This window comes from Vigna unguiculata, chromosome 9, assembly GCF_037176805.1.
Source record: "Vigna unguiculata cultivar grain cowpea cultivar isolate G323 ecotype 2 chromosome 9, ASM3717680v1, whole genome shotgun sequence".
In the NCBI taxonomy this organism is placed as follows: Eukaryota; Viridiplantae; Streptophyta; class Magnoliopsida; order Fabales; family Fabaceae; genus Vigna; species Vigna unguiculata.
In genome coordinates, this window is record NC_140800.1 from 20,761,815 (window position 1) to 20,833,903 (window position 72,089).

The window sequence follows — 72,089 nt, forward strand, 5'->3', positions numbered from 1 at the left end:
ACCACTGAAGCACGACCCTGGGAATCCCACCTAGAGAATCCCAAGGAATTACGCACTGACACGGACCAAACTTCCTTAATCAACCAAACAGGTTCAGCATGCATACACCCAAATATAAACAAACATCTCATACAATTTCTCATGATTCATCACTTTCGTATTCTCAACCAAGCCATACCAACTTCTTATTCTCGAACCCATAATATGGAACTCCGTCTCATGTCGAATTCATACCAAACTCATCATTTCAATTTCATGAATCATCTCATACAATTTTCATGCTAAGTTCGTACCAACCCATTATTCACAATTCATGATTTACCTCACACATGCATACTCATTTGTCTTATACTCTCATCACACTACTTAAATTCAAGCCATACATTCACCAACCAAGTCAAGAGAACAATCACACTGCGCCCTGCCTTGCCCAGCACCTCGCTCAGGCCTAAAGTTCTCGATCAGGCGAGACGTGCTCGCTCAAGCAAGCCCCCTTCGCCTAGGAGAGGGCTCGAAAAAAGCATCAAGAAACCAACGCGGGATCTCGCTTAGGCGAGACCCCTCTCGCCTGGGCGAGATGTTCGCTCACTCAAAAAAATTGAGCGGGTCACTTGGGCGACCTTTCGCGCAATAGGGTTTGGCCGAGTCCCTGTTCGTCTCGCCTAGGCGAGACTGTCTCGCTTGGCGAGATTATCAGGTCTCGCCACTGTTTCACTTGCAGTAGCTATATTTTTCACACAAGCCAATCATGCAAAATATCCCACGCATCAAAACGAATGATGAACCCATACAACCAACAATAAACTCAAGAGCAGGCCAAAAAAAAACTTAAATTTGAAACCCTAACTTCCCGTACCTGGAAAAAGGGTTAACAGAAACCTTGACGGCACGACCTCGAGCACCGCAGCTCTAGGAACGGACTAGCAAGCTGAAAACAAAAGGTAAACGGGACAAAGGACGGAGTATTACGAAACTGTAACTGTGAACTATGAAGGAATAGCAATGGAACCCACACAATCTAGAAAGCGACACTTACGTGAAGTAGGAGTTGGTTCCGAGCTAGTTCGAGAAGGCTTAGGGCAAAACCCTAGCAGAGTGTCTTGTGAGAGCAAGAAGAGGATGACGGCTGGCTCTATGGAATAATGAGAGTAAGTGTGTTAGGCCAACTTAGGGTTTTGGTTTTATCACTTGGGCCAGCCCTAGGCCCAAATACAAGAGGCAACCCTTTTACTTTAGTGCAGAAAATAATAAAGCAGATTTTTAATGGGCCTTACATTCTCCCCAACAAGAAAAATTTTCGACCTCGAAAATAAAGACTCACCAGGTAAACAGATGGGCGTTACATTCTCCTCCTCTAACTCCCAAGTCGAGTCACCTGTCCTCCGGTCCTAGATGACTTTAACAAAGCTGACCGCTTTTCCTCGGTGTTCCTCAACTTTGCTATCCTCTAAAGCGATGGGTGGTACTTCCACTGTGAGGTCTTCCCTAATCTGTATGTCCTCGGCTTCCAACACATGAGCTGGGTCAAACACATACTTCCTCAGTTGTGAGACGTGGAACACTGGGTGAAGATTCGCCAACTGCGGGGGTAAGGCTATCTCGTAAGCCACCGGCCCAATCCTCCTCGTGATTTGATAGGGGCCAGGGAACTTGGGTGAAAGCTTCCTTGAGCGGAGGGCCCTTCCCACACCCGTGGTTCGGGTCACCCTCAGGAATAGATGATCACCAACTGCGAACTCCAGAGGTCTCCTCCTACGATCTGCATAGGCCTTCTGCCTACTCTGAGAAGCTTGCATCCTGTTCCTCACCATTCTCACTTTCTCAGTGGTCTGCTCTAACAATTTTGGTCCAACCAACACCGCTTCCCCATCCTGATACCAACAGAGAGGAGTCCTACACTTCCTGCCATAAAGAGCCTCGTATGGCGCCATGCCAATGCTCGCATGGAAACTGTTGTTGTAGGTGAACTCTATCAAAGGTAATACTTCATCCCAAGCACCCAGATGATCCAATATGCAAGTCCTCAACAAATCCTCTAATGATTGAATCGTCCTCTCAAACTAGCCATCGGTCTGAGGGTGATAAGCTGAGCTCATAGTCAACTTGGTCCCCAAAGCCTCCTGTAAGGTTTGCCAGAACCGGGATGTAAATCGTGGGTCTTTGTTGAAAACTATGCTCGAAGGGACTCCATGCAAGCTCACAATCTCCTTAACATACAGCTGGGCCAACATGGCCATGGATATCCTCAAGTTCATCGCCAAAAAGTGGGCACTCTTGGTCAACCGATTCACCATCACCCAGATGGTGTCATGTCCTCTAAAAGTCTGTGGCAAATGGGTTACAAAATCCATGGAGATGCTGTCTCATTTCCACACTGGTATTTCCAAGGGCTGTAGATTCCCACCGGGCCTCTGGTGCTCCACCTTCGCCTTCTGACTAGTTAAACATGCTAATACGAACTGAGCAACATCTCTCTTCATTCCCTGCCACTAGAAGGTTTCCTTAAGATCCTGGTACATCTTAGTCATGCCAGGATGCAAACTAAGACGACTTTTGTGTCGTTCCTCCAGAATTAACTTCTTCACCTCAACATCATCAGGTACGCATACCCTACCCTGAAACTGCAGTATACCATCATCACCCAAAGCAAAATCTCTAGCCTCATCTGACCCAAGCTGTTCTCTAACTCTATTAAGACTGGCATCCAATAACTGCCTCTCCCTCACTGAGCCCAAGAAGTCACTAGATATAGTTAGGGTACTACATCTAATGAACTCAGATCCTACCTCCACCTGTAGCTTCATATCTCAGAATTTCTCTAGTAGTTCCACCTCCTTAATCATAAGGTGTGCAGTATGCACTGTCTTCCTACTCAAGGCATATGCCACTACATTCGCCTTCCCGGGGTGATATAGGAGCTCGAAATCATAATCTTTCAAGAATTCCATCCATCTCCTCTGCCTCATGTTTAGCTCCTTCTGGTCAAACAAATATTTAAGGCTCTTATGACCGTTAAACACACGGAACTGAGCACCATAGAGATAATGCCTCCAAATCTTCAAGGCGAACATTATGGCTGCTAACTCTAGGTCATGAGTGGGGTAGTTTCTCTCATGAACCTTAAGTTGCCTTGAAGCATATGCCACAGCCTTCTTCTCCTGCATCAATACACAACCAAGCCCGAGGTGGGAGGTGTCACAGTAGACCTCGAACGGCTTCCCGATATCCGGGATCACTAGTATCGAAGCGCTAGTCAATCTTCTCTTCAGCTCCTGGAAATTTCCTCACACTTATCTGTCCAAGTGAAGGGTTGGTCCTTCCGAGTAAGCAGTGTCAGAGGTGCCACTATCTTGGAGAATCCCTCTATGAATCTCCTATAGTAGCCTGCTAACCCCACAAAGCTCCTAATCTCTATGGCCGACTTAGGACTTTCCCACTTTACTACTGCCTCGACCTTTGCTGGGTCCACTGCAATCCCCTGGGCGGATATCATATGCCGCAAAAACTGAACCTCATCCATCCAGAATTTGCACTTGGATAACTTGGCATACAACTATTTCTCTCTCAGAACACCAAGCACCAACCTCAGGTGTTCTGCATGCTCCTCCTGAGTCTTGGAATAGATAAGGATGTCGTCTATGAAGACCACGACAAACTTATCTAAGAAGGGTCTGAAAATCTGGTTCATGTAGTCCATGAACACTACTAGAGCATTGGTCACACCAAAAGGCATAACCACGTACTCATAGTGTCCATACCGAGATCAGAAGGCCGTCTTCTGGACATCATCAGCCTTTATCAAAATCTGATGGTATCCCAACCGCAGGTCTATCTTCGAGAACATCAATGACCCATGCAACTGATCCATCAAGTCATCAAACCTCGGAAGCGGATATTTGTTCTTGATAGTCATCTTGTTCAGTTGCCTGAAGTCCACACACAAGCACGAACTCCCATCCTTCTTCTTCACCAATAACATTGGTGCTCCCCAAGGCGAAGTGCTAGGTCGGATGAATTGTTTCTCCATCAGCTCTTCTATCTGTTTCTTGAGTTCCACTAATTCTGCCGGAGCCATACGATATGGAGCCATCGACACCACGCCCGTTCCTGGTACCAGGTCAATAGAGAACTCCACTTCTCTACTGGGAGGCAACCCTGGTACTTCATCCAGAAACACGTCTTCAAACTCATGTGCCACAGGTATGACTGATGGTCTCTCTCTCTCTCCCACCTCCACACGGACGAAGATTATGAAGCACTACGCGCCACTCTAGATCTCCCTCGCCACCCCCTAACGAGAGACCAACTCAAGCTTTTCTAAGTCGAGAAACAACAACCTCTTCTCCTGACAATCTATCAGAACGCGATTGGCAGAGAGTCAATCCATCCCTAAGATCACCTCCAACTCCTGTAGAGGCAGGCAGATTAGATTTACCTTGTACCTGCGTCCCTCTACCACTACCGGAAGCCTAACACATAAGGACGACATCCTAACTAGACCTGACGTCGGGGTAGATACTGCAAGTTCAAACTACAACTCGCACACCGGGAGACCCAAATGCTCCACACAAGCAATTGACACAAAAGAGTGTGTCGCTCCAGAATCAAACAGTACACATAAAAGTTCACCAGCTATCATGCATCGACCCATAACAAGATTATCTGAGCCTGCAGCCTCTGCCCCGGTCATGGCATACACCTTGCCTGTCGCTTGAGGCTTGTTGCCTCTGTCTCTCCACTGGTGCTGGTGAGGGGTCTGAACTGGAAGGTGTGTTGCTGTCCTAGCAAGGTTGGGACAGTCCTTCCCAAAGTGGCCTTCCTTGCCACATTTGTTGCATCTGCGGTAACCCTCCATGCGCGGGCAAGCACTCCTCAGGTGAGGACCTTCACATATATAGCATTGGACTCGACCTTGCTGGGGAGGAAGACCCCTAGACCCCTAAGGCTGATGGTGAGGTCTGTCGTATGGTCTCCTCCGCTCGTCATGTTTGGGCTTGGACCCAGATGGTCCACCAATCCTCTGAGGCTGCTGAGATCGCTAGCCCTCCACCTCATTCTTCATCTTCTCCATTACCCTGGCCTTCTCCACCAGAGCAGCAAAATCCTTGATGGACAAGGGTGCTACCATCAAGCGAATGTCGCCGCGAAGTCCATTTTCAAACTTACGGCATCTTCACTACTCATCGAGTGGCAAGGTGTAGAAACGGTTGAGATGCTTGAACTTCTCAACATAATCAGCTATTGACTTCCCTCCCTGGGTGAGCTGGAGGAATTCCACCTCCTTGGCGTATCTGACGCTGTCGGGGAAATACTCTAAGAGGAACTTTCCCCGGAAGGCCTCCCAAGTCACAGGCTCTCCTCTCTCCTCCATGATGGACTTCATGCTCATCCACCAGTGTTCAGCTTCCCCGGTCAGCATGTAGACGGCAAAGGCCAACCTGTTATCTGCTTGGCACATCTTCGCATCGAAGATTCTCTCCAGATCCTTCAGCCACTGATCGGTTGCATCTGGACTAGTCTTCCCGCTGAACTTCATGGGGTGGTGTTTCAGGAAGTCTTCCAGACTCCACTCCCTAACTGGTGGTCATGGCTTTGGGCCAAACACAGGGGCATTCGCCCTGTTCTTCTCCAGTTGGCGGAGTGCCTCCATGTGCTACCGAAGGGCATCCTCAATAGCTGCCCTAGCAGCCTCCATCTGTTGCATCACAAGTTGTTACTGCTCAAGCGATGTTGTTTGTCGCTGCATGGATGCTTTGTGCTGCTGCATCATCGCAGTGCTTTGCTGTGTCATGGCAGCCACCATCGCCTCTATTGCCTTGGCGATATCGGGCACGTCACCCTGGGACAATTGCGAAGTCCTACGAGGAGGTGCCATAGTTCAGTGGCACATAGAAAATCACTTGGTTAGGCTCGAATAAGGCAAGAATTTAACTAAGAACACTCAAAAGACACAGAGAAAGCTGAGCGGACATCCAAGTCCACAGACCTAAGGAATAACCGCTCTGATACCATAAATGTAACGTCCCATTTAATTATTAAGCGAAATTAAAAGGAACGTCACACAAAATAGTAATGTTGATGAAGGTTTATCTTGTTCCTTTTCAAGATTATTGAATATGGTGTGAGTTGATTAAGAAAGCTAAGCGAAATCCCCACTGGACATTAAGATAGCAAGCTATCTAGATGTGAAGGTTCCTTTCACAAAGCTCAAGAGAAGAAGATGATGGATTGATTCAAAACAAAAAGGAAATGGAAAGCACATAAGCCATAGAAAACCAAGAACAATTAAAGGAAGAAGAAAACATAAAATGGAAAGGAAAGAAATGGTAAAAATGTGAAAAGCACGCCACTACAAGGCTAGGCTAGAAGCCATGACAACCTTGAAGATGAGTGGATGTGTGCCGCCACTTGCTATGCAAGATAAGGCTTAAAAGTATTCACTCCCAAGGGAGGAAACTCTCACAAATGGTTGAGACACAAGAGTGTTTTTACTTCAAAATGTTCAACCCTTTTACATGTCTAGGAGCACCCCTTATATAGAAGAGTTTAAGGGCCTCTAAGCAAATAAAAGATACCTAAGGATGTCTCTACAAAAACCTAACCATAGCTTCTAGAAACTAGGTCAAATAAGGTTACAAAAATGAGAGACAAAAGAGCTAATTATGGTGTGTGCAAGGCTAATTTCGTTCTAGCACAAAAGGAGACAAAGAATGTGTCTCATATGTCTCCAAAAAGTGACCATAGTGTGCTAAAAATAAAGGAGACCAAAGGTACATAGGTACACTTGCTTTATGCCTTTTTCTTTATGCTTTATGCCTTTGCTTTACTCTCTCCTCCACATCATTTATGCTCCCCAATCACCATGCGCCACCTAGCATTGATTTCTTACTCCTAATTAACCTACAAAGCAAATAAACATAAATTAGCATGTTGGCTTAAGTCAAGTCAACTATAGTCAACAAGTCAAACCTAGTCAAAGGTCAACAAGTCAACTAAAGTTGATTCAACTAAGTCAACTTAGGGAATCAAAAATAACAAACACAAATGAAAGGGATGAAGGATTAGTGAACTTCCTTTCTAAACATGCTTAGTCTTCTTAAGCATGTGCCTCCATCCTTGGTTGGGGTCAATCCTTCATCATCCTCCCCTCCTTGGAGAGAATTTGACCACAAATTCTTTAAGCCTTTGTAGACGGAGCTTGACTTGATTTGGGGGAGGATTTGCACCTCTCTTTTATGAGCTCTTGTTCCATCCTTTCTAAGGGTATTACTCCTAGCTTTGGTTAGGCCATCCCTCTTTTCTAGACCATTCTTCCTCTCATGCTTGGGCATTGGGTCTTCCTTTTGAGCCTTGGAAGAGAAGGAAGAATGGTGATGTCCATCTTGCTTTGGAAATCTTTTTTTGGAGTCAAGTAACACTTTGGAGGTAACTTGCTCTTTTTCATTTTCATCTTTTCTCTTATCTTTCACTTTATTTTGGTCCTCATTTGCTTGATTGGGTGAGAGAGGTAGGAGTGTGAACTTCTTGCCTTGGAAGGAGAAAGCATAGGTGTTAGCATGGCCATCATAAAAGACTTTTCTATCAAATTGTCATGGCCTACCTAGCAAAATATGAGTTGCTTCCATAGGCACAACATCACATAACACCTCATCTTTAAAATTTCCAATTGAAAAGTTAATGAGGACTTGTTGAGTTACTTTAATGTCTTCTTCCTTAAGCCATGATAGCTTGTAGGGCTTGGCATGAGGGATAGTTTTCAAGCCAAGCTTGTCCACAACCCTTGTGCTAGCCACATTTACACAACTTCCATTATCTATGAGGAGGGGACATAGTTTGTCATTGATATGGCACCTTGAATGAAAAATGTTTTTTCTTTGAGAAGGGTCAAGTTCCTTGGAAACTTGTCTTAGTTGGTGCCTTATCATTAACAATCCACCTTCAAGGGGTTTAATCCTTTCACTTGAAGAAGAAGTGTAGGAAGAAGTACTTTTGGGGGAAGGGGGAGAAGAATGTTCACTCTTTACTTCTCTTTTAAGGTTTAAGGCCATGGTTCTTTTGGTAGGACAATTTGAAGCTATGTGCCCATATCCCAAACACTTAAAACATTTTATAGAACTTATCCTTGTACCTTGAGAAGAATTAGGAGTTTCATTAGAAGGCCTAGATGAATTAGTCCTAGGAGGTGGGTCTTGGGAACTCTTGAGTGGTAATTTATCATGTTTTCTTTTTTTATCTTTCCAAGTACTAGAATAGTAGTCATTGTATGAACCACTCCTCTTGGCCTTTTTTTTCTTTTGCAATTGAGTTTCAACTTTAATGGCCAAATGTAAAACTTTGTCAAGAGAGGAGTACTCATATAACTCTACTAAATCTTGTATGTCCCTCCTTAACCCACTCACAAATCTAGCTACCTTTTCTTCTTCACTTTCAAATTGGAGTCCTACTTTTAAAAGCATGGACTCCATTAACTTGTAATATTCATCCACACACATGGACCCTTGTTGAAGCATTTGGAGCTTCAAAAGAGTCTCCCTCCTATAATAGGAAGGAACAAATCTAGCGCGCATCAAATTTTTAAGGTCCCTCCAAGAAGTCGCGAGTGACTCTTGGTTAATATTGTCCATACATAATTGATGCCACCAAGTCATGGCATAATCCTCAAACTCTAAGACTACCAAATCTACTTGCTTTTGATGACTAACTACATGAATGGTAAAAATTTGGTCCACTTTTTGTTCCCACTCAATGTAGATGTTTGGGTCATTTTCTCCTTTGAACTTAGGAATCTTTGGAGTTTGCTTCTCTTGTGATGGTTTGCGCCTAGAATGCCATCTTTTCCTAGCCTCTCTTTCTTGCTCCTTAGCTTCAAGCCTTTGAATGTGCTCTTGGATTCTTAGGTCACTTTGCTCCTTGTCCTTTCTCAATTGTTCAAAGGCCTCCTTTCTAGACAACTCCAAATCCCGAAGCAATCTCATCAATGTATTATTTTTGTTTGGTGTAGGTGCATTTGATGAACTTGCCATGATTCCTACAACAAAAACACTCAAATCCGAGACAAAATAAATGGATTAGGGGTTAGACAACATGAAAATCGAGACCAAATCCAACCCAAAATGCAACCCAAGTGGTTTAGATCACTCTCCCAAAGTAACAAGGCAAGGCTACACTCAAAGCTCCTCCAAAGGAGTGAAGCAAACACTTTTAAAAACTTGTTCAAAACCTTTCAAATGCAAGACAAGTGATTCAGCCACAACATCCCAAGAGTTTCAAGAAAAGAAAACTACTAAGACAAAACAAAGAACACCTAGTGACAAGCAAGAAAAGCACAAAAACAAGAAAAGCTAAACTCTAAAGAAGAAAAGTTTGAGACAAAACTTTTAACAAGACTAAAACAAGAAAAAGCATATTTTAAAGACTCTATGGAAAGCACTTAACAAACATCTTCAAGTCTTAAATCATGCATACACCACGAAAGATCATAACCAAGTTAAAGCATGGAACTAATTAGCCAATATCACCCAATTCTCAAGTATGAAAAACTAATAGCATAACACCTAGTGAAAAACACACTTTTAGTTCACCAAGGAGCAAGATTGCTCTCGGTTTTTAGGCAAATATTGGTGCAAAAATTTTCTTCTTTCCACAACTAGTTTCATAAAATGGTGAGAAAGAGTTTTAGGTGGCTTGGACACTTAGTTCCTCAAGTTTTAGGCCAAAATCAATTTCATGGAGCATACATCAAGCAAGACAAAGTGAATGCAAGATTCAAATACTTGGAAAAACAAGAATAAGAAAACTTCAAGTTAACATATGACTCAAGCAAAAGTTAGGCACATTTAAAGACTCAACATGACATACACAAGACACAAACATGTAGCTATCATGCATTTAAACTCATGGATTTGAGGCTCAAAGACTAAGCATCCAAAGACATGTTATCCAACCACATTTAGGAGTAAGAAGAGTAACAAAAACAGTAGCCAAAACTGCCCAACATAACCTGAAAAACGTTGATTCGCGGTGATCTCAGCAGCTCTAACCTTTGCTCACTATTTCAATCATAAATCTCTCCACAGAACTCCAAATGCATTGGTTCCTTTTTTGTTAAAAACTAGACTCACAAAGCTTTCTTTTGACATCAAGAACGTAATTTTTGGACCACTGAGCAGGTGCAGTTTAATCTTTTAAAATCGTGAACAGTTTCTGCAAGCATTGTTTTTGTGTGCAATGGAAGTGGATTTGAACCATACAAAGATAACTACAACAAGACAAGGTTAGCACGTGAAAAACACCATATTCAAGATAACCTAGGCTCTAGATACCAAATGATGAAGGTTTATCTTGTTCCTTTTCAAGATTATTGAATATGGTGTGAGTTGATTAAGAAAGCTAAGCGAAATCCCCACTGGACATTAAGATAGCAAGCTATCTAGATGTGAAGGTTCCTTTCACAAAGCTCAAGAGAAGAAGATGATGGATTGATTCAAAACAAAAAGGAAATGGAAAGCACATAAACCATAGAAAACCAAGAACAATTAAAGGAAGAAGAAAACATAAAATGGAAAGGAAAGAAATGGTAAAAATGTGAAAAGCACGCCACTACAAGGCTAGGCTAGAAGCCATGACAACCTTGAAGATGAGTGGATGTGTGCCGCCACTTGCTATGCAAGATAAGGCTTAAAAGTATTCACTCCCAAGGGAGGAAACTCTCACAAATGATTGAGACACAAGAGTGTTTTTACTTCAAAATGTTCAACCCTTTTACATGTCTAGGAGCACCCCTTATATAGAAGAGTTTAAGGGCCTCTAAGCAAATAAAAGATACCTAAGGATGTCTCTACAAAAACCTAACCATAGCTTCTAGAAACTAGGTTAAATAAGGTTACAAAAATGAGAGACAAAAGAGCTAATTATGGTGTGTGCAAGGCTAATTTCGTTCTAGCACAAAAGGAGACAAAGAATGTGTCTCATATGTCTCCAAAAAGTGACCATAGTGTGCTAAAAACAAAGAAGACCAAAGGTACATAGGTACACTTGCTTTATGCCTTTTTCTTTATGCTTTATGCCTTTGCTTTACTCTCTCCTCCACATCATTTATGCTCCCCAATCACCATGCGCCACCTAGCATTGATTTCTTACTCCTAATTAACCTACAAAGCAAATAAACATAAATTAGCATGTTGGCTTAAGTCAAGTCAACTATAGTCAACAAGTCAAACCTAGTCAAAGGTCAACAAGTCAGCTAAAGTTGATTCAACTAAGTCAACTGATAACGCTGTCGTTGACGTGATCAAATTAATACTACTAAACTATAGCAACATCAGTATTGCTAAGATAGTAGTCAAAAAATAGAAAGGGTAAAGTAACCCAAAGTCGTCTCCTAATGAACACGGAATTGATTTTTAACAAATTAGTTCTTATAAATGGTTGCTTCAACTTGTTGTGGTGGTACATATTGTTGCTGAAAACTATTTGGAATATATGGTTGCTGAGTTGGACACTCAGAATATGGTTGTTGCTCATATCCCAAAAAAGATGATCTAGGATATAGATCATTAAATTGTCGTAAAGTTAACCCACTTATATCAGGTGCAGAAGTAGGTGTGACAATTTGTTGTTGATAATCATATGAATCACGTGGTTGCTGTGGATAGTAATCATAATTCACTTGAAAATCACACTGTTGATTATTTTCATATAAAAAACTATTTTGCATTTTTGAAAGAGGTTTTCTGAAAAGAAATAAGTTGAAAGCTTGTTGAGTAGACTTCCAGGAAAGAGAGGTGCGTCTCAATGGACAACTTAAGTACCTTATCTTTCCTTAGCCAAAGTTTTTCCCAACTAATTTCACAAATTTCCCAACAAAATTCCTCAAACAAAAATTATGCTTACAAAAAAAAAGTAACTAAATAAAATAAAATAAAATAACTAAAGAAAATAAAAAAAATGTTAGAACAAAAATTGAGAAAAGAAAATGTTAGTGATAAACAAAAAAATAAAAAAATAAAAAAATAAAAAATAAAAATAAAAAATAAAATCAAAAGAATAAAAATAGAAATAAGAACTAAAATGATAAAAATTCTAACCGTGTTCCCCGGCAACGGCGCCAAATTTGATAACGCTGTCGCTGACGTGATCAAATTAATACTACTAAACTATAGCAACATCAGTATTGCTAAGATAGTAGTCAAAAAATAGAAAGGGTAAAGTAACCCAAAGTCGTCTCCCAACGAACACGGAATTGATTTTTAACAAATTAGTTCTTATAAAACTATACAAAGCGGTTAGTCAAATAAAATAAAAAATATAGGGGATTAAGATAAACAAAGATAGAAATAAAATTTAAAAGATAAAAAGAAATAAAAACAATAGTAAAGAAAATAGATTGATTCCATTGCTTTTTCAAAATAGATTCATCATCGGTTATCTAAAGATTATTGCTCAATTAACTATTGTTATAGATTTACAAATTAATCAATGTAGAGTCTCAATTAATTTGTTGGCGTTCTCACTTTTAACCAAAGTACAGTCTCAATTAAAAGTGAGAACTTTTAGATTATCCACAGTAAATTCAACCAAAGTACAGTCTCAATCAAATTTACTATGCCTAATCATGTCTATTCTTTTATCTCCTTACCAAATAAAAAGCTTAATTAATCAAAGTAAAGTCTCAATTAATTGTAGTTAGAGTAAATACCTTTAACTAAAGTAAAGTCTCAATTATTGGTAAAAACTCATTTAATCATATGAAAGTTTCTAAATAAAATCAATGTAAAGTCTCAATTCAATTTAAAAACCCTTCAACTCATATGATCAACATGCATATAGATTTTAAATCATTACTTTTTACGTGATTCAAAGATAAAAGACATAGATGAATTAAAACCTCAACAATAATAAAAAGAACAAAGAAATTAATTCATTCTAACCTCAAAATCCATAATGAAATTACAATGGAATCAACCCAAGTAGTTTAGCAATCCATGGAATACAAAAGAAGAATAGAGAGAAGAAAAGAGAGAGAAAGGAAGAAATTAGGCCCCCCTAAGGGTTCCTAATTTCCGAAGTGCCGAGCTTGTTTTCTACTTCTCCCTTGGTCTCTTTATATAGGAATTGGACTGGGCTTTTCTGTTGCTAAAATCTCTCAAATATCTTTTGAAATAAAGATAAATATAAATATTTAAAAATACTTGGAGAGATATAGACTATTTGACAAATATAATTGGTTGATAATATCAATATCTAATATAATTAAATTAATTAATTACTTAAAGATATATGATAAATTATCACCAATTAATATTTGTATTAATTTTCCAAATCAACCCTTTGCAATCTCCTTAAATTATCTTCTAAATAATCCAATATCTTCAAGATATATTTGTTTGTTGTGGAACTAAAAAGATTCAAGAAGATCTTGTCATATTTAAAAAGATTTGGTAGTTATTATCTTTTAATATTTTATGATATAATTAAATAAGATAATTATTTAAAAATATCAAATAAAATATCTAAAGATATATTTTCCCAAATTATCTTCTATCATAAAGATAAAGAAAACCGCAAGGTCCAAATTTTCTTTCCTCTCTTCTTGGTTTAGCCAAACTTCTTCACTTTTTCAAGCTTTTCTTGCCGTCTTCATGTAATGCTTGGCCTGAATTTTTGTGCTTTTGATAATTTCTTATTCTTTGATTTATCTTTAAGGTGTCATGAAGCTTTAATCAATTTATTTCCACACCTCTAAATGAGCTTAAAACTTAACTTCAGCTGCATCAACAAACGTTAAAATATCCAAAAATAATTTATGCAGCTAAAAATCACTTTTTAAGACATTTTTATCACACAAGCTCAAACAACCTAATTATCAAAATTATCAATTAAATCACTCTTTAGGCACACAAATTCAATTAAATACCCAGAATTAAACATTAAATGAGGGCAAAAATACGTACTCATCATACCCACACACTTATCCTTTTGCACTCCTGGGCAAAATTGAGTAATTTCAAAACTTGTTCTGAGGTATTTTATTTCACATCAACACTGGATCAAAGGAATGAACATCATTGGAAACAAATCAATCTTCTAAAAATCAAATTATTATGTATATACAAACGGAAAGGTTCTATTTTTCACACATGAGTTAATCTTTTGAATTCACAATACAATCAATTATGAAAGAAAGCACTCAAGTTAAATGTGTATTTTATCACCAAAATTCTCTCAAGTGTTTTGGCTTGTGTTTTCACTCAAAATACTCATGTAAGCAAACTCTCATAATACTTAACAAGACTCTAATATTCACAAACTTTTAGAAAAATATGCATTCAAAGATCATGAGGACTTTTCATTAAAACAAGAAATGCCTCAATCATATCAAATCATGCATATTCACCTAAGATGAAAAACAAAAGAGTCAAGCTAAACATTTGAGTATAAACAAACATGAGCAAGTCACTCAAGAAAAAAATAGGAATGACATATGGCAATTCATCCTTTACATTAAGGCTCAAGACTCACAAGGTCAAATTCTTTCACAAAAGATTTAATCAAGAAATTCTCAAATCAACTCAATTAGCAAATCATAGAAACAGTCCACTCATACCAACATGACTTTTATTTTTCTAGAATTATGATCATCCCAATTATTGAATCAAATCCCAAAATCCAATGTCAATATGTTTTATTGAAAGCAGGGAAATATTTTTGGTGGATTTCTTATGAGACATATTGTTTAAAAGTTTCACTTAGTAAAAAGTTAATACTTTCACAATTTTCTCAAAAAGAAATCACAATTTTTTTCTTTTTAAAATGAAAATAAAAACAAAACAAAAATTGAAAAACAGAAAAAAGAAAAATTCTACCTACAGTTTGTCTCCCCCACACTTATTTAAAAAAAAACTGTCCTTGGTGGACTTATTTTGGGGAGGAAACGAAATTTTATGACTATTGGCTCAATCTGGCCATATGTCAAAATTTATTTTCTTTAATTTTATAAAGTACAAGTCAGCTTGTACAATTTTATTAAATAAAACAAAAACACATATTTTTGAAATTTTTTTAATATTTTTAAAATTAAAAACAAAAACAAAAACCAAACATGCATGCAAATTAACTTTTCTATCAACAATGATTTCAAAAGAATTTGAATCTAAGCTTTTTACCTGTTGTAGCAACCTTTCTTCTTTTTCTGCAGCCATGTCAACAAAGATAACCACTGAAAACTTATTTGCACCATTCACATCAACAAACTTGATGTGTGGAGTATGTGGTTTCAACTCAACTTGAGCATCATCAGGTGCATTCAGATGGTTAAGCGGATCATCAGTAATCCTCATACTTTCATCTTCTGAGTAAATATTTTCACCTAATGTTGTTGACTCCGCTGCTTCATCATTAACCAAGTCAGTTGCAATAGTAGATGCTTCAGCTGCATCTTCGAATACTATTGGCTCTTCAACTGCACTTGGTTCCTCTATTGTATTATTCTCACAACTTTGCTCTTGAAAATGATCATTTGTACTCATAACATCATCAACAGGTACAACTTTATATTCACATGGAGCATCATCAACATATCCATCAGTAGATATGTTTGTGTGAGAATGTTTAATTTCTTCATCAACTTCAGCAAAATCCTTAATATGTCCATCAGTAGACATATTACTATGAAAATCATTATATCCATCAGTAGATATATCAATGTGATGTGATTCCGCTATTGGTTTTTCAGACTGATTTTGCAAGCTTTGTGTGGCGGCATTCATCATCTCTTTCTGATCTGTCTGATTCATCTTCATCATTTCAGTCATCATATTCATCATATCTTCCAAAGTGACCTTTCTATCTGTATCATTCATTAGCTGACTCAAATCTTCAGACATTTGTTCAGCTCTGATGGCCAACTTCAGAAGCACATCTTTGATTTCGTGACGAAGTGCATTAAAATCTAGATTTTCAGGAAATCTCTGATGGGGTTGAGGGGTGGTATTAACAGTTACAAGTAATTCTATGAAGTTGTTCTTACTTGCATCCCTCAACATATCAGACAATATTTGCTTATTTTCGTACCACTCTTGCTCAATATTTCTGCATCGTTGATCAACTCGCAACCTTTCATCCATGGACTCTAATTTCTCTATAACTTCACCCATTAGTATCATAACTTCCCTGTAGGATGGTCCATTGGTTGCTTCAACTTGTTGTGGTGGTACATATTGTTGCTGAAAACTATTTGGAATATATGGTTGCTGAGTTGGACACTCAGAATATGGTTGTTGCTCATATCCCAAAAAAGATGATCTAGGATATAGATCATTAAATTGTCGTAAAGTTAACCCACTTATATCAGGTGCAGAAGTAGGTGTGACAATTTGTTGTTGATAATCATATGAATCACATGGTTGCTGTGGATAGTAATCATAATTCACTTGAAAATCACACTGTTGATTATTTTCATATAAAAAACTATTTTGCATTTTTGAAAGAGGTTTTCTGAAAAGAAATAAGTTGAAAGCTTGTTGAGTAGACTTCCAGGAAAGAGAGGTGCGTCTCAATGGACAACTTAAGTACCTTATCTTTCCTTAGCCAAAGTTTTTCCCAACTAATTTCACAAATTTCCCAACAAAATTCCTCAAACAAAAATTATGCTTACAAAAAAAAAGTAACTAAATAAAATAAAATAAAATAACTAAAGAAAATAAAAAAAATGTTAGAACAAAAATTGAGAAAAGAAAATGTTAGTGATAAACAAAAAAACAAAAAAATAAAAAAATAAAAAATAAAAATAAAAAATAAAATCAAAAGAATAAAAATAGAAATAAGAACTAAAATGATAAAAATTCTAACCGTGTTCCCCGGCAACGGCGCCAAATTTGATAACGCTGTCGTTGACGTGATCAAATTAATACTACTAAACTATAGCAACATCAGTATTGCTAAGATAGTAGTCAAAAAATAGAAAGGGTAAAGTAACCCAAAGTCGTCTCCCAACGAACACGGAATTGATTTTTAACAAATTAGTTCTTATAAAACTATACAAAGCGGTTAGTCAAATAAAATAAAAAATATAGGGGATTAAGATAAACAAAGATAGAAATAAAATTTAAAAGATAAAAAGAAATAAAAACAATAGTAAAGAAAATAGATTGATTCCATTGCTTTTTCAAAATAGATTCATCATCGGTTATCTAAAGATTATTGCTCAATTAACTATTGTTATAGATTTACAAATTAATCAATGTAGAGTCTCAATTAATTTGTTGGCGTTCTCACTTTTAACCAAAGTACAGTCTCAATTAAAAGTGAGAACTTTTAGATTATCCACAGTAAATTCAACCAAAGTACAGTCTCAATCAAATTTACTATGCCTAATCATGTCTATTCTTTTATCTCCTTACCAAATAAAAAGCTTAATTAATCAAAGTAAAGTCTCAATTAATTGTAGTTAGAGTAAATACCTTTAACTAAAGTAAAGTCTCAATTATTGGTAAAAACTCATTTAATCATATGAAAGTTTCTAAATAAAATCAATGTAAAGTCTCAATTCAATTTAAAAACCCTTCAACTCATATGATCAACATGCATATAGATTTTAAATCATTACTTTTTACGTGATTCAAAGATAAAAGACATAGATGAATTAAAACCTCAACAATAATAAAAAGAACAAAGAAATTAATTCATTCTAACCTCAAAATCCATAATGAAATTACAATGGAATCAACCCAAGAAGTTTAGCAATCCATGGAATACAAAAGAAGAATAGAGAGAAGAAAAGAGAGAGAAAGGAAGAAATTAGGCCCCCCTAAGGGTTCCTAATTTCCGAAGTGCCGAGCTTGTTTTCTACTTCTCCCTTGGTCTCTTTATATAGGAATTGGACTGGGCTTTTCTGTTGCTAAAATCTCTCAAATATCTTTTGAAATAAAGATAAATATAAATATTTAAAAATACTTGGAGAGATATAGACTATTTGACAAATATAATTGGTTGATAATATCAATATCTAATATAATTAAATTAATTAATTACTTAAAGATATATGATAAATTATCACCAATTAATATTTGTATTAATTTTCCAAATCAACCCTTTGCAATCTCCTTAAATTATCTTCTAAATAATCCAATATCTTCAAGATATATTTGTTTGTTGTGGAACTAAAAAGATTCAAGAAGATCTTGTCATATTTAAAAAGATTTGGTAGTTATTATCTTTTAATATTTTATGATATAATTAAATAAGATAATTATTTAAAAATATCAAATAAAATATCTAAAGATATATTTTCCCAAATTATCTTCTATCATAAAGATAAAGAAAACCGCAAGGTCCAAATTTTCTTTCCTCTCTTCTTGGTTTAGCCAAACTTCTTCACTTTTTCAAGCTTTTCTTGCCGTCTTCATGTAATGCTTGGCCTGAATTTTTGTGCTTTTGATAATTTCTTATTCTTTGATTTATCTTTAAGGTGTCATGAAGCTTTAATCAATTTATTTCCACACCTCTAAATGAGCTTAAAACTTAACTTCAGCTGCATCAACAAACGTTAAAATATCCAAAAATAATTTATGCAGCTAAAAATCACTTTTTAAGACATTTTTATCACACAAGCTCAAACAACCTAATTATCAAAATTATCAATTAAATCACTCTTTAGGCACACAAATTCAATTAAATACCCAGAATTAAACATTAAATGAGGGCAAAAATACGTACTCATCATCAACTTAGGGAATCAAAAATAACAAACACAAATGAAAGGGATGAAGGATTAGTGAACTTCCTTTCTAAACATGCTTAGTCTTCTTAAGCATGTGCCTCCATCCTTGGTTGGGGTCAATCCTTCATCAAATGTAGAGTAGTCCTGGGGTCCTTAACACAACCCCTACAAACTGGGCACACCACGATGCCAACGGAATCCAGATAAAAGTCTAACAAAATGAGACTAATAATAAGGCATAGAGCAATACATGGGCCGTAGCCCTAAAGAAAACCCATGAGGAAAAGAAACATAAGGTTCAGCCCAGATGGCTAAGCAGCGGAATCGCCATTTCCTTGCTGACCGTGGGAACCTCGCCCATCTGCTCCCATCAATTGAATTGATGATCATCGTTAGAAAGAAGAGCCACATACAAGACAACCATACAAAAAATAGGGTAAGCTAGAGCCAACAACATTTACATCATACAGTCAAATATACTTTCACCATCCAATATCCATACAGTAACCAAGCATGTTATGACTTTTCAATCAATACACTACGACTCGACTCGACTCATCCGGATACGTATAACCTAGTCGGATTCAACGGATGCTTGCACTTGTGGTGGATACCTCTGCTCACCCCCGAGCTATGTGTTACAAGTGTTACAATAAATCAATTTCCCTCACCACAAGGTTAGCCCTTAATGAATTTCACGCCTCCTGCTACTCTCACCACAGGAGTCAGTCCGCTCTAAGTGAGACTAACTGACTCCTTAGAGTGTCATGATGCAACCTTACCTTGAATCCTTACCTAGTTATACAGATGGGGCACCACCATGGACACCCACTAATAGGGGCCATGGAATTACTTCCCGACCACTGAAGCACGACCCTGGGAATCCCACCTAGAGAATCCCAAGGAATTACGCATTGACACGGACCAAACTTCCTTAATCAACCAAACAGATTCAGCGTGCATACACCCAAATATAAACAAACATCTCATACAATTTCTCATGATTCATCACTTTCGTATTCTCAACCAAGCCATACCAACTCCTTATTCTCGAACCCAGAATATGGAACTCCGTCTCATATCGTTACCATGCCACGTTGATACCAACCCTTTCATGTCTCATGTCGAATTCATACCAAACTCATCATTTCAATTTCATGAATAATCTCATACAATTTTCATGCTAAGTTCGTACCAACCCATTATTCACAATTCATGATTTACCTCACACATGCATACTCATTTGTCTCATACTCTCATCACACTACTTAAATTCAAGCCATACATTCACCAACCAAGTTAAGAGAACAATCACACTGCGCCCTGCCTCGCCCAGCACCTCGCTCAGGCCGAAGGTTCTCGATCAGGCGAGACGTGCTCGCTCAAGCAAGCCACCTTCGCCTAGGAGAGGGCTCAAAAAAAGCATCAAGAAACCAACGCGGGATCTCGCTTAGGCGAGACCCCTCTCGCCTGGGCGAGATGTTCGCTCGCTCAAAAAAATTGAGCGGGTCGCCTGGGCGACCTTTCGCGCAATAGGGTTTGGGCGAGTCCCTGTTCGTCTCGCCTAGGTGAGACTGGCTCGCTTGGGTGAGATTATCAGGTCTCGCCACTGTTTCACTTGCAGCAGCTATATTTTTCACACAAGCCAATCATGCAAAATATCCCACACATCAAAACGAATGATTAACCCATACAATCAACAACAAACTCAAGAATAGGCCAAAAAAACAACTTAAACTTGAAACCCTAACTTCCCGTACCTGGAAAATGGGTTAACCGAAACCTTAACGACACGACCTCGAGAACGACAGCTCTAGGAACGGACTAGTGAGCTGAAAACAGAAGGTAAACGGGACAAAGGACGGAGTATAATGAAACTGTAACTATGAACTATGAAGGAATAGCAATGGAACCCATACAATCTAGAAAGCGGCACTTACATGGAGTAGGAGTTGGTTCCGAGCTTGTTCGAGAAGGCTTAGGGCAAAACCCTAGCAGAGCGTCTTGTGAGAGCAAGAAGGGGATGACGGTTGGCTCTGTGGAATAATGAGAGTAAGTGTGTTAGGCCAACTTAGGGTTTTGGTTTTATCACTTGGGCCAGCCCTAGGCCCAAATACAAAGGGCAGCCCTTTTACTTTAGGGTAGAAAATAATAAAGCAGATTTTTAATAGGCCTTACACAATTAGGTTAAAAAATTATTGACGTAGCCTAACAATGAAAAAATCAAATATAGCATTTTAAAAACTAATATATACGCTTAACCACCTCTACAGTAATTTCTTTTAAATAATTGGTCAGTCATAAGTAATTAGGACTTTCTTGTAGTATAATATTTCAATTAGAAAACTTAAAATGTTATCAAATTTAATAAAAAGTAATAATCTTTTCTATTTTTAATTTAAAATGTTTTTTTAAATATGTATTTATGGTTGAATATTTCTCAATGTTTCTATATATTTATATCTTTTATTTTTTAGGCAATGATAATTTTACTAATATTTCATTATCTTATTTTTATTTTATTATATTAAATTTCAATTATGAAACTAAAACATTTATCAATACAATTAAAAAAGATACTTTTTCTTTATATTGAATTTAAAATACTTTGAAAATGCTTCTGTATTTTTTAATTTTTTCTCACTTTTTAATATAATTTTATTGTAAAATTTTTAAATTTTCTATTTTTTTAATATTTCTCCCTTAAGATTTTTAGAAAACTTGATGTTATTAATATTTTTTCTTATCTTCTTTCTATATCACAAGATTTCAATTAAAACAATTTAAATTTTTATCGAATAAAATAAAAAAAGTAATTTTTTTATTTTTATTTTTTAGTTTAAAATATTTTTAAAATATTTATCTATTTTAAAATATTTCTCGTTTTTAAAATATAATTATACTATAAGCTTTTTAGTTAATTCTATTTTTTAAATTTTAGAAAGTGATACTTTAGTAATATTTTATTAAATTTTTTTTTCTATAGCACAAGATTTCAATTAAAAATCATTTAAAACTTATTAAATTATGTTTTTAAGATAAAAGATTTTTTTTTCTTTCAAGATATAACTAGTGTTATACCCGTGCGTAAGCACGACTGCTGTGTTTTTTTTTTTAATTTTGTATTTATAAAATAAAAAATCATTGATTATATTTACAGTAAATAATTATTATATATATATATATATATATATATATATATCATTGTATAATATTATTGTTTATACGAATAATAAATATTCGACTTAGATATTATTAGAATTAGGATTGATTTTGTTAAATGGAATAACAAAATATTATGTTTTTATAATTGTTTACTAATAAATAAATTGGTTACAAATAATATTATGGTTATTATTATTGTGATATTTATGTATTAAAATGTCAGATGGTTATTGGTTACTATAATCTTTGAAGGGATATATTAATTAAAAGTTTAAATATAGTTGAAAAAGTGCGGAATTTTTTTTTTAAATATTTTGGAATACAAAATTACAACATTGTAAGTAATATATGAAAAAAAAAAGATGTTTTAAGAGGGAAAAAAGTGTTTGGTGGATTTGTCTGCGTTCAAATAAAAAGTTTAATCCTAGGTGGAAAAGGAAAAGACAACTTCATGACTGTATCAAGATTATTGTGCACTAAAAATTTCCAAAATTCGTTATCGTGATTTCATCTGAAAAAATAAGTTTATTTCCAAAATTCATTATTGTGATTTCATCATGAAAAAATAAGTTTGTTTGTATATAATATGAAAGTGCATTGGATTGGAAGACGACCGTTAATTCAATATTTGTATAATTAGTGTTATATTTAAATAGAAAAATTATATTAAGTGTTATAATTATGTATAATTATATGTAATATCTAAATAAATAATTTGATAATATCTAGATGTAAATTTATTTGCTTTAAATTATAAAATTGATTAGTGATGTTTAATTAAACCATATAAAAAGTTAAGGTGGAGTTTACACTTTTCCATGTAAAATGTAGATATAAAATATTTTAGGAATCAGAACAAAATAATTATAAAATAATAAGAAGAATAACAATCACAATAATGATAATGATAATTATTATAATACTAATACAAAATAATAATACTAATATTTACACTAATACTGCTAATTAGGAATGGCAACGGGGCGGGGCGGAGACAGGTTTCGCTATCCCATACCCATCCCCGCATAAAAAATTCATCCCCATCCCCGTACCCAAACCCAACGGGTATCAAACTTTTGTCACATCCCCATCCCCATCCCCACCGGGTAACGGGTATAATCTCGTACCCATACCCGTACCCGTGTTCTAACTACTTCAATATTAATTTTTATAAAAGAAAAAAAATTACGGTAAAAAAAACATAATATTATCAAATATTCAATATTAGGAGGATGATTGTTTCTTCCATATCAAATACTTTGAAATAAATTATAATTGTTAACATTTTATATTAGAATACCAAATAAAATTTCATGAGAACCAAAACATTTATTAAATTTGCAAACTACAACATTGATGAACTTAGTTGATAAAATTAAAAAATATTTCAAAACAAATATAAAAGGAAAACAAATATTTAAATTAAAATATATTTTAAATGTTTGTTTACTTCAATTTTTTAAATTTTAATGAATCTCTTTTTTATACACTAATAAAAGTTATAATACATCAAAATGACACAAAGAACAAATAATAAACATAATAATAAAATTTTGACATAGATTTTGTATCTTTTGAACTTCAATATATGTTGGATAGTGACAAAAAAATATTCATAGCAATTACATTAAATTTTTATATTGTAGTAAATAAAAGTTATTTATACAATTAAAGTGAAAAAATTACAGTATGATTAATAATGAGTTATAAAATAAAAAAATAATTAGATAGAATATAACGAAATATTATTCTATATGATGAAAATAAACAATAAATAAAAATATTAAAAAACTAACAAATGTGTGTTTTAGAAATAATTTGAGAGACTATTGAAAGAAATCGCACAAAAGAAATTAAATGTATAATTAAGGTATGATAAGATGAAAAATACCTTAGAGAACTAAGAAAACTTTTCAAATATCAACATATATACTCAATGATTGAAAAATAACGAAAATTATTTTAATGAAACAAAAGAGTTCTTCAAATTAAACAAAAATTAATAATAATAATAATAATAATAAGTAAATATTTTTTTTATATTACCTTAAATTGAGATATAAATATTCTCACGTGAAAGGAAAATATATAATAAATAAAAATATTAAAAAATAATAGAAATATTCAAATGTGAGGCATAAATTTTTTTTAATTAACATACATCATTTTAACATAATTATATAAAGGTTATGATAAGATAAAAAATAAGTTTCATGACAAACCAAATAATTAAAAGAAATAAAAAAATAAAATATATATATATATATATATATATAGAGTTACTTAATTAATTGTGAATATTTTAATAATTTAAACGAGAATGGAGATATGGCGGGGACGGGTATTATGGCGGGGATATGTACATCCTCATACCCATCCCCATACCCAATTGAAAAAGTCGGGGATTCCCCATACACATACCCATATCCAGTGAATGCGGGGATTCCCCGTCAAAACGAGGACGGGTTCGGACAATACCCACGGGGACGGATTTATTTGCCATCTCTACCACTAATACTAATATTTACACTAATACTATTAATACTAATAATAATAATTGAAATAATAATAATAATAATTGAAATAATAATAATAATAATAATATTATTATTATTATTATTATGGATCCTGTAAAAAAGAACAATAATATGAAAATAATTAAATAACTAATCACAAATATTCTTAGTAATAAATAATATTTATTTCAGGAAAATAATAATAATAATAATTTTTAGTAATAATGTTAATAATAATACTAATGTAATACAACTAATAATAATAAGTAGTGGTTGGTACTGAGATATATGCATGTGTACGACTATTATTATTTTTTTAAATTATATTAAGAAAATTAATATAATTATAAATAATATGATATTTTTTTACTAATATATAATCAAAGAATGAATGTTAATTGCGCACACATACCTATATATAACTTGTAATTTAATTATATGTCTTAGCCTATGAAATTATTTTTCAAAGTATACTTTGTATGATCTATATAATATTTTATGATTAGATTAGATAAATTAAAGTTAATTTCTTTGTACCTAAATACTGTGCAAATGATCCTAAGAAAATTTCTCTGGTCAAGTGTCAGAAAAATTTCTTCGGTAAATTTTTATCCCGCAAAAGAAAAATATTTTACATCCATATCTATCTTTTTACTGTAATTATTACTTAGAACGTCAGGAAAATATCATAATTTTGGAAAACATGTGACTTTGTCACTTTTCTTAGTAAAAAATTTCTATTACGTAATTTAAATACACTTTATTGTGCTATAATTAGACTTTCATATTATGAAAGTTAATCTTGAATAAAGTATAAGTTTTTCTATATTTTTTTTCTCTATCATGACTTTAGTGTATTTTGCCATGATTCTGTTATTGTTTATTTTTTACCTTAACAAATATTTCATGTGATAATAAATGAAATATAATTTCATAATAATATTTTATTTGAGACTATAATTTTATAATTTACTATTAAATTTAAATAAAAAATATTGTAGCAAAAATTAAATATTAAATATTAAATTTATTTATGAATTTATAAATATTAAAATAAAAATTTAAATAGAATCAAATATGTTATCCTAATTTAACTACCGGCATTAGCTATATAACTTTTGCTATGTTGACTTTTTGACACATCTCCTAATATTTCTAAGACTATTTCCAATTAATGATATATAGGAATAGTTTAAACATATTAGTTTATTACTAATAACAATATTAATAATACTAATAATAATATTAATAAGGCTAATTCTAATTTCAATGTTGATAATAATAACAACAATAATCATAATTATATTAATAATAATAATAAAATATAAATAATGATTATAGTAATAATAATAATAATAATGTAAATCATGTTAGAACTCCATTGAAGTTGTGGGGAAAAAACTATGACACAACAATCCACCATATTTCAAGTCCTTCAATTACTCACCCAATTGTATATTTTGGAAACAAAAGAACCATAGTGGGAAAACTTTCCCTAATCCTGACAAAATCTTTCAGATATAGATATTTTATTTCATTTCACACCTCTTGATTTTTTTTATCGTAATTTATATTAAAATATTAATGTAATATTCTTATATTTAAATAAATAATTATGAGTAATTTTTATATAAAAGTTTTAATGATATGAGAAAAAGATAAGTAATTAATTATGAGTACTTTTATATAATATATTAAATAAAATTAAAATTTATAATTAAATTTCTGAATTATAAATTACATTAAAATAAAATGTATACATATATGAATTGTTGTTAAATTAAGATGTAGATATATTATACAATACAATAAAATTAATGTTTAAATTTTTCAATAGAAGCATATACAGATATAAACCTATAAACAATTTAAACCAGAGAAAGAGGTTTAATTATTGATTTAATTATTTAGTTTTATTTCATTTTTGTCTTTAATTATTTTAGGGTTTAATTTAATTTTTCATTTTTTTAAAAATGATATTTGATCCACATGTTATTTTCGATTTAATTTAGTCTTCTTCTTTTTTAAAAATATCCAATTTTATCTTTTTTGAATTTAAGATCAAATTATTAATTGAGTTTAATTAATATATATATATATATATATATATGGATATGTTAAATTATTTTTTAGTATTTATATAATTTTAGTATTTAAGTGAAGTAATTTGATATATAAATTATACAAAATTAGTTTAACGTGTATACATGATTATATATAAGCTTAATTATATTATTATATTAAGTGTTATTTTTATAGTTGATTATAAATACAATATTTAATTTTAGAATGACAATATAAGAAAGTTAAATCTTAAATTGTGTATATTTTTATTACAATAGTCATTTAACTATAAATAAGTAGTATTTTTCTAACATCTATTTCTTAAAATTAAAGTAGTAAATTATATTAATCTTAGTAGTCATTTACAATATATTGTTGATTTACTTGTTGTAATTGATACAAGAATGACATTAATCGATGAATGGGTGAAAATTGAACGATTAAGATATTTTAGTTTCTTAAAATACTTTTAATGAGTTATTATTGTGTAATTAGGGTTGGATTATTATTCTTTAGTTATTATTGTTTATTAAACAAATATTAAATAAAAAATATGTTTCCCAAGATATTATTGCACTTATTGTTTGGTAGACCAATATTAAATAAAAAATGTGTTTGCTAAGGTATTACTGCACAGGTCAATTTTTTCTGTTTTCTTTGAACTTAAGGTTAAGAAAATTATTATAATAATAATTATTTTTAAATAAATAATTTATTTATATAATTATAGTTAAGTGTAATAATTGTGTAATTATATATATATATATATATATAAATATATATAATATTAAAAAAATATAATAATATTAGATTATACTAATAATAATTCTATTATTTGTATTAATAATATCAATATTAAATAATATTCCATGTTTAAAATTTACCATTAAACTTTGGAATATTATTATATTAAAATAAAATGTATATATATGTTAAAATAAAATATAGATATATTGTTCATTAGATCTCGTACACAATAATAATAAATAGTATTAAAATATTTAAATAATTAATCATAGGTATTTTTGGTAACAAAATAGTTTAAAAAAATAATATTATTTTATACTACCCTTTTAAATGAAAATAATAAAGTGTAATATTATTATTCGTTTTCTGAATGATTAAAATTCAAAAATAACATTTGAATATGACTTGGTTTAAATTTTAAAATTGACATATATGATTAAAAATTTGAATTAAATTTTTTAGTTAAATATTATATTAAATGAAAAAAATTTAATATAATCATATCACTCCATTTAAGTATAAAATGGTATTTAGAAATTGAAAAAAATTTATACATCAAATCACTCCATTTAAGTATAAAAAATTTAATTATTTAAGTGGAATATAAAAAGTAATTTAATATATAAATTATAACAAATTAGTTTAACATGTATATAATTATATATAAGCTTAATTATATTATCATATTAAGTGTTATAATTATATTTGATTATGAATATACTATTTAATTTTAGAATTATATAATATAAGAAAGTTAAAACTTAATTTTTGTGTGTATTTTTATAATAATAGTTATTAACTATAAATAAGTAGTATTTTTTTTTATATTGATTTCTTAAAATTAATGTAGTACATCATATCATCTTTGTAGTCATTTATAGTATTTTGTTGATTTACTTGTGATTGATGTAAAGAATGACATTAATTAATGGATGGGTAGAAGTTCTACTATTAAGATATTTTTAGTTTATTAGATTACTTTTAATTAATTGTTATTGTGTAGTTAGGGTTGGATTATTATTCTTTATTTATTATTGTTTAGTAAACCAATATTAAATAAAAAATGTGTTTCCTAAGGTATTATTGATTATTTTTTGATAGACCAATATTAAATAAAAAATGTGTTTGCTAAGATATTATTGCACTGGTCAATTTATTTGTCTGTTTTCTTTTAACTTAAGATTAAGAAAATTATTATTTTTAAATGAAATGTATATATATTTCATAATGAAATGTATATATATTTTAAAATGCAATGTAGATATATTTCTTATTATGAATATCGTACAAAATGATAATACATAATATTAAAATATTAAAATAATTAATCATAGGTATTTTTGGTAATAAAATACTTTTAAAAAAAAATTATTTTATACTACTCTTTTAAATGAAAATAATAAAGTGTATATTTTTTTTTTGAATGATTAAGATTAAAAAATAACATTTGAATATGACTTTGTTTAAATTTTAAAATTGACATATATGATCAAATTTTTAAATTAAATTTTTTAGTTAAATATTATATTAAATGAAATACTTTAGTTTTTTATTTATTTGTAAATTTATGACAAAAAAAAATAATGGTACTATATTCATTTAGTTTGTAAATATATTACAAAAAGATATTTAGAAATAGAGAAAAAAAAACCAAAAAATACTTTTAAAAATGAAAAGATAAGACAAGACAAATAAATGTAAGTAACATATGATCTAATAATACAAAATTTAAACTATTTAAAATATCGGTGCATCATAATGACTTACTGACTTTGTTTGTTTTAAGTAATGAATACTACAAATAGATAAGACTATAGATCAATACTACAAATAATAAATAATGATAAGACTATAAGGTAATATTTGACAATGACTTTGTTTGTTTGTTTTAAATTATAAATTTGACACTATAATTAATTAGTGTTATGTAGTAAAATAATATTATTTATAATTAAAATTTACAATTAAACTTTTGAGTTATATATTATATTAAAATGAAATATGTATGTGTGAGTTATCATTAAAGTAAGATGTAGGTATGCAATATGATTTTTTGCAAAACAGATACAGCATAAAAAGTTAATAGTCAAAATTTTAAAATAGAGAATAATTAAAAATGTATTGACATATGGATTCAGAAAAAAGTAAAATTAAACTTAAAATATTTTAAATAAAATAACATGTAAACATAATAAAATGTAAATATATTGTGAAATGATGTGATTCCTAATAAAAAAGTTAGAGTATCATGATTTTGATACTTCTTTACATTTAGAGGCCTTTGTTGTTGTTTTTTTTTTTATAATTTTTGTTTCGAGAAAATTGTATTATTGTTATTACATTTATATAAATACATTTTATATATATATATATATATATATATATATATATATATATATATATATTATATAATTATATGTAATATGTAGGTGTAATATAGAAATAAAAAGTTGAATAGTATAAAATAGATTTAAATAGTTGTATTATTATATGCATTTTTAAATGTAAACATTTTGCATATTAAAATATATAATAATAATAATTAAGTAGATGTATAATTATGAATTTAAGAAATTATTTTATATAATGTTGACATAAATAAATAATTGAAATGATTATTTCTTATGATTAAAAGTTAAAAATAATAATTAAATATTTGTATTGTATTCTAAAAGCTAATTACATGTTTGACTAAGGAATTTTGAATATTATTTTAAAATTATTTGAATTGAATAGTTATATTATAATTGTTTTTAAAATTTGTAATTATTTTTTATATATTTTTTCTTAAAAATAGATTAGTTATACCAATTTCAATTTTTAAGTTGAAGCAGTCTAACACTAAAGACTTTTTTTAGATGTGAGAATGGTTGGTGTGCATTTGTGCAGATGTGAGTTTCTCTAGCTTATCTACTTTATTATTATTGTTAGCTGGAATACTTTATACATAAATCTTATATTATAGGACCAGTAACGGTAAAAACACAATATTTGGTAAAATTCCAAACATGGAGTGTACAACAAATAAATATCTACCATGCACACTCACTTCTTTTTCATTAAATATAATATTATTGTTACTATTAATATATTTTATCGTCACTAGGGATGGTAACGGGACGGGGCGGGAACGGGTTTCGCTATCTCATACTCATCTCCGCATAAAAAATTCATCCCCATCCCCGTACCCAAACCTAACGGGTATCAAACTTTTGTTACATCCCTATCCCCACCGGGTAACGGGTATAATCTCGTACCCATACCCGTACCCGTGTTCTAACTACTTCAATATTAATTTTTATAAAAGAAAAAAAATTACGGTAAAAAAAACATAATATTATCAAATATTCAATATTAGGAGGATGATTGTTTCTTCCATATCAAATACTTTGAAATAAATTATAATTGTCAACATTTTATATTAGAATACCAAATAAAATTTCATGAGAACCAAAACATTTATTAAATTTGCAAACTACAACATTGATGAACTTAGTTGATAAAATTAAAAAATATTTCAAAAAAAATATAAAAGAAAAACAAATATTCAAATTAAAATATATTTTAAATGTTTGTTTACTTTAATTTTTTAAATTTTAATGAATCTCTTTTTTATACACTAATAAAAGTTATAATACATCAAAATGACACAAAGAACAAATAATAAACATAATAATAAAATTTTGACATAGATTTTGTATCTTTTGAACTTCAATATATGTTGGATAGTGACAAAAAAATATTCATAGCAATTACATTAAATTTTTATATTGTAGTAAATTAAAGTTATTTATACAATTAAAGTGAAAAAATTACAGTATGATTAATAATGAGTTATAAAATAACAAATAATTAGATAGAATATATCGAAATATTATTCTATATGATGAAAATAAATAATAAATAAAAATATTAAAAAACTAACAAATGTGTGTTTTAGAAATAATTTGAGAGACTATTGAAAGAAATCACACAAAGAAAATTAAATGTATAATTAAGGTATGATAAGATGAAAAATACCTTAGAGAACTAATTATTAAATTATTTTTGAAGTGGTTAAAATTAAATAGAAATATCATTAGTGACAAAAAAATTTGTCATTAAATTACAAATAAATTAGTAATTAAATTGGTCACAAATCAAGTACCGATTCGATCATTGTATCGGTCATTGATTTAATCATCGATTCAGATAATAAATCAACTACTACCACCAATGACAAAAAATAGTGACTGATATGGGTTACTGACTAAATCAGTCACTATTTCATGTTTTTCTTGTAGTTAATTATCATATACTATTCCTAAATATCATTATATATATATATATATATATAATTTTAACGACTTTAAACATAATTTAAAGTGAAAAAATTATAGTATGATTAATAATGAGTTATAAAATAAAAAATAATTAGATAGAATATATCGAAATATTATTCTACATGATGAAAATAAAAACAATAAATAAAAATATTAAAAAACTAACAAATGTGTGTTTTAGAAATAATTTGAGAGACTATCAAAAGAAATCGCACAAAGAAAATCAAATTTATAATTAAGGTATGATAAGATGAAAAATATCTTAGAGAACTAAGAAAACTTTTCAAATATCAACATATATACTCAATGATTGAAAAATAACGAAAATTATTTTAATGAAACAAAAGAGTTCTTCAAATTAAACAAAAATTAATAATAATAATAATAATAAGTAAATAATTTTTTTATATTACCTTAAATTGAGATATAAACATTCTCATGTGAAAGGAAAATATATAATAAATAAAAATATTAAAAAATAATAGAAATATTCAAATGTGAGGCATAATTTTTTTTTAATTAACATACATCATTTTAACATAATTACATAAAGGTTATGATAAGATAAAAAATATATTGGAAATGCGAATGAGTTTCATCACAAACCAAATAATTAAAAGAAATAAAAAATAGAATATATATATATATATATATATATATATATATATATAGTTACTTAATTAATTGTGAATATTTTAATAATTTAAACGAGAATGGAGATATGGCGGAGACGGGTATTATGGCGGGGATATGTACATCCCTATACCCATCTCCATACCCAACTGAAAAAGTCGGGGATTCCCCATACCCATATCCAGTCAATGCGGGGATTTCCCGTCAAAACGGGGACGGGTTCAGACAATACCCACGGGGACGGGTTTATTTGCCATCTCTAACGTCACAATCAAATACTTTAATTATTTTAATGGTTATATTAAATTGTTATTTTTTGTTCAACTAAATGTCTCAGATTATAAATTTTAATTTCTGTGTCAAATATTTTTAATTAAATTCTTATCTGAACCTCTTCAATCAAGACATGACCACAAGTTATATACAAGTATAATTATGTAGTTATAAAAAATAATAGTATTTAAATCACTTACTTCTGTAAATAAAGTGATTTAGTATGTAAATATATTTTTTGAAATATTAATATTCAAAATTAATTGAAATATATACTGCAATTAAAAGACATAATAAAATTTATAGATAAAATATATTACATATATATAAATATAAAATTATTTAAAGTACATTAAAGAAAGTTATTTACATTTTAGAGAAACATAGAGTCTGCAACTGGAATTTTCAATACAATTGTTTTCATGCAATAAAATTTGAAAAACAGACTTCCTATAACATTCTTTTCTTTTCTACCGTCAAAGCCATTATGAGAGAATAATCTGTGTCACCAGCCAAATCCAACATTAGAATATCGTTAGTACAACACTTGAGGGTGAGTGTTTTTGCTTTGCCTACATAGTTTTCAAAGCGAACATCAATACCAGTTTCAAGTTTAAGTAATTGATTAATCTAATCAGTGTCTGTTCGCCTGATTAGAAAAATTGATTAAAGTAATTATCTGGGCAACTATTTGTACATCAATGTTCACGATCCTAACTGCTTCTGCTTTGCCACTGATTCTTACTTCGTTGTACTTTTGGCACCCCACATAAATTTGGCAAGCTACTTTCCCTTTGATAATAATAATAACAATACCCATAACAATAATAAAAATAATAATAATAACTTTACTAAAACTACAAATATTAATAATAATACTAATACTATGATTAATTGAAATAATATACTAATACAAATGGTAAAACACACATTAAATAATTATTTATCATCTAATTAAATAAACACATAAAACACATATAAAGGAATGATAAACATGATTGTTTGTATTATTAATCATCACTCATTATTAAGTTCACCAACAACTTGATCAAACCACATACTCATTCATTCAAATTTGATAACTTGAAAGAAGAAGAAAAGCTTAAGTGCTACTAAATAGGTAGAGGGTTCTATGAACATTTATATTTGTTGCCATAAGTCAAAGGATCCATGTATCATTTGACACACTTTTCTTTTATTTATATAAGTTCCAAGAGGAACACATATACAAGCACAACTTCATCCTTGAGTGCAATTGACACCTACTCAACAATGGAAGGAAATCTGAAAAAAAATGCAGAGAAAAGTTTTCAATAATTACTTCAGTGTATTTCAGTTAGCATTTAAAAAGAATGCCATTAATAAACAAAGGTTCTCTCACATGCATCATGAGATGTGAGAATGACTAACATTGTTAAACATGCTTTAGATCAGGGTTTTCATTGACCACAAACAAATTTGATAAGTACTTCTGACTAATATATAATTTCAAACATAAGGTAGCTTGTGTCTTTATTCTTAAACATAATTAACCAATTCTAATCCATGTCATTTGAAAGTACACCGACCAAAATACATTAAAAAAAGGTGACAAAAGTCATGCCATTCAATAACAATAGGCCTTGTAGAGGTTGTCTGAGAGACATACCCTTAATTGACTTCATTCTATTACCCCTCACACTGATTCCAAATTCTCCTATCAAGACATTCATCATGCTGAACATCTTCTTGGAGCTTCAGATTGATTGTCAAGTCAATGTCAGCTACCCCTTCCAATATTTCTTGCACCAAAAAACATAAGCTATAATTTTGAGTTTTACATTGCTTCTGTGAAGCAAGAATCACAAAATAGAACAGTTGTAACTTAAACACATAAAAGGGTGAAAAGGCAGAAGGCAAGAGAATTAAAGCCTTCAAAAAGTCTACAAAGTGCTTTATTCACAACAATCATGAAGAGAAAAAGCATCAAGTTAGTTCCCGGTTTTAATCAAAAAGTAATCAATTGGGGAGACGTCATTCCTCACCTAGAACAGGGAGCCATTCAACTTACTTTCTTGAATTCATGTATGTACATCTTCATTGGAATTCCATTTTTTCCAGCTGCAATAGAGGTTGTATGACTGCCACATGAAGATGCACAACACCATCATCCTTTCCTCACACCGCAATCTGCATCATAATCTGCACCATAGAAATGACCAACTTTTAGTCATGATGAGAAGAACCCTTTTGACAGAAACTATATTAGAAATGACCAATCTTTAGTCATTATGAGAAGAACTCATTCGACAGAAACTATGATGCACCACAAAAATAATGAACAAATTGGTTTACTTTAACCCCTACATAATGCACAAACTGAAAAACACTAATCATTATCAGAGGTAGAAAAGCCCGAATTAACGCACAACAAGACTAAATTTGAGGTAGAAAAGTTAGGAGCGCAAAAAAAAGTGCAATAAAACTTTAAAATAAAAAATTAGTAATAGAGGTGCATAAAACTTTGGATTAATAAGCAAAATAGAAATAAAACTAACAGTATATTTAAAAAATATGCCTACATTGGAACCTAATCTGGGATGAATCACTCCACAATATTGAGGAATCTTTGGCATTTTGATATTTAACCACTGAGAGTTTGTCAAGAGTTTATATATACTTCTAGAATCAGTTGTAATTGTAATAATTAGTTACAACTAATTAGAAACATAAACACAACAGAAGTAGTACCAAATGCATAAAACCTATGCATAACTATTGGCTTGTAAAACTAACAATAAACCAAATTATAGTCCATGAGTAGTACCAAATGCTTTTAGTATTTTAAATATCTCAAATGATCACTTTTGTAGGAATACACTACATTAAAAGCACTAAACGAAGTAGCAATACAACCAACACACAAAGTCTGCAACATTTCAATATTGAAATATACTAATGTTGTTATAGTGAAAAAGTCAAGATTTAAAGTAAGTTCATGCCCACTAATACCCTTGCATTAAACAACACGTGGAATTGAAGTATAATATCATCCTTTCCTCTAAGACTTGTCAACAAATGATGTAGAATTGCCAACATTCAGCTGCTTCTTCCATTGGGATTTTAGTAGTTTCTAAACACCACATGACCATGCATTTGATGTTGCACCATCATAATCCCTATTATTAACAAACTGAAAAGCAATTGAGATGTATAAAATGATATATAAGGAACCATTAGATATCGCAAATATATTGAGATGTATAAGGAACCATTACTAAAATGTCTTATTCATATGACTGATATACTGCTACTATACACAGTTAGTGAGAAAATGCGCCACAACTTATTCATACGAAATAAACAAAACTACTTATTTCTTGTTAAGCTCGCTCTTCACTTTATTCGAACACATCCTGTGTTTCCTCCAATACCAGTTTCTACTTGGAACTTTACAACTAATCTTGAAACATCCTCTGAATCTACCATCCAACCAAGTTTTAACTAAACCAAATGAAACCTTAAATTCAATTAAAACATTAGAACCAAATCATTAGCTTATATGAAACTCAAGTGGTTTCAAGTCCAAACAAATGCACGAATCACACAACTTCTCAAGAAATTACATTTCTAAAATAATAGTTACAGATTACAAAATCACATTCAATAATTATACACACTAACTCCCAATTAAATCACTAAAGCTAATTCAATACCTCCAGCACATAGAAATTCCAAAATCCAATATCCCACTGGCTAACAAAATGCATCAATATCGAATGTCATGAATCAAACTTCAAGAAACAACTGTACAATTGACATCCCAATCACGAATTGCAACACCCACAATTTGGTCTCAACAGCCTATGACAAAAACCAATAGACTTAAATAACTAAAACATTTCTCCCAAATTTTTACAGTTCCATCCCTACCCTGGCTACACATATACAAAATAATGAATATCGATAAAGCAAAAACATATTTAGATACTAAAACAGAACCGGGGGAGATCAAGTAGAAATGATGCACCTGGCAAATTTATTGGTTCCGAGGGAAAAAACACAACCAACAACAATACCATGTGCAACACTGTGTAACCTGCAGTATAAAATTAATTTGTATCATGGATCATAATTTCTGAAAATGAATGATATTCTTCACAAATATGAATGCCCAAAAATCATAAGAACCAAGCACCATGCAAATGACATAATAAAATACATATAAGATGAAAGTGACCACTTTAAAGCTTCCTCCACAAACTCTAATTTCTAGAAAATTCAAATCTGCAGCACAAGACAAACAGGAACGTGAGTAGTACACTTAACCCAGGCCATCAATCCATTGCATTAATCAAAAGCTAATAAAAAAAAAGGAATACATAAATTATGCTCTCCATTCAACATCAAAAACTCATATTTCAATTTCAAACTAATTAGTAGCCCTACCATCAATTAAATCAAACATACATTCAATAAATTTCCAGGATCTCTTTTCAAACATCTCGAAACATTCAACCCTTCGATTGCATAAATCCATTAGCCTCAATCAATTTAAATTTAGCACCCAAAATACCCAAAAATTAAACAAAATCATCAATTTTCACTAAATGTGTTATAAAACCTAAAACACTTACCATTAAAATCCAGACGAACACCAATGTAACCATAAAAAATAGTTGCAAAAAACATTAGCACATACAGAAAAATGAAACAAAATCACAAACCCTAAAAAAAAAACTTTTGGGGAAAAGTTATAGCTAGCATTCCACCTTTCTCAATAAAGTCCTGTAAATCTCTACACCAATGTAAATTCACACACATACGAACAAAAATAAATACTAAAAATTATAACCATAATCAAACAGAGCTCTCGAAAAAGAAATGTACCCTTTTTACTAAAAGAAAACATTGTCTCTATTTCTGATCAAGAAAACTGTAGAACAAAAATACAAACACCAATTAATAATACAAAATAAAAAGGATTTTTAGAGAAGCCAGCATAATAAACGATTTTCTGTAGCCAAAAATAAATCTTGTTGGATCCAAAAACTTCAAAAATGAAAAAAAAATAATCGTACGCACCAACTTGATAGTAGTTGACGATCTTGATAGTCGATGATCTTCTTGGCATCAATTAAGGCATCATAGTAGTTTTGAAGGGAATCAAACTCATGATAAAACCCTACACCATCAAAGAAGAAGTACCCAAGTTTAGTAGAAAACAAAAAAACACAAAATAGTGAAGTGAGGGTGAGTGAAGCAAAACCCTAAACAGTGAAGTGAGGGTGGTTAAAACCAGACGAATAGAAACCTCATCAATGCACCACCGAAATCGGCAAACAAAACATCGCTAATGCACCACCAAAATCGAAAATCCACACCATTGCCCTTTCTTCCAAGTGCACGAACCACACCAGACACAATTTTAGTGCACTCTGTTGGCTTCAATGTCAATTTGAAATGGAGAAATGCAGCAGATAAATCCATAATCTTCCATTTTGAAAAAAAGGTAGATATACGTCAATCAATCATAAAAGAATTGAGTAGCAAAGATGAGCGGGAAACAAAATTTTACAATAAACCCATCGAATAGAATGAAATTATGGGGGTAAAACCGGAACTGAATCCATGGGCTGAAAAAGGGCAGAAACCAACTTTCAGCACGGGTAAAAAGACAATAAAACCAAAGAATGGAACACGTGTCAGATATTTAGATAGGGGTGTTAGGGTAATATCCCTAGTAGTTTGTTTTCTTAGTTTTTAAGTAGACAAGTTATTCTTTTAAAAATGTTAAAAGATAAAAGATATAACTAGAACATTAAATTCAATCCATGTAATGCAATAACGTCAAGTAATAAACGTTGAAAAAATAAATTAAATGATACATCGAATTTGGTAATTTTTATTTTATTTTATGAATAAGTTTTATATATTATGATTACCACAACCATTATTATAATAATTTATTCTATAATATTTTCTTAATTATCAAATAAATTACAAATTATTTTCAAGTAATAAAAAATAAAAACTTAAATGAAATGATACACCACTTTGTTATTCTTTTTTAACAGTTGAAAAGAATGTGTTATAATCTAACTTACCACAATTGAAGTACAATTAGGTTAAAAGATTATTGACGTAGCCTAACAATGAACAAATCAAATATAGCATTTTAAAAACTAATATATATGCTTAACCACCTCTACAGTAATTTCTTTTAAATAATTGGTCAATCATAAGTAATTAGGACTTTCTTGTAGTAAATATTTCAATTAGAAAACTTAAAATGTTATCAAATTTAATAAAAAATAATAATCTTTTCTATTTTTAATTTAAAATGCTTTTTTAAATATGTATTTATGGTTGAATAATTCTCAATGTTTCTATATATTTATATTTTTTATTTTTTAGACAATGATAATTTTACTAATATTTCATTATTTTTTTTATTAAATTATATTTCAATTATGAAACTAAAAAAAATTATCAAAACAATTAAATAAGATACTTTTTCTTTATTTTGAATTTAAAATACATTGAAAATGCTTCTATATTTTTTAATTTTTTCTGATTTTTTAATATAATTCTGTTATAAGATTTTTAAATTTTCTATTTTTTTAATATTTCTCCCTTAAGATTTTTAGAAAACTTGATGTTATTAATATTTTTTCTTATTTTCTTTCTATATCACAAGATTTCAATTAAAACAATTAAATTTTTTATCCAATAAAATAAAAAAAGTAACTTTTTTATTTTTATTTTTTAGTTTAAATTATTTTTAAAATATTGGTCTATTTTTAAATATTTCTCGTTTTTGAAATATAATTATATAATAAGCTTTTTAGTTAATTCTATTTTTTAAATTTTAGAAAATGATACTTTAGTAATATTTTATTAACTTTTTTTTTCTATAGCACAAGATTTCAATTAGAAATCATTTAAAACTTATCAAATTATGTTTTTAAGATAAAATATTTTCTTTTTCTTTCAAGATATAACAAGTTATTCTTTTAAAGATGTAAAAAGAGAAAAGATATAACTAGAACATTAAATTGAATCAATGTAATTGAATAACGTCAAGTAATAAACATTGAAAAATTAAATTAAATGATACATCCAATTTGGTATTTTTTTTATTTTATTTTATGAATAATTTTTATATATTATGATTACCACAACCATTATTATAATAATATTTTATTCTATAATATTTTCTTAATTATCAATAAAATTATAAATTTTTTTCAAGTAATAAAAAATAAAAATTTAAATGAAATGATACACCACTTTGTTCTTCTTTTTTAACAATTGAAAAGAATGTGTTCTAATCTAATATACTACTACAATTGAACTACAATTAGGTTAAAAAATTATTGATGTAGCCTAACAATCAGCAAATCAAATATAGCATTTTAAAAACTAATATATACGCTTAACCACCTCTACAATAATTTCTTTTAAATAATTGGTCAGTCATAAGTAAGTAGGACTTTCTTGTGGTACAATATTTCAATTAGAAAACTTAAAATGTTATCAAATTTAATAAAAAATAATAATCTTTTCTATTTTTAATTTAAAATGTTTTTTTCAATATGTATTTATGGTTGAATATTTCTCAATGTTTCTATATATTTATATTTTTTATTTTTTAAACAATGATAATTTTACTTATATTTCATTATCTTTTTTTTATTATATTATATTTCAATTATGAAACTAAAGAAATTTATCAAAACAATTAAAAAGATACTTTTTCTTTATTTTGAATTTAAAATACTTTGAAAATGCTTCTGTATTTTTTAATTTTTTCTCATTTTTAATATAATTCTGTGACATTCCATTTCAATAGATTAATCTACGAAATAAAACATCTCATATTTATAATGACGAAGAGCAAAGCTAACAGATGAAAAACCATAATCAAGGAATGCGCTTTTACAGTCATCCATAGGAGTACTTGAAAGGAATCCTAGGCATACAAGCATTCCATAACCAAAACAGAATCTAAAGATTCAACAATTATGCAAAAGAAAGGCTCCTAGAGCAAGGAATTACAAAGGCACTAGGGCCATATAACTGCTTCTGAGGGCCACAACAACAGACCCACTGAGCTGCACCGCTACCACCATCAGGCCTACCTCTAGAAGTATTTCCATCTGCTCCCACCATAAGGTGATCATCGCAAAAGGGAAATCAAAACAAGGGCACCCACAAAAAGGAAAGGGTAAGCTTATTATGAAATAACTTCGACATACTACAACAGGCAAGAATTTAAAACAATCTCAAACAGGCAACACAGAAGGTACAAATCATGTTATAGCAACCAAACAGGACACTATAACTTAATTATCCGGATACATATACTAAGATCGGATTCATTGGACGTTTGCACTTGTGGTGGCCTCTACTGCTCTGCAGAGCCATTGCCAATGGGTTTCACTCTACCACACACAAGGTTAGCCTTTAAGCGTCTAAGGCCATTACCCTGCCAGAGACTAGGGCCTCCTGCTACTCTTACCACTTAGGTCAGATTGCTCTACATGAGACTCACTGACCCTTTAGAGTTTCGGGATGCGGTCCTTACTTGAATCCATATCTTAATATATACACTACACACCACCATGAGATCTTCCCACGAGACTCATGGAATTACGCCTATCACATACAAATTTCAGGTCTCTTATACGATAACTGATGAAGGATTCACACCAACCAAGGATGGAGGCACATGCTTAAGAAGACTAAGCATGTTTAGAAAGGAAGTTCACTAATCCTTCATCCCTTTCATTTGTGTTTGTTATTTTTGATTCCCAAAGTTGACTTAGTTGAATCAACTTTAGTTGACTTGTTGACCTTTGACTAGGTTTGACTTGTTGACTATAGTTGACTTAACTTAAGCCAACATGCTAATTTATGTTTATTTGCTTTGTAGGTTAATTAGGAGTAAGAAAGCAATGCTAGGTGGCGCATGGTGATTGGGGAGCATAAATGATGTGGAGGAGAGAGTAAAGCAAAGGCATAAAGCATAAATTAAAAGGCATGAAGCAAGTGTACCTATGTACCTTTGGTCTCCTTTGTTTTTAGCACACTTTGGCCACTTTTTGGAGACTTATGAGACACATTCTTTGTCTCCTTTTGTGCTAGAACGAAATTAGCCTTGCACACACCATAGTTAGGTACTTTGTCTCCCATTTTTGTAACCTTATTTGACCTAGTTTCTAGAAGCTAGGGTTAGGTTTTTGTAGAGACATCCTTAGGTATCTTTTATTTGTTTAGAGGCCCCTAAACTCTTCTATATAAGGGGTGCTCCTAGACATGTAAAAGGGTTGAACATTTTGAAGTAAAAACACTCTTGTCTCTCAATCATTTGTGAGAGTTTCCTCCCTTGGGAGTGAATACTTTTAACCCTTATCTTGCATAGCAAGTGGCGACACACATCCACTCATCTTCAAGGTTGCCATGGCTTCTAGCCTAGCCTTGTAGTGGCGTGCTTCTCACATTTTTACCATTTCTTTCCTTTCCATTTTATGTGTTCTTCTTCCTTTAATTATTCTTGGTTTTCTATGGTTTATGTGCTTTCCATTTCCTTTTTGTTTTGAATCAATCCATCATCTTCTTCTCTTGAGCTTTGTGAAAGGAACCTTCACATCTAGATAGCTTGCTATCTTAATGTCCAGTGGGGATTTCACTTAGCTTTCTTAATCAACTCACACCATATTAAATAATTTTAAAAAGGACCAAGATAATCCTTCATCAATAACCACCACTTTTATTTCATACATCCAATTTTCATGCCACATTTCCACCACCCAACAGTTTCAAGCCATACCTTAATCCAATCATGCCACTTTCATTTCATACAACTTCAATAACACATGCATACTCATAATAACATTCAACCACAACAGTAACAGGGAATAAAAGTGAAATTTTGCACTGTTCTCGCTTAGGCTAAACGACTTCACTTAGGCGACCTTAATGATCTCGCCTAAGCTAGGCATTCTCGCCTGAGCGAGACTTGAAATAGAAGCACTGTGAGCACACCGTGAATCCTCGCCTAAGCAGACCCACCTCGCCTAAGCAGACCCACCTCGCCTAAGCGAGACCGCCCATCGCCCAAAACGTACATCCCTTTCCTGGACGAGAATGCGAGCATAGTACATCAGGTTTTCCTCGAGAACTCGCTTGGGCGAGTCACTCTCGCCTGAACGAGACGATGCATCGCTCAAAGCAGGAGCCCTCTGCCTGAGCGAGACACTCGAGCAGAACCTGGGCGAGTCTCAAACACTCTCGCCTAGGCGAGACGAGCTCGCTTAGGTGAGAATGACAGTACTCGCCACTGTTTCGCGCATGTAGCAGGAACACATACTTAAGAGAACATACAAAATGCAAGCAAGACAGTTTTCATACCATCCAAAACATCATTCAGCATCCAAAAGCATTCAACAAACCAAAAACAAGGAGAAATACTTTAAATAGTTAAAATACTAGCTTCCCTTACCTTTTTAGGCACAAGACAAAGGAGCAGTAACACAAAGAATGTAACCCAGGCACAACAGCTTCACGAGCTAAGATAGTGAGCTGAAATAGAAACCCTAGGACCCAAAACGAGTATAAGAAGATGAACTCTAACGTAACTAAAGCACCCAACTAGAAAGGGAAAGGAAGGCTATGGCAGCCTTGAAGAGTAACTTACTTGGAGACAGAACCGCTGTATCTAGCTCGAAGATGAAACAATCTATGTGCCCTAGCAGAGCTCTATCTTGAGTCTTGGGGGTTTGAGAGAGGGAGACAACTTCTGAAAAAAGAGACAAGTGGAACTGTGAGTAGCTGGAAGGGGTCTTGGGGTCCCTTTTTGGGCTGGCCTTGGGCCTACGAAAAGACCAGGCCCAATCAAAAATATAAGCTGGAAAAAGGGGGCTCACAATCTCCCCAACAACAAAATTTTTCGTCCCTGAAAAATAAGACTTACCAGAAAAGATGTGGGTATGAATTCCTCATGTCCTCCTCTAGCTCCCAGGTAGAGTCGCCTATCCTCAGGTCCTAGATGACCTTAACAAGACTAGTGGCTCTTCCCTTTTGCTCTTTAACTTGGCGGTCCTCTATAGCAACTGGTTGTACTTCTACTCGGAGATCTTCCCTGACTTGCACATCCTCCGCCTCCAACACATGTGACGGGTCAAACACATACTTTCTCAGTTGGGAGACATGGAAAACTGGGTGGAGATTAGCCAACTAGGGTGGCAATGCTATTTCATAAGCCACAGGCCCTATCTTTCTCAAGATCTGATAAGGACCCAAGAACTTAGGAGACAGCTTCCTTGAGCGGATAGCCCTCCCCACACCAGTGGTTTGGGTCACCCTCAAGAACACATGTTCTCCAGCCTCAAACTCTAAGGGTCTTCTCCTCCAGTCTGCATACGCTTTATGCCGACTCTGAGATGCTTGCAACCCGTCTTTCATTAATTGCACCTTCTCTGTGGTCTGTTGCAACAACTCAGGTACCACCAAAACCGATTCACCATCCTAGTACCAACATAAGGGAGTCCTACACCTCCTCCCATATAAAGCCTCATAAGGCGCCATTCCTATACTCGCTTGGTAACTATTGTTATAGGCGAACTCCACCAGCGGTAACACCTCATCCCAATTGCCAAGGTGGTCCAAGATACATGTCCTCAACAAGTCCTCCAAGGACTAAATCACCCTCTCTGATAGGCCATCCGTTTGAGGATGATAGGCAGAACTCATCCTCAGCCTGCTACCCATAGCCTCCTGTAGCGTCTGCCAGAACCTCGAAGTGAACCGGGGGTCTCTATCAGACACTATGCTACTGGGCACCCCATGAAGTCTCACTATCTCTCGGATGTAGAGCTGGGCCAATTTGGCCATAGACATTCTGAGATTCACTGCCAAAAAGTGAGCAATCTTCGTCAACCGGTCCACCACCACCCATATAGCATCATGTGCTCTCACGGTGCAAGGCAAGTAGGTAACAAAATCCATAACTATGCTATCCCACTTCCACACCGAAATATCCAAGGGTTGGAGCATTCCACCAGGTTTCTGATGCTCCACCTTAGCCTTTTGACAAGTCAAACAGGCCGATACGAACTGTGCAACTTCCTTTTTCATGCCTTGCCACCAAAAGTTCTCCTTGAGGTCTTGGTACATCTTAGTCATGCCAAGATGCAGACTAAGACGACTCTTGTGTCCCTCCTTAAGAACCAATCTCCTCATCTCAGCATCATCTGGCACACAGACTCTTCCTCTGAACCTCAACACACCATCACTACCCAAGGTAAACTCCTTGGCCTAATCTGATCCCAGCAGCTCTTTCACCTTCTGTAGACTAACATCCCTTGCTTGCCTTTCCTTGATCAAGCTCAGGAAGTCACTAGATATAACCAAGGTGCTACACCTAATGAATTCTGGCTCCAACTCAAACTGTAGCTTCATGTCTCTGAAGCTCTGAAGCAACTCCATCTCTTTTATCATCAAGTGAGCCACATGCATTGTCTTCCTACTCAGTGCGTCTGCCATCACATTCGCCTTCCCTAGGTGGTAGAGAACCTCAAAGTCGTAGTCCTTCAAGAATTTTATCCACCGCCTCTGCCTCATATTCAACTCTTTTTGATCAAAGAGGTACTTCAAGCTCTTGTGGTCACTAAACACACGGAACTGCACACCATACAGGTAGTGCCTCAGATTTTCAAAGCAAAGACCACTGCCGCTAGTTCTAGGTCATGAGTGGGGTAGTTCTTCTCATGAACCTTCAACTGCCTAGAAGCATAAGCCACCACCTTCCTTTCTTGCATCAAGACGCAACCCAGACCCTGATGAGAGGCATCACAGTAAACCTCGAAGGGTTTGCTCACATCTGGAATGATCAAAACTGGAGCACTCGTCAACCTCTGCTTAAGCTACCTAAAGCTATCTTCACACCTATCAGTCCATGCAAACGGTTGGTCCTTCCTAGTTAGCTTTGTCAGGGGTGCCACTATCTTGGAGAACCCCTCTATAAACCTCCTGTAGTAGCTAGCTAGACTCACGAAACTCTGAATCTTCGTCACTGACTTGGGACACTCCTATTGTACCACAACCTCCACCTTAGCTGGATCCACAGCTATACCTTGAGCTGATATTATGTGCCCCAAGAACTGCACCTCTCTCATCCAGAAGTCACACTTCGACAACTTGGCAAACAACTACTTCTCCCTCAAGATACCAAGCACTATCCTCAGATGCTCGGCATGCTCCTCATGTGTCCTGGAGTAGATGAGTATGTCATCTATAAAGACCACGACAAACTTATCTAGAAATGAGCGGAAGATCCTGTTCATATAATCCATGAACAAGGCTGGAGCATTGGTCACACCAAACGACATAACCACATACTCGTAGTGCCCATACTTGGATCTAAAAGCAGTCTTCTCCACATCCTCTGCTTTCACCAGAATCTGGTGATAACCCGACCGGAGGTCAATCTTGGAGAACACCGACGCCCCCATGTAGCTGATCCATCAAATCATCTATTCTTGGCAAGGGATACTTGTTTTTGATAGTCAGCTTATTCAGTTGCCTGTAATCCACATACAATCTCGAGCCGCCATCTTTCTTCTTTACCAACAAAACTGGCGCTCCCCACGGCGATGCACGTGGCCGTATAAACTGCTTCTCAAGCAATTCCTCTATTTGCTTCTTTAGCTCCGCCAACTCCGCAAGAGCCATCAGATAAGGGGCTATCGACATGGGGCTCGCTCTTGGTACCAAGTCTATGGAGAACTCGACCTCTCTCTTTGAAAGTAAACTTGGTACCTCTTCAGGGAACACATCTTCAAATTCCCTGACCACCGGTATCATTCTTATCCTTTCTTCCTTCTCAACCTCCATCCTAGCAAAGATCATATAGCACTGCGCACCGTCCTGGATTTCCTTCATAACCCCATGGGAAGACAACAACTTAGGCTCCTATGAGTTGGAGAACAACAACTTCTTCTCTCTGCAGTCGATGAGAACGCGATTGGCGGAGAGCCAATCCATCCCCAAGATCACATCTAGCCCTTGTAGAGTGAGGCATATAAGATTGACTTTGTATACACGTCCTTCTACCTCAACTGGACATCTAGCACACACAGTAGAAGTCCTAACCAACCTAGATGCCAGAGTATATACCACGAGATCAAACTGTAGTTTATACACCGGTAAACCCAACTCCCGCACACACGACTCTGACACAAAAGAGTGTGTCGCTCCAGAATCAAAAAGAACACAACAAGCCTTGACAAAAATGACACAACAACCAATGACGAGGTTACCTGCACCCGCTGCCTCTAACCTAGTCATCACATAAACCCTGCCTGTAGCTTGAGGCCTACCGCCTCCCCTCCTTTGTTGAGTCTGGATCGGAGTATGTGATGAAGGTCGTGCCACTGCCCTCCTCAAAGTAGGACAATCCTTGCCAAAGTGGCCCTCCCTGCCACAATGGTTGCACCTGCGGAACCCGGAAAGCTGCGGGCAAAAACTCTTCACATGCGGTCCTCCACAATGATGGCACTGGATCCTGCTGCGCGGGGAAGAAAAGCCTCTAGACCCCTGTTGATGGACGTCCTTGGTGTAGGAGAGGAAGAAGATCCATGGAAGACACCAAAAAGAAGATGAAATGCAGCGGAAATGAAGATAAGAGCAAAAAGAGCTCTAGGCAATGGAGGTTTTTGGTGAAGATGAAGAGTAGAAGTGAAGCTATGGTATGAAAGGTGGCTAGAGGAGATGAAGGAGAAGGTTAGCCATGTGTGCTATCAAAATAATAGAAGAGTGGAGTGATCTCAACACAAACATTCTATTAGAAATTTCAAGAGTTAAAATGTACAAATGGTCTACTTTTGGCTTTTATATGTGAGCCTAAAAGCTAGACTAATTATTGGCCCTTAGATCAAACTTGGAGGAGAAGCTTTAATCATCACCCTTGGATGGTGGCTTGGAGAAGGAGGATCTTCCTAGCCTTTGGATGAAGACTTGGAAAAGAAGACACTCTCTTAGCCCTTGGATGAAGGAGGCACATGGGTGGAGTGTGGACTTGGCTCCATGGTATGCATGATCCATGAGGTGTAGGAAGGAATGTTGACTTCCACTTAGTCCACCTTTGACCTTTGGTAGCTCATCAAATCTCCTATTGGGCTTTGTCAAGCCCAATTTTATCAATTTAACTACACAATGTTTGACTTATTATTCTAGAAAAACAAGGCCTAAACAATGGCCCAATTTAAATCTATACTACTTCCTTCATGCATAATCTCATATTTTAGAGATTTCTTTAGCCCATGTGAATAATGTAAAAAACCCATGATTGACTTGATCATCTTGTGAGAGGCCCATGTGAATCTTTCTCATCATGCTTCTAGTGATTGGGCCTTGATGTGGGCTTGGGCTTGTTGATGCACTTGAGCTTGGGCTTGTTGGGGTCACATCATCCCTTCCCCCTTGAAGAGGATTTGCCCTCAAATCTTGGTGGTCACCCTCTTCATCGAAAATACCTACAAAAGGAACCAAATCAGTAATGTTGAAAGTAGGATGCACACCATATTCTGGAGGAAGATCCAATTGATAAGCATTATTATTGATCTTCTTGATGATTTGGAATGGACCATCACCTCGGGGACTAAGTTTGGATTTTCTTATATTAGGAAATCTTTCCTTCCTTAAGTGCAACCAAACTAAATCTCCTTCATTAAAAGACCGAACTCTCTTGCCCTTGTTTTTAGAATGAGCAATCTTTTCAACTTGGGCTTGAATTTGGTGTTTAACCTTCTCATGAAAATATTTTATGAACTTGGACTTAGAAACCCCTTCTTTATGAACAAAATCAAAAGAAGTTGGAAGAGGTAATAAGTCCAATGGTGTGAGAGGGTTAAAACAATAAACTACCTCAAAGGGTGAGAGTTTGGTGGTGCTATGGACCACTCTATTGTAAGCAAATTCAATGTGGGGAAGATACTCATCCCAAGATTTATGATTCCCCTTAAGCAAAACCCTAAGCAATGTGGAAAGGGATCTATTGACTACCTCGGTTTGCCCATCAGTTTGTGGGTGACAAGAGGTAGAGAAAGAAAGTTTTGTTCCTAGCCTAGACCACAAGGTCCTCCAAAAATGGCTTAGGAATTTAGCATCCCTATCGGACACAATTGTTTTGGGTAAACCATGGAGGCGAACCACTTCTCTAAAGAACAACCTTGCTATGTTGCTAGCATCATCTACTTTGTGGCATGGTATAAAATGTGCCATTTTAGAAAAACGGTCCACTACCACAAATATAGAGTCAACACCCCTAGAAGTCCTTGGAAGCCCTAGGACAAAATCCATACTTATATCCTCCCAAGGGGTGGAAGCAACAGGCAAAGGAGTATACATCCCTGCAGGCATTGCGCTAGACTTAGCATGCAAACAATTCAAACAACTAGCGCAATGGTTTTGTATTTCCCTTTTCATATGGGGCCAAAAGAATTTTTCTTTAAGCATGGCCAAAGTTTTGGCGACCCCAAAGTGACCCATAAGTCCCCCCTCATGCATTTCTTTGATCAAAAGTTTTCTATGAGAACTTAGAGGAATACATAGGCAGCCTTCTTTGAAAAGATATCCATTTGAGAGATAAAAGCCGCCTTGGAACTTAGTGAGACAATCATGATAAATGGTAGAAAAGAAGGGATCATGAATATACAATTCACATATGTTGTCAAATCCAAGAATTTGGGACCCAAGCTTGATAGTGCATCAGCCACCACATTAGCTTTCCCTTTCTTGTACTTGATAACATAAGGGAATTGTTCCAAGTACTCAACCCACTTTGCATGCCTTTTATTCAATTTGTGTTGGCTCTTCAAATACTTGAGAGTTTCATGATCACTATGGATAATAAACTCTTTTGTCACAAGATAATGTTCCCAAGTATGAAGAGCTCGCACAAGAGCATATAGCTCTTTGTCATAGGTGGGATAGTTACGAGAAGGACCATTTAGTTTTTCACTAAAATAGGCAATTGGATGGCCTTCTTGTAACAAAACCGGACCTATTCCCACCCTAGAAGCATCACATTCTAGCTCAAAAGTTTTCTCAAAGTTTGGAAGAGCAAGAATGGGAGCTTGGGTGAGCCTAGTCTTGATATCATCAAAAGCCTTTTGTTGTCTTTCACCCCACTCAAAAGATATGTCTTTCTTAACAAGTTCATTGAGGGGTGAAGCAATGGTGGAGAAGTTGGGGACAAATCTTCTATAAAAACTTGCTAATCCATGAAAACTTCTAATGTCCCCAACATTCTTTGGCACATGCCATTCTTGGATGGCTTTGATTTTTGCAGGGTCAATATGCACCCCACTCTTATTGACCACAAATCCCAAAAAGATGACACTCTCTACACAGAAAGTGCACTTGTCAATGTTAGCATAAAGTTGGTGGTCTCAGAGAAGAGATAACACAACTCTAAGATGACCCGCATGAAGCTTAAAGCTTGTACTATACACCAAGATGTCATTAAAATAGACAACAACAAACTTGCCGATACAATCTCGCAAGACATGATTCATTAGGCGCATGAATGTACTAGGAGCATTGGTTAGGCCAAAGGGCATGACTAACCATTCATATAGACCAAATTTTGTTTTGAAAGCAGTTTTCCACTCATCACCTATACGAATTTGGTGATAACCACTTTTGAGGTCTATTTTTGAAAATATTTGTGCTCCATGTAATTCATCCAACATATCATCTAGTCTTGGGATTGGGTGCCTATATTTTATGGTGATTTTGTTGATAGCCCTACAATCACAGCACATACGCCACTTTCCATCTTTCTTGGGCACCAACAACACAGGCACAACACAAGGACTTAAACTTTTTTGAACCCATCCCTTGTCTAGCAACTCATTCACTTGAGTTTCTATCTCCTTGGTCTCAATTGGATTTGTCCTATAGGCGGGTCTATTAGGAACACTTGCCCTTGGGACAAAATCAATTTGGTGCTCAATCCCTCTAAAAGGTGGGAGACTATGAGGGCCATCCTTTGGAAAAATATCTTTAAATTCATGAAGGAGAGCACGAATGGAAGGAGGTAGATCCTTAAGAGAAGGATGTTCAAGACAAGTAAGGATTGCTTGACAAAGTAAGAGGAAGGGAGGTTGCTCATTATGAAGAGTGTGCAAAAGAGTTTTATGAGTTAAAAGAACTTCATGAGCAACATTCTTAGAAGAAGAAACTTCCTCTACCTTTGTCTTGTCCTTAGAATCTTTAGAAGCATTAGAGTTCTTGGAACTCTCTTCCTCTCTCCTAGCTCGCATTTGAACTTGATCACTAGCAACTTGGCTAGGATTGAGGGGATGCAACACAAAAGTTTTTGAATGATGTTGGAGGGTGATCTCATTAGTGTGGCCATTGTGTAAGGTTTTATGATCAAATTGCCAAGGCCTCCCCAAGAGAATATGGCAAGCTTCCATTGGGATTACATCACATAAAACTTTATCTTTAAATTTCCCAATGGAGAACTTGACTTTTACTTGATGTTCAACTTTGAGATCCCCATCTTCATTAAGCCAATGAAGTTTGTAAGGTTTGGGATGGGGTAACAAAGTCAAATTCAACTTCTCAACCAATCTTGTGCTACAACAATTGCAACAAGACCCACTATCAATGATCAAAGAACAAGTGTTTTTCAAAACCTCACATCTTGTGTGGAAAATATTTTCTCTTTGATCATTGAGAGGAATGCTAGGTTGGTTATTGAGAAGCCTCCTAATCATCAAAAGTTTCCCTTCATTTGGATATGAATGTTCTTGAGAATCACTAGAATGAGAAGTGTCGGAGTCACTTGAAGATGACTCCTCTTGGCTAGTGTAGAGGTCTTTGCCCTTAAGCATAATGGTGCGTTTAGTAGGGCATTGAGCGACCACATGACCTCTACCTAGACACTTGAAACATTTAATGTCACTACCTCTTTTGTTGGTGGAGGATTCACCCTTGTCACTTACCTTTGTAAGGCTCTTATGAGTGGACTCTTTTTCTTTTGAAAAATCTTTCTTTTGAAAATCACTTTTCGAAAAAGAGGGAGAATCCTTGCGAGAAGGACGTCTCAAAAGTTGTTGCTCCACCTTGATGCTCATTTGAACAAGATCATTAAAATTACGGTAAGGGAGCAACTCAACTTTATCTCTTATGTTGTAATTGAGTCCACTTAAGAACCTAGCAATGGTAAGTTCCTCTTCTTCTTCAATTCCTGCTCTCATGATGTAGAGCTCCATCTTTTGTCTATACTCTTCTATAGACATAGATCTTTGTTGGAGCCTTTGGAGCTTGTCCAAGAGCTCCCTTTTGTAGTAGGAGGGAACATGGCGGGCATGAAGGGCTTCCTTAAGATCATTCCAATACTCAATATCATGTAGCCCTTTTCTCCTTCTTTGGAGGACTAAGGAAGTCCACCAATTAAGAGCATGCCCTTGAAAGCTAAGAGTAGCTAGAGACACACGCCTTTCTTCCTCCACAACATGACTCTCAAACAATTGTTCTACTTTGGCAACCCAATCAAGAAAAACCTCAACATTATCCTTTCCATAGAAATGAGGCAAATCAATTTTGACTTCCTTTGGGTGAGGAGGTATGCGCCTTTGCCTTCGTACACGAGGCGATTGTCTAAGGTTAATGCGCTCATCTTCCTCCTCTTCAAAATCATACTCATGCCTTGAAGGGGCACGAGAAGGCCTATGAGAGGCACGGGTATTATGGTTGGGAGGGGTAAGTTGATTGGCAATTAATTGAAGATTGGCTTGCATGGAAGCCATTTAAATTTTAAGGTCCCTAACCTCTTGAGAGAGATTATTTAGGACTCTAGGATCAACCTCAACCTCCTCATCACCACTTGTGTGGATGTTGTTTTCATCATGTTGTTGATGTTGGGTACTAGCACGAGTAGCCTTTCTAGTGCTCATGGTGATTGAAAGAACTTAGAACTTTAACAAAATAGTGAAAGAAGAAACCAAGCACAAGTAGACCTCCAGGTTAGGTGAGGTGAGTCTAAAAGACTTCTTAAGTACCAAGGCCAATCCTTGCCAAGATGTACTTGCAAAAGGTTTCAAAGATCACACAATTGTTTAAGGCTAAGTAAATAAAATCACTTGAGACACTAAGCACTAACAAACACAAACAAGACTCAAAGAGAATAAAAGACTAACACTAAAAACGAACTCCTAAATGGCAAAAATTTTAGAGACTTTGGTCTCACAAATTTAAACCACTAAGCGTCTAACTATGCGGCCTAAAAGCAAGGTGAGAAAGCACTTAGAACTTTCAACACACTCACTTACTAAAACGTTGCACTAGAATATGAAAAAAAGGTTCTACTTAGGAGATGGGATTGAACACCTTTGGTTCCCCAAGACACCTAAGTAGGCCATGGATACAAGGGAATTTGAAAGCATTTTTGGTTCACTAATTTGGTACTCAAAATGAAGCAACCTCAAGCCACTTAATATCTCAAATTTTGATACTCAAAAGATGCAATTTCACAACCAAGGAGGCTTCAAAATGGTACCAAATAAGATGTGCCCAAAAGAAGTACAAAGTACAAAGAAATAAAGCCAAAAATAAGAAACAATGCAACTCCAAATGTGCTGCCAAAGTGCTGCCAATTTGCACAAAATCAAGAGCCAAGAGCTTGGCTTGTAGCCTCCTTTTGATTTGAACAAAGACCACCACCAAGTACGGCACTTGTAAGCACCTTAAGCCACCAAAATGAAGTGCAAAACAGCAACTATAGCCTTGGTTTTAAGGCCAAAACAACCACCAAACCTGCACCAAAAAACAAAACAGCAAGAAAACTATACCAAGCAATGGAGTTAGCACACACTCTCTCAAATGAATAGGTCCAAAACTCTCAATAGGTGAGGAAAAGGATAAGCACACAAGCTAAAATTCTACTTCAATATCCACCACCTAAGATGCTACCAAATCATAGAAACCATTCTAAACTTCATAGCATCATCAATCACAACCAATAACCAAGAGTCAAGTATATGAACCCAAACAAAGGAGAAAGCAAGAAAAGCTAATTAGAAATGTTAAACCAAAAGAGAATTGAAATGAAACATGACTAGAAGGAGATTCAAGAAGTGACAAGCAAGAAATTAAAGGCTGGAAAGAAAGGCAAGCACCACAAAAAGGAACCTAGAAATGCACTAGAATAGATGAAAAAAAACTGAAAATAGTGAAGAAAAAGTGCTCAAAAACAGCCACTGTACTCATTGCAATTTTGTGCCAAATTGAGGGAATAAATTCCACTTCTATTGAAGGCAAACTCAAGCCAATATAGAGTACACAATCAAGGAATCAATTAGTATAACAAAGAGCACTTAAAAGCACCACAAATCGCACAAAACAGCAGTAAAACATAAAATTCCTGAGACCACTGCGCCAGAAAACGTGAAAATTTTCCTGAATGTCGCCGATTTTTCATTTTTTTTGTACTCAACATTTTTGAATGATTCTTTTTTTGTATGTTTCGTCTGGATGTTAGCTAAATGAGGAAAAATTCAGATTAAAATTTGGACCAGGCAGTGAGTCATGAAAAATCTCAAACAGTAAGTGTGCGTGCAGTGAAATCTGGAAAAACAGACTGGAGCATAATTGCTCACGAAAATTGTAAGATGTTCTATGAAAATTCAAGATGAATGAACTTGATTATGATCTAAAATCAAGTATGAATCATAGAAGAACATCTTAAACACTCAAAAGCATAATCCAATCAGTGAAATGGACGAAAAACAGTGAGACCATTGCCTTACACATCCACAAGCATCACTTGAAGTTCATAGCTCATTTTGTGTGATGTAGGACTTGGTTCTCATCAAGCAAGTGCAGAATTCAGCCATATGAACGAAAATTAAGATGAATTAAAGTGCTAAAACATGACTTAAGACAAAACACAATATAAGGAACTGAAAATTGAAAGATGCACCGATTAAAATGAAGAAAAGCAGCAAGGAAGAAAAGAACAAGTGCTGGAAAACGAAAATGGAACCTAAAAACAGATTTGCACCAATGAAGCAAGGAGTACTACAAGATGAATCAATGGAGATTCATGTAGCCTCAATGTCAAACGGTGGAGAGCATAAAAAACATGAAAAAAACAGCAGCAAAAGTGAAGAAAACAGTGGAGAAGAGAGACAAAACGGAAATTGAAACAAGAGACAAGTATGGACCAAGAACCTTATCCAAACCAAGAGGATGGATGAACCAAAGGCTTGGATGGCTCTAGATACCAATTGATGGACGTCCTTGGCAATGGAAGACACCAAAAAGAAGATGAAATGCAGCGGAAATGAAGATAAGAGCAAGAAGAGCTCTAGGCAATGGAGGTTTTTGGTGAAGATGAAGAGTAGAAGTGAAGCTATGGTATGGAAGGTGGCTAGAGGAGATGAAGGAGAAGGTTAGCCATGTGTGCTCTCAAAATAATAGAAGTGTGGAGTGATCTCAACACAAACATTCTATTAGAAATTTCAAGAGTTAAAATGTACAAATGGTCTACTTTTGGCTTTTATATGTGAGCCTAAAAGCTAGACTAATTCTTGGCCCTTAGATCAAACTTGGAGGAGAAGCTTTAATCATCACCCTTGGATGGTGGCTTGGAGAAGGAGGCATCTTCCTAGCCTTTGGATGAAGACTTGGAAAAGAAGACACTCTCTTAGCCCTTGGATGAAGGAGGCACATGGGTGGAGTGTGGACTTGGCTCCATGGTATGCATGATCCATGAGGTGTAGGAAGGAATGTTGACTTCCACTTAGTCCACCTTTGACCTTTGGTAGCTCATGGCCAAATCTCCTATTGGGCTTTGTCAAGCCCAATTTTATCAATTTAACTACACAATGTTTGACTTATTATTCTAGAAAAACAAGGCCTAAACAATGGCCCAATTTAAATCTATACTACTTCCTTCATGCATAATCTCATATTTTAGAGATTTCTTTAGCCCACGTGAATAATGTAAAAAGCCCATGATTGACTTGATCATCTTGTGAGAGGCCCATGTGAATCTTTCTCATCATGCTTCTAGTGATTGGGCCTTGATGTAGGCTTGGGCTTGTTGATGCACTTGAGCTTGGGCTTGTTGGGGTCACATCACCTGTGGCTGTGGATGGGGCCTAGCATAAGGCTTCTTCTTCTCTTCAACTCTCGGCCTGGACTCAAATGGTCTGCTAACCCTCTGTTGTGGCTGCTGTTGGGCCTCGACCTCCACTTTCATTCTCTCCATAACCCTGGCCTTTTCCACCAAGGCAGCGAAGTCCTTGATGGAAAGTGGGGCTACCATCAAGCGAATGTCTCCTCGAAGACCATTCTCAAACTTCTTGCAGTGCCACTCCTCATCGAGCGACATGGTATAGAACCGTCCCAGATGCTTGAACCTCTCTGCATACTTTGCTACAGACTTATTTCCCTGCGTCAGCTGGAGGAATTCCACCTCCTTTGCGTATCTCACATTGTCTGGGAAGTACTCAGATAAAACCTCCTCTTGAAGGCCTCATAGGTGATCTCCTCCTGCCTTTCTTCCATAACTAGCCTCATGCTGGCCCACCAATGCTTAGCCTCTCCTGTGAGCATGTAGACAGTGAAAGCAAGCCTGCTCTCATTGGGGCATCTCTTGGCATCGAAGATGCGCTCTATATCCTTCATCCATTGGTCCGCCTGGTCGGGACTCGTCTTGCCATCAAACTTGACGGGTTGATGCTTCAAGAAATCTTCCAAACTCCATTTAGGGGGTGGAGGTTGGGGACGAGGACCATACATTGGAGCACCAACTGCATTCTCCCCAAACTGGCGGAGAGCATCCATGTGCTGCCTCTAGGCAACCTCAGAAGCCTGCCTTGCAGCCTCCATCTGCTGCATCACTAGGTGTTGTTGTTCAAGGGAGGCCTCTTGGCGTTGCATAACCGCCTCATGTTGTTGCAACATGGCGTTGCTCTATTGCGTCAAGGCTGCAGCCATAGCCTCGATCGCCCTAACCAGATCTTGCCCATCGCCTTGTGGGGGTGGAGGAGGAGCTATACGATGGGGTGCCATAACACTGGACACACAGAAAGAACCATTAGAAACTTGGTTAGGCTAGAAACTCATCTAAACACGACAAGAAGGGCACAATGAAAGCTAAGCAAACACATAGCCCACAAAAACTAAGGAACGAAGGCTTTGATACCATAAAAATGTGACATCCCATTTAAATAGATTAATCTACTAAATAAAACATCTCATATTTATAATAACGAAGAGCAAAGCTAATAGAAGAAAAACCATAATCAAGGAATGCGCTTTTACAGTCATCTAGAGGAGTACTTGAAAGGAATCCTAGGCATACAACCATGCCAGAACCAAAACAGAATCTAAAGATTCAACAATTATGCAAAAGAAAGGCTCCTAGAGCAAGTAATTACAAAGGCACTAGGGCCATAAAATTGCTTCCGAGGGCCACAACAACAGACCCACTAAGCTACACCGCTACCACCATCAGGCCTACCTTCAGAAGTATTTCCATCTGCTCCCACCATAAGGTGATCATCGCAAAAGAGAAATCAAAACAAGGGCACCCACAATAATCAAAATAACAAAACATATAAATTCATCTAACCTCAAAATCCATTTAAGAAATTACAGTGGAATCAACCCTTAAAAGCTTAGCCCTCCATGGCTTTGATGGAATACATGATGATATGAAAGAAAGAAAATAAAAGAAAGAATGAGAGATGTGGTGGAGACGGTATCTGCCAAAACCAGAGAGTTCTAAGTGTCTAAGCTGTGAGTTGTAAAATTGTCCGTTCCGCTTCTGCTCCCTTAAGTCTCTTTATATAGGCTTCCACTGGACTTTGGGCTTTATCTGTCAGTTGCTAAAATCTTTTATTTTTATTTAATTAATTAGCAACTTAATTTCTGTCCAATTTCCAATTCTGCCCCTCTTATTTAAGCATTTTTACAAAATTGACCAGAATTTGACCAGAGTTTGACCAGTTTGACCAGAGTTTGACCAGTTGACTGCCTATCAGATGCTGACACGTGGCAGTGCAGATTCTCTCTCCAGAATTAGGGTTTCACTCTCACACTCTTCTCCTTGGTTGCGCGGCTGACGGCGGCTGCTGCCGTTTTTCGATGAGTGCGGTGCGGCGCGGTGGTGCTCGCTGCTCCAGCTGATGGTGGCGGAACTGGTGTTTGCTGGATGCGGCTGAGGTTGGTGGTGGCCAGCAAGGATGGTGCGGAGAAGACGGAGGCAGCACGGTGCTGTTGCGGTGGTGATGGAGATGCGCGAGTGAAGTGGCGCACTCGTTCGCGGAGAAGATGGTGCATGGTGCGGCGGATGATGGTTGCGCGTCGCTGCAGGTGCGAAGGCGAGAAGATGTGTGTGCTGCAGAATCGTGGTGGTCACGGACGAAGATGGTGGTGCGGGAACTCGCGGAGAAGATTACGTGAAGGTGCTTCCATGGTGGTTCAGCAGTGTTTTCCGGCGAGGACAGGTGTGGGAACGAAACTGGTTTGTGCAGATGCAGGTGAAGCTGTCTCGCTGATGGTTCGAAAATGGTGGCTGCCGGCGTGGTGCAGTGGTGTGCGGCGAGATTGGCGGCGGCGGCTATGTGGAGGGTGGTAGGGAAACTAGGGTTAGGGTTTCATGTGTGAGATGGAGGAGATGATGACGTGGCAAGATCTGAGTGGTCAATTGGGTGAGTGGAGGATTATGACACGTGGCAGCTTATGGTTGGCTAATTTTAAAAGTTGAGGATTGCCACATGGCATGATCTGGTTGAGTGGAGTTTAAGTGGTAGGAGGGGTGCAACTTAGTGAAAACTGGGGGTGCAGAACAGGGTTTTTGGTGGTCCACTTTGCAGGAGTGTGCAAATAAAATCTGGGGGTGCATTTAGCTCCTGATTTATTCTTTTCCAGAATTTCTTGATTTTGGACTTATTTTGTAACTTTGAATATTTCCAAATCACTCTATTAATTGACCAAAAATAAATTCCAGCTGCATTAACAAACGTTAGAATATCCAATAATATTTTATGCAACTAAAATCAATTTTTACGCCACTTTTACCAAACTTACTCAATAAATCCAATAATCACAAATCCTAATTAAATCAATCTTTAAGCACAGAAAATTCAATTAAATCCCCAAATTTAAATATTAAATGAGGGCAAAAATTTGAACTCATCACAGAGGTTGGGGGACTGGTGTACCACACCGAACCAATTTAATCAAGTAATAATAATAAACGATCACCATACCTACATGCGAAATCATTCAGGTAACCGGCCTAGGCTGACCTAAGCCTAATCGGCCTGAACCGGTAACCTAAGACGCCAAAAGGAATGACCCGCCTAGGACAGCGTATGAGCGATTACGCCACAAGCCGCCATAGGGAGTAGTCGGTTTATGCCGACCACCTTAAGATACTCAGTAAAATCAAAACACCCCTAATATCCAATAAGCCCCGAATAGTCAAGGCCCAGGCCCACCTATGACCCAAACCAGGGCCCAGCCCATGCAATGGGCAAACATAATTAATAATCTATAAATATACATGGACCTCACAAACTAAAGGTACGCATTCATTACTTCATTAATCACCCGATTTGACTTTTTGAGAAATATTGGCTGACTTAAGCTTCGGAGTCCCTTCTGCAGGTAACCCCTTCCGAGTCCAACCGACATATACCAAATGGGAAGAGGCCATCCGAGGATATAGCAGACTATATGGGTAAGGTGACACTTGTGTCTAACTGATCTTATTATTCTCTGCAGGAACAATTATATTTCAATTATGAAACTAAAAAAATTTATCAAAACAATTAAAAAAGATACTTTTTCTTTATTTTGAATTTAAACTACTTTGAAAATGCTTATGTGTTTTTTTTAATTTTTTCTCATTTTTTAATATAATTCTATTGTAAGATTTTTAAATTTTCTATTTTTTTAATATGTCTCCCTTGAGATTTTTAGAAAACTTGATGTTATTAATATTTTTTCTTATCTTCTTTCTATCTCACAAGATTTGAATTCAAATTTAAATTTTTATCCAATAAAATAAAAAAAGTTACTTTTTTATTTTTATTTTTTAGTTTAAAATATTTTTAAAATATTTATCTATTTTTAAATATTTCTCATTTTTGAAATATAATTATACTATAAGCTTTTTAGTTAATTCTATTTTTCAAATTTTAGAAAATGATACCTTAGTAATATTTTGTTAACCTTTTTTTTCTATAGCACAAGATTTCAATTAAAAATCATTTAAAACTTATCAAATTATGTTTTTAAGATAAAAGATTTTTTTTTCTTTCAAGATATAACAAGTTATTCTTTTAAAGATGTAAAAAGATAAAAGATATAACTAGAACATAAAATTCAATCAATGTAATGCAATAACGTCAAGTAATAAACATTGAAAAATTAAATTAAATGATACATCCAATTTGGTATTTTTTTTTAATTTTATGAATAAGTTTTATATATTATGATTACCACAACCATTATTATAATAATATTTTATTCTATAATATTTTCTTAATTATCAATAAAATTATAAATTATTTTCAAGTAATACAAAATAAAAATTTAAATGAAATGATACACCACTTTGTTCTTTTTTAACAATTGAAAAGAATGTGTTATAATCTAACTTACCACAATTGAAGTACAAGTAGGTTAAAAAATTATTGACGTAGCCTAACAATGAACAAATCAAATATAGCATTTTAAAAACTAATATATACGCTTAACCACCTCTACAGTAATTTCTTTTAAATAATTGGTCAGTCATAAGTAATTTGGATTTTCTTGTAGTACAATATTTCAATTAGAAAACTTAAAATGTTATCAAATTTAATAAAAAATAATAATATTTTCTATTTTTAATTTAAAATGCTTTTTTAAATATGTATTTATGGTTGAATATTTCTCAATATTTCTATATATTTATATTTTTTATTTTATAGACAATGATAATTTTACTAATATTTCATTATCTTTTTTCTTTATTATATTATTGTACCACACCTAACCGGTCCTGCTGGAATATCAACACATATCTCCTTTGACCGACATACCTATATCTGCAGAGGCTGGGGGACTGGTGTACCACACCGAACCAATTTAACCAAGTAATAATAATAAACGATCACATACCTACACGCGAAATCATTCAGGTAACCGGCCTAGGCTGCCCTAAGCCTAACTAGCCTGAACCGGTAACCTAAGACGCCAAAAGGAATGACCCACCTAGGATAGCGTATGAGCGATAATCGCACAAGTCGCCATAGGGAGTAGTCGGTTTATGCCGACCACCTTAAGATACTCAGTAAAATCAAAACCCCCTAATATCCAGTAAGCCCTGAATAGTCAAGACCAAGGGCCTGGGCCTTGGCCCAGGCCCACCTATGACCCAAACCAGGGCCCAGCCCATGCAATGGGCAAACATAATTAATAATCTATAAATATACATGGACCTCGCAAATTAAAGGTACGCATTCATTACTTCATTAATCACCCGATTTGACTTTTTGAGAAATATTGGCTGACTTAAGCTTCGGAGTCCCTTCTGCAGGTAACCCCTTCCGGGTCCAACCGACATATACCAAATGGGAAGAGGCCATCCGAGGATATAGCGGATTATATGGGTAAGGTGACACTTGTGTCTAACTCATCTTATTTGTTCTCTACAGGAATAATTGGCGCCCACCGTGGGGCACGAGACCAACACCTTTAGTACCCGTTTTTCTCTGAAGATGGTTTCCACCCGTAGCAAAGCTGGAATGAACAAGCAGGCAGATGCTAGTCTCTCTGGACCTCCTAGCATCACCTCTGATCTAGCCGCCATCCTAGACGACCAAGCAAAGATGCAACAAGAGCTCGTAGATTTGAAGAAACGCAGCGCTGACGAAATGGAGGCGCTACGACAAGAGAACTCTCGCCTGAGGCGAAGGGTCGAGCCTAATCCCAATCTGAAGGGAAAAGCCAAGGAAACCTTTGAAGCTACGAAGTCTCCGGCCTTCCAACCCACAGAGGAATAAAGCGAGTACAACCCCACTCCTCACACCTTCACCACCACTAAAGAAACACCCATTCCCTCTACCCATCCCCCTCACTTCCCCTCTACTCAACCGGGGCTCACCGCACCCCCAATCCCTGCTACTACCCTCCCTACCACCCAGATCCCCTACAACATACCCACCACCCTACACACCACACATATTCCACCATACAACCCGCAATACCTTCCGACAACCCACATCCCCCTCACAACCTCACCCCTCCCCTGCTATGATCAACCATCCCATCCCACCTCACCTGCTCCCTCCCCACCAGCCCAGACGCCGTCACCCCTTCACTAACTTTATCGCCAACACCCATCTTCCGGCCCAATGGGAACCTTTCACCTTGGATCGCTATACTGGCGAAACCGACCCTGACAAACACCTTAAAGTCTACATCACCCATGTCGCCCTATACACATCCCAAGACGCAGTCTTTTGCAAAGCCTTCCCCACCACCCTCAAGGGCCCTACCCTAGAATGGTTCACAACCCTTCCGCCTTACTCCATCGACAGTTTCGACATCCTCTCCCACATGTTCTCCACCCATTTCGCCGGTAGCCGCCCACACCAAACTACCACCATATCCCTCCTAGGCATCAGACAAGAACAAAATGAACCACTCAGAGCGTTCATAGATCGCTTCAGTAAGGTAGCTCTTCGTACACCACACCTCAATCAGGAGATGATCCTCCAATGCATGGCCCTTACCTTACAACCTGGGCCTTTCGCCAACAACGTCTATCTCCACCCACCTGCCTCCATGCACGAGCTCAAGTTACGTGCAGTTGACTATGTCCGCATGGAGGAAATGCAAACCCTCCACACCAAATTCTGCAACGACTATGCAGCCACCATCGCCAACCCCACTCCACAGCCTAACCCACGTCCTAATACCCGCCCACGCGAACCCTGCCAACCTCGCTTCACCAGATACGCCCATCTTACCGTAGCCCGCTCCCGTATCCTCGACGAAGCACTACAAACTGATCTAATCCCTCCGCCACGCAAGATAACCACACCTCCAACGCCGATATGACCAAAACGTCAAATAACCCAGCCGAATACGAAGCCATCCTCGCCGGCCTTTCCCTAGCCCGTGAGGTAGGCGTCAAGAGATTAACGTGCAAAACTGACTCCAAGCTCACTGTAGGCAATCTAAATGACAAGTTCCAGATCAAAGACCCCATCCTTCTACAGTATTACCATCTGGTCCGGGCAATCATTCAATCCGCCTTCGAACAAGTCCGCATCGAGCACATCCCAAAGGACCGGCAACATCAGGGTCGATATTCTCTCCAAATTGGCCAGCACCAAGCTAAAAAACCATCACCGATCCTTACTACAGCAAACACTATCCACGCCTTCCATCACACACTTGTCAAAATTTAACCCACATCCCAACTAACAGCGTCACCCCCTCCCAAAGCCAAAACTGGACCACCCCCTACATCCAGTACCTAAAAATCGGCAACCCTCCTAGATGCAGACAAAACTTGGCTAGCTAAGGCCGCCAGGTACACCATGATAGGCGATGACCTCTACAAACGCGGATATGGTCAACCCCTCCTTAAGTGTGTCACGGCAGAACAACCGCAATATATCATCAAAGAACTACACGAAGGTATTTGTGGTTATCATTCCGGCGCACGCACCATGGCTACTAGAGTTCTTAGAGCCGGATATTTCTGGCCGACCATAGAAGCAGATTGCCAGGATTATGTCAGAAAATGCAAACCATGTCAGAAACATGGCAACCTTATTCACCAGAAACAAGAACAACTACACCACATACTATCCCCATGGCCATTCGCTAAGTGGGGAATGGACATTCTCGGCCCCTTTTCACCCGGCAAGGGACAGGTAAAATTCCTAATTGTAGTCGTCGATTACTTCACTAAATGGATAGAAGCCAAGCCGCTATCTACCATCACGGCCCAGCAAGTTCAACAATTTGTGTGGAAGGACATTATATGCAGATACGGTGTGCCACATACCATCATCATAGACAATGGCCGACAATTTATTGACAAAGAGTTATCCAAATTCTACACTGGCCTAGGCATCAAGCACATCACAAGTTCTGTAGAACATCCACAAACCAATGGACAAGCAGAGGCGGTAAATAAAGTTATCCTCGTGGAGCTGCGCAAGAGATTGGATACCGCCAAAGGCCGATGGCCCGAAGAATTAATAGAAGTACTATGGGCTTACAGATGCACCCCTCAATCATCAACAAACGAATCCCCATTCAGCCTAGTCTATGGCGCAGACACCATGATACCAGTAGAAATTGGCGAACCATCCCTACGCCGAGAACTGTACGACCCAACCCACAATCACCAAAACATGGCCTTACATCTCGACCTTCTACCCGAACTCAGAGAAAAAGCCCAGATACGCAATTTAGCTGCCAAACAACGAGCTGCCAGGAAATATAATGCAAATCTATGTCCACGATCATTCGTCATCGGGGACCTAGTATGGAGAATTGCCAGCAGTGCTAGAAATAAGGATGGCAAGTTCTCCGCCAATTGGGACGGCCCGTACCGTATACGCGAAGATGCAGGAGGAGGAGCTTATCGCCTAAAACACTTATCGGGGGAAGAGATTCCCAACACTTGGAACGTATCCCACCTCAAGTTCTACTTCAGCTGAATGTATATTGTAATCGAACCAATACTTGTAACCCCGGGTGTACTCTTTTTCCTCACCTGGTCTTTTTTCCCTAAGGAGGGTTTTGGCCAGGGAGGTTTTAACGAGGCACCCCTATTCAATAAATAAAAAGAAGGGTTCCCAACTATACGACTTTCCTATGTGTTTTCTGCTTAATTCGTTTAAGTTCCCCACCCTTACCCCAAGTAAGCGGCCTGGGTCGAACATCCTTATCTCGTGCTTAATTCGTTTAAGTTCCCCACCCTTACTTCAAGTAAGCGGCCTGGGTCGAACACCCTTATCTCGTGCTTAATTCCTTTAAGTTCCCCACCTTTACCCCAAGTAAGCGGCCTGGGTCGAACACCCCTTATCTCGTGCTTAATTCGTTTAAGTTCCCCACCTTTACCCCAAGTAAGTGGTCTGGGTTGAACACCCTTATCTCGTGCTTAATTTGTTTAAGTTCCCCACCCTTACCCCAAGTAAGCGGCCTGGGTCGAACTCCCCTTACTCGTGGTTAATTCTTTTAAGTTCCCCACCCTTACCCCAAGTAAGCGGCCTGGGTCGAACACCCTTATCACGTGCTTAATTCGTTTAAGTTCCCCACCCTTACCCCAAGTAAGCGGCCTGGGTCGAACACCCTTATCTCATGCTTAATTCGTTTAAGTTCCCCACCCTTACCCCAAGTAAGCGGCTTGGGTCGAACACCCTTATCTCGTGGTTAATTCGTTTAAGTTCCCAACCCTTACCCCAAGTAAGCGGCCTGGGTCGAACACCCTTAACATACAACCCATCGCGACACACATACACTACATATTATCAAAACTCGGCATACACAATAACATATAGAACATTAATCACATTAAACACAAATGCAAAGTATACCAATGTAGCATAATGTACCGGTTATTACAGACATAGGCTCAAATATTTTCAAATCAATAATAGTTAAAGTCCTATTCTGCCGCGTCAGCTGCCACCTCTCCAGCATCGACCGCCCCACTAACATCTTCAGCCGCTTTGTCCTCCACCCTCACTTTCGCTTCCTCACCAGCACTATCTTCATCTTCATTCACAAGCCTCCCGTCAATAACATCCTTGTTGACATCAAACTTCACGTCCGTAACATCCACCTCCCCATGGAAACATGCCGCTTGGCGTAATCCTTTCTCAAAACCGTTGATGTGCTCCTATATGATGCTATTCTTTAGATCATCGAGCTCACCAATAGCTACATCATACTTATCCTTCAAGTCGTCATAATCCTCTTCCAATTCCCCTATTCTCTTATTCAATTTTTCCTCAGAATCCAAGCAACGGACCCGCCATGTCGCCAACCTCTTTCTCTCCGCATCCCAACTCTCCTTCACCTTTTCCAACGCAGCTTTTTCCTCCTCCAGCTTGTCCACCTTCCTCTGCAACTCCTCCACCTTTTTCCGGCCCCCCTCCTTCACTTCCCTCATGTATAGAGACCCCACACGCCGGCTCAACACTAAAGCCTTGCTTCCAAACTCGACCATTGTCCTCACAATATGGTCTGCATCCATGCCGTCAATAGAATTTACAATAGTATCTGGGAGGGTAATTGAAATATCCTTCCTCACAGATATTTCCGGCAATTCAATCAAACCAGATTCCGACCCTTTCTCCCCACTGGCCGATCCCGCTCCGCTAGCCGACCCCGTTCCGAGCAAGGCCGCCCTTACTTTCTTCACGTCTTTTCCTTTCCCGTGTCGAGGCGGCAATTCAGCCTTCCTCTTCGTCCCGCCGTGCACATGCACCTCCACCACAGATTCCTACAAGTTGGGAACGTCAGTCTTCCCAACTGCCTTAGCTTTAGCAGCCATTTCCTTCCTCAGCGATTGGAAAAGCGCCAAGTTTTTCTTTCCAGATTGCGCCATATTCCCTACAATAATACATTACAACTCGGATTAAAACAACTTAGAATTATTAACACAGTTTAAGTAATAAACAGAGACCTTCGATATCTATTACCGGATGCACCGAATTATAAACTCTAACTAGGCCCTTAGTGGGCAACTTATCGACAAACTTCAACAAGATCTCCACCACCTCCTTATCACCAGCCGATAACTCATCCATCCCCATGTCCTTATACCGAGAAGGATTGCTTGTCCAACTAAAAGGGAATTTGGTACTCCCATTTGCGTTCAAAAAATGAGCTTTGCCTCCGTCTTTAACGACAACCTTGAAGTACCCGTCCTTGAAATGCTTGAAAGACTGGAAAAATGCATCCAGTCTACTGATACTGGGGCGACTTATCAAAGATAGCCAAGTAGCCGGCCGGCGGGGTCTGGTGTCGTAAAAATATAAGAAAGCGTAAGGAGTGAGCTCCAAATATAAGGATTGGCACAAGATGCGGAAAGCCTGCAAGTAGGCCCAACTTGATGAAGGCGTGACCACCTCCTTAGAAGCTCCCTCAAGAAGGATCACTAGAAGCATATCTAAAGGGGAGTCTTCTATTCCATCACCTTTATCTTTGTTTTGCATTACTTTGGTTTGAATTCCCTAAGTTGGTTTCTAGTTGACTTATTTTGGTTGACTTGTTGACTTTGATCCAAAGTTGACATTTGACCAATATTAGATTAACTTAAACCAACATGCTAATCCTTGTTTGTCTTGTTTTGTAGGTAATTAAGAGAAAGTAGAGCATGGCTAGGTGGCACTTGGTGATTGGAGCACTTGGATGAAGTGGAAGAGAGAGGAAAGCAAAAAGCATAAAGCAAAAGCAAAAGTAGACATGTACCTTGTCTCCTTTTACCTTTGTGGTTTATGCCTTAGAAGGTCACTTGGTCTCCTTCCTCTTTTGGCCTAGAATCCTCATGGGAATGCCTCCACCAATCATCTCCCTTCACTTGGCCAAGACTCACTCTCACATTAGGTTTAGGGTTTGCTAGTTAATCCTTTTTCATGGTTTTGTATTTGCTAAAGGACCCCTATGAACTCCTATTTAAAGGGTGCTCCTTGTCTTGTAAAAGGGTTGATCATTTTGTTTCTAAACTATTGTATTTCAACCATTAAATTTTCGTGAGCTCTCCTTCCTAGAAGTGAACTCAACTTTGCCTTATCTTGTTTGCAAGTGGCGGCACCATCACTCATCTCTAGGGCATGGTTGGCTTAGATCCCCCCCTATGAGTGGCGTGCTTCTTCCATGCTTCATCTTCTATGCTTTCCATTTTTAATGTTTCTTCTTTCATTTTGGTTCTTTAAGTGTTGTTAATGCCGTGTGAGTTTAAGCTTGAATCCAACTCTCTTCTTCCTTTCATGAGCTTGAGAAATGAACCTTCACATCTAGATAGCTTGCTATCTTAATGTCCAGTGGGAATTTTCAAAAAGCTTTCTTAAATAACTTCACCATATTCATAACTCTAAAAGAAAACAAGATAATCCTTCATCACAACTATTCGGATGCAGCTGCGTAGGTGCCACATTCAGTGCCCACAATACGCCCATAGTGAAACCTTCTAACGATAACCGCACATGAAGTTGAGAAAAATGGCACATATACATGTAGAAAAACTTCTCGGTGGCACCCTCCTGTTCATGACATACTCGGTCGATAGCACTAACTCTCTCCAGGGAAACAATGTCCTTACTGACGCCCTTGGAAATGACAGGTGTGCAATTTAACCAGGAGTTCTGTAGACGAGACCACCGGAACAGAGATGATTGGTTGTGAACGTCGGCAGCCGCCCACCCATAGCCGTCTTTTGCCGGCCAGTTGCTTTCTGCCAACTCTTCGAGGGGATCTTCTTGCACCTCCCTCACCGTCTCCATTGGAATTCCACTTATCATGCCCCTAGAACTTGTAGCCTCTTCGTCAAATTGTCTACCCCTACTTCTCTCTGACTCCGTACTCTCACTACTACTAGACGTAGATAACGATATACTATCGCTACTAGACATACCTGTTTGCGTGTTTACGGGAAGATGTTGACTGAATTTGGAAACTAGTCGGACAGTATGATGCGCACAAGATCTCTGAATTCAAGACTCTCGCAAATGAACCAAGTAGCCCCTCACACGTTTTGAAGACTATATTTATAGTCCAGAATTCCAAACGACGAAAACCCCTTCCCGCCAAAACAATACCCCAGACCAATCGACACCATCATTGCAAAAGATATAACTTTTAAAAAAAACGACGGCACAAAACTTCTTGATTTGACCCCTGATACCCCTTCACCTATCTTCATATGAATACCACTTTCCTAGCCTTAACACTGTTCATCACACTTAAAGGCTGGGGGACTGGTGTATCACACCTAGTCGGTTCTGCTATCATACCAACATATATCACCCTTGACCGACAACTCGTATCGGACAAGACTGGGGGACTGGTGTACCATACCTAGCCAAACTCAACCAAACAAGTAAACATACATACAAAGCAGTCAAGTACTCGGCCTAGACCGACTACCTCAACAGACCCGGTAAGATTAAAGCCCAGGCCGACCACTCCAATAAACTTAGTAAAAATGGAAGCCCTCGTGTTCAATAAGTTTTGAGGGCCTGGGTTAGGGCCCAGGCCCACTCACAGCCTAAGCTAGGGCCCAAGTCAAGGCCCGTCCCATGAGGTAATCAGACATCATTAATGCTCTATAAATACACGTGGACCCCAGTAATTAAAGGTACGCATTCATTAATCACTAATTTGACCTTCTGAGAGCTTTGACTTACTTGAGCTTCGGAGACTCTTCTGCAGGTAACCCCTCCTGGGTCCAAGCTGACATGTATCAACCAGGGAGAGGCCAAGCGAGGAGATAGCGGACTACATGGTAAGGTGACGCTTATGCCTAACTCATCTTATTTGTTCTCTACAGGAACATATTTCAATTATGAAACTAAAACAATTTATCAAAACAATTAAAAAAGATACTTTTTCTTTATTTTGAATTTAAAATACTTTGAAAATTCTTATGTGTTTTTTAATTTTTTCTCATTTTTTAATATAATTCTATTATAAGATTTTTAAATTTTCTATTTTTTAATATTTCTCCCTTGAGATTTTTAGAAAACTTGATGTTATTAATATTTTTTCTTATCTTCTTTCTGTCTCACAAGATTTGAATTCAAAAAATTTAAATTTTTATCCAATAAAATAAAAAAAAGTAACTTTTTCATTTTTATTTTTTAGTTTAAAATATTTTTAAAATATTTATCTATTTTTAAATATTTCTCATTTATGAAATATAATTATACTAGAAACTTTTTAGTTAATTCTATTTTTAAAATTTTAGAAAATGATACTTTAGTAATATTTTGTTAAAATGGTCCTAATTTACCAAATGGTCCTAATCATTTCATTTAAGTTGTTATTTTTTATTAGGCTTAAATACCTTTTTGGTCCCCATTTTCGTAGTATTTGTTGCGGATGGTCTTCATTTTGACAAAATATTTAAAATGATCCTCATTTATACCAAATGTTTAAAATGGTCCTAATTTTCACAATTCGTGTTTTATTTGGTCCTTTTCTGTAACGCCGTTTAAATCATTAACGGAGCATTGTACAAGTGGCACGATTTGTATTAGGGTGTGTTACGTGTACTCTACAGGTGTGGTAATTAGATATTTGGGGATAAATAAGTGAGCTAGGGTTTTGGTTTTTGTAAGGAATGTTTGGGCAGTTGGTGAGTTTTGACAATCTTGTTCCTCCATTCCCAATTGGTGTTGCTACAATCTTCTTCTTCCTGCAATCCCATTATATAGGTATGTTACGGTCTCAATCTTCTTCCTTTACCTCTGGTTGTAATCGTTGGAGGCAACCGTGTTGTATCACTTCGTGCACTGTTGGTGATTCAACGAGAAATGGATTAACCTCGAGTTATAGATGCGGAGAGATGGCAGCTTTGAGGATGGCAAGAACTCCAAAGAATATTGGTAGAAAATTTTGTGTACAATCTATTTTTATTGTTGTGTTAATAAATTGGTTTTAATTTTTGGTTTATTGATTTACAGAGTTGTGGTTCCAATAATGTGGGTTGCAACTTTTTCAAATGGTGGTGTTGATGAAAATGATATCATCATCATGACACAAATGAGGCAGATTAATGATTTGGATAAGTCATTGAAGGTTGCTAAGAAGAGGCTACAATTAGTAATAGGGTTCACTTGTGTTGTTATTGTATTATTCGTACTAATATTGTGTATAATCTTTTACAGTCCAATCTGTTTTGTACTATTATTAAATGAAGAAATGAATTAGTTTGATTATGTTGATATTAGTCCCAACATGTTCAAAATGACATCTTAATCCGAGCATTGAAGTAAATGATATTAATCTAGGCTTGGGAAAAATTAAATTGATCTAAGTCTAGAAGAAGTTAAATTCATAACGTTAATTCATCCTCATCAAAATGCACTACATCAATGTTTGGCAAAAGTGAAATTGAACGAAGTTTAAGGAAAGTCAAAATGCAGTACATCAATAATGAATTCTACATCAAAAATTCCAAAAAATAACTAAGACGTTTGTAGCTGCTATCATGGCCTCCTCCTAATCTGTAATTTCATCCTAAACTGCTAAAATGGTTCTTCTGGTGTTGGTAGTGGTGCTGCTTGACTCTCCACTTCATTCGTTGGTGGTTGAGTTGTTTGAGTTTCAGCAGTTGGTGCATTCTCAGCAGTTTTAGTAGTTGGTGCATTCTCAACAGTTTGGGCATTTGGTGCAGTCTCAGCAGGTGTTGCAGTCTGCTCATCCACAGGCTTATCTGGGCAATTGTTCCTGTTATGTCCAATCTGACGGCATATGCTACTTTTGTTTTCTATGACCTCCTTTGTTGATTTGTGTGTTATCCTTTCTCAACTTCCACTCTTCTAACCTTCTTAGGTCTTCCAAAAATTAATACAAATTTATTATTAACACAAAAATAAAAATAGATTGTACCCAAAATTTTCTACCAATATTCTTTGGAGTTCTTGTCATCCTCAAAGTTGTCATCTCTCTGTAGCTACAACTCGGGGTTAATCCATTTCTGGTTGAACCACCAACAATGCACGAAGTGATACAACACGGTTGCCTCCAATGATTACAACCAGAGGTAAAGGAAGAAGATCGGGACAGTAACATACTTATATAATGGGATTGCAGGAAGAAGAAGATTGCAACAACACCAATTGGTAATGGAGGAACAAGATTGCCAAAACTCACCAACTGCCCAAACATTCCTTACCAAAACCCTAGCCCACTTATTTATCCCCAAATATCTAATTATCACACCACTACAGTATACATAACACGCCCTAATACAAACCGTGTCACCTGTACAATGCTCCGTTAATGATTTAAACGACATTACAGAAAAGGACCAAATAAAACACGAATTGCGAAAATGAGAACCATTTTAAACATTTGGTATAAATGAGGATCATTTTAAATATTTTGTCAAAATGAAGACCATCCGCAACAAATACTACGAAAATGGGGACCAAAAAGGTATTTAAGCCTAATAAAAAATAACAACTTAAATGAAATGATACACCACTTTGTTCTCCTTTTTTAACAGTTGAAAAGAATGTGTTATAATCTAACTTACCACAATTATAAGTATAATTAGGTTAACAAATTATTGCCGTAGACTAACAATGAAGAAATAAAATATAGCATTTTAAAAACTAATATATACGCTTAACCACCTCTATAGTAATTTCTTTTAAATAATTGGTCAATCATAAGTAATTAGGACTTTCTTGTAGTACAATATTTCAATTAGAAAACTTAACATATTATCAAATTTAATAAAAAATAATAATCTTTTCTTTTTTTAATTTAAAATGCTTTTTTAAATATGTATTTATTGTTGAATATTTCTCAATGTTTCTATATATTTATATTTTTTATTTTTTAGACAATGATAATTTTACTAATATTTCATTATCTTATTTTTTTTTTATT

At 35.4% G+C, this 72,089-nt stretch overlaps 2 protein-coding genes and 1 long non-coding RNA gene across 3 annotated transcripts; all 3 read right to left on the reverse strand.

The window, feature by feature from the left end:
• Nucleotides 1-33,471: 33,471 nt before the first annotated feature.
• LOC114186693 (uncharacterized) lies at nucleotides 33,472-35,582 on the reverse strand. The gene is made up of 3 exons (XR_014984409.1): nucleotides 35,430-35,582; nucleotides 34,087-34,619; nucleotides 33,472-33,722 (listed from the first exon to the last, which is right to left on the reverse strand). It is a non-coding gene; the product is annotated as an uncharacterized LOC114186693 (long non-coding RNA).
• Nucleotides 35,583-46,394: 10,812 nt separating this feature from the next.
• Nucleotides 46,395-46,769, reverse strand: LOC114163543 (uncharacterized). Its single transcript, XM_028047847.2, has one exon. It carries the CDS (start codon nucleotides 46,767-46,769, stop codon nucleotides 46,395-46,397), a length of 375 nt encoding a protein of 124 aa, XP_027903648.2.
• Nucleotides 46,770-49,873: 3,104 nt separating this feature from the next.
• LOC146883684 (uncharacterized) lies at nucleotides 49,874-55,278 on the reverse strand. Its single transcript, XM_085666238.1, has one exon. The coding sequence runs from the start codon at nucleotides 52,241-52,243 to the stop codon at nucleotides 49,874-49,876; it is 2,370 nt and encodes a 789-aa protein (XP_085522364.1). The 5' UTR covers nucleotides 52,244-55,278.
• Between the last annotated feature and the right edge of the window lie 16,811 nt (nucleotides 55,279-72,089).

Bases quoted from the DNA above. Each gene is read 5' to 3' on its own strand.
- LOC114163543 (XM_028047847.2), bottom strand. From the start codon at position 46,769: ATGACTAGGTTAGAGGCAGCGGGTGCAGGTAACCTCGTCATTGGTTGT.
- LOC146883684 (XM_085666238.1), bottom strand. From the start codon at position 52,243: ATGGCTTCCATGCAAGCCAATCTTCAATTAATTGCCAATCAACTTACC.